The sequence below is a fragment of the Battus philenor genome, unplaced genomic scaffold, assembly GCF_028537555.1.
Source record: "Battus philenor isolate CCGP_79_NKW_IND1 unplaced genomic scaffold, ilBatPhil1.0.hap1 SCAF_21, whole genome shotgun sequence".
NCBI lineage: Eukaryota > Metazoa > Arthropoda > Insecta > Lepidoptera > Papilionidae > Battus > Battus philenor.
Genome location: NW_027181684.1, coordinates 13,150,640 through 13,222,728, shown reverse-complemented (window position 1 = coordinate 13,222,728; position 72,089 = coordinate 13,150,640). Strand labels below are relative to the sequence as shown.

The 72,089-nt window shown below is 35.2% G+C and overlaps 1 protein-coding gene across 1 annotated transcript; it reads left to right on the top strand.

Moving 5' to 3' along the window:
* Window positions 1-20,765: 20,765 nt before the first annotated feature.
* LOC137923517 (T-lymphocyte activation antigen CD86-like) lies at window positions 20,766-48,515 on the top strand. The gene is made up of 7 exons (XM_068766777.1): window positions 20,766-20,814; window positions 21,106-21,254; window positions 30,236-30,446; window positions 39,913-39,957; window positions 43,361-43,478; window positions 45,991-46,178; window positions 48,406-48,515. Exons 1-7 carry the CDS (start codon window positions 20,766-20,768, stop codon window positions 48,513-48,515), a joined length of 870 nt encoding a protein of 289 aa, XP_068622878.1.
* Window positions 48,516-72,089: the final 23,574 nt, after the last annotated feature.

Below are 72,089 nucleotides of genomic sequence, written 5' to 3'. Positions count from 1 at the left end.
CAAAAATAAACAGACAATAATTTGATGATCAATAAGAGTTCTGTTAAAAGTTACGATGTTGAATAAACGTATTTTATCTTATCTTTATTTTTGTGCTCGACATTTTTATACCAGATCGAATCAGGAATGACCAAATTCGTAAACTGAAGTAACCGATATGAGCCATCTGATTGAAACTGGCTTTGGACCACAGAGTACGCGGAACCAATAACTGTTGAAGTTTTAAGACTCTGTAGTAGAGACCATAGACCAGGAAACGCAGCGCAGGACGATCATTCATGTGGACAGACGATCTTGTTGCTGTCCTAGATGCAAGCCGCTTTAAATCAATCCTACTGGAATACTCTTAGGAAGGGGGGATGGTATATAAAAAACTAAAACCAAATGAAACTATTTTAATAACTAAAGATGTTACGAACAAAATTCAAATCTAGTACAAATCATTACTTCGTTATTGCGTCGCGTCTTAGAAATAATCCAGCTATATCTCTTAAATTCCTCGAACTTACCATCCCCATTGTTTCCACTTTCCTATTTATAGCAAAACTTATTGATTAACCCATTTCGTCTGCGAGTCTTTGTCTGCAATCGGTCTAATATCTATTCAATTCGCGCGCAACCTATTACGCATGTGAGAATTTATGCATCCGTTTCACAATATTATTTACATAGACGCGACGTGGATAGACCCGCCCACTAGGTGAAGAACGCAGGAGCGGTGATCATTGTGGTGATCCTGGGGAAGGCTTGTGCCATGCAGTGGGCGTCCGTCGGCTGAAAAAGGACCAATCACCCTGCAGAAGTTACTTCCGCAGTAATTTTACTAGGCTTATCATTTTCAAAGTGTATAAATATTTAATGGAATCAGGCGTTACGTCGCGGAAGTCCATCCTAAGTAAAAAAAGGACCAATATTTAGCCACTTCTGCACATGCAGTGGTAGTCGTGCAATAAAATGCACCGCCTGCCAGCCCGCTGATAAATGCGTATGCGGCAAACAATGCGAATCACACAACCGCCACCACCAAATTACTCAACACGTATTTCACCCCTCCACGGGGCATCTTCAGGAGTTATGTTACACCGATTAGTGCCAAACACAGAGACTCTGTGTTTGGCAGTAATCGGTGTACCACTGCATGTACGGAAGTGGCTAAATATTGGTACTTTTCTTACTTAAAGTGTATAAAGTTTGAGGTAGATATAAAGATAAATAAATGAAGAAAGAGTTCTCGTATAAAGAAATAACAGAAAGAAATCTGCTGTCGCACAGTCAAGTTGATCGATACAAAACTAAGAGGACACTCTAAGAGATTAAAGATAGCGCATCGGCCGGGGCGCGCTCGGGCCGCGCTCGGGCCCTGGCGCGGCGTCCGATGTGCCCATTACGTTGGATTTATCGCAGCTTCGAACCGCCGCTCTAAGGGCCCATTGTCCAACAGAACGGAGACTCTCCTAAGTACCTCCCGGGTAATGTGCGAGGAGAATTATTGCGCGGAACAGTTCGCTGAATGAATATTGGATTCTTTCTCACGCACTCCGCCAAATGGTTTTCGGTAATGCTGTTTACTGGAAAATCGTTAAAGTGAAAATTTCCGGTCGTCTTTTTCCCCGAGTCTCTCGATGCGAAAAGCTTCAATTTTAAAAACGTTCATGAGTGCTTTTAATAAGTTCAAGTGATTTAAATAAAAATTTCTCTTCAAATATAATTTAAAAGTAGTGTAAATGAAAAAAGAAATTTGCTACTTAATATCACGATTTTAAATAAAAATATATTTTAATTAACACTACATATATAGAATGATTGGTTATAGATATAAAAGCTTTAGAGATTTTACATTAATTTCAAATCATACTTTACAAAGATCACTCTGAAATATATTATCATTTTTTTTTCTATCGGAATGCGACAGGCCTATAATTTCTGGCAGAACAAAATCTACAGAGACAAATAGTAAACAATGATTAATGTAGGCATTTGAATTTTGAAAACGACAATACATTATTTGATACCAAATAAGCTATATAACATTCATTTCTTTGAAGCTTTTACATATATAAGCAATCACGCTGTATAACATATATTTTCTTATTTCCTTAGTCGTAATATAAATTAACATCATTAAAGAATATTTTTATAGAACTTATTCGTAAGAAAAGGACCAATATTTAGCCACTTCCGCACATGCAATGGTAGTCGTGCAACAAAGTGCACCACCCGCAAGCCTGCTGATAAATGCGCATGCGGTAAACAATGCGAATTACACAACTACCACCGTTAAATCGTTCAACATGTGTTTTACCCCTCCACGGGAAATTCTCAGAAGTAATGTTACACCAATTAGTGCCTCTAGACCCTGTGTTTGGCACTAATGCACTATATACATACGCTATAAGACAACACTTGTCCAAAAGATCGACACGATGACCGGTTGCGCTGCACTTTATTGTACGACAACTGCTGCATGGCTGAAGTAGCTACATATTGGTGCTTTTCTTACTCAGTATGGACTTCCGCAAAATAACACTTGGATTCATTAGATATAATAGGGTATGACTATGGAATGAGAAGAAGAAATAAATAAATGGATCACTTAGGAATAAGTTACACTATTTTTTTTATAGTAATGCGACAAGTGAATAATTTTATTTTCGGTAAAAATCCGTTGGAACTAATTGGTAATTTGATCTTTTATAATTAAAGGTTTCTTAATGAATTATAGACCTTATTGCACTTCTTAGATAATCGTAATATTATATTGCATACAACTCCTAGAGTGGAAGCGGTAGCGTTGCTAATTTAAATCAAATGTAATACTAACATATTAAATAAATACATGTTTTATTATATTATGCTGACAGTATTTGTTTTATTACAAGTAACTTATTCATATAAATTTACCGATTTTCACGGAATTTAATATATGTTTTGGTCAACTTTAGAAGAAACAAAAAACTGTGATGCAGTTAAACTATGAAAATTCTGTATAGAAAAAAAATGATCGCAGAAAGTTTGTGTGCTGTATCTTCTAATATATGGTGCTAGCTCAGTGGTCAAGAAATTAGACGTACGATTTTGTGTTGGATTTTAGAGATACAATCTTATGTTATTCATGCTGTGTATTAATAATATAGGGTTGCCACTGCCCAAAAACAAGTTTCAGTCAGTTTCACCAGCGTCCTCTGCGTACCATAATACCACACTACGATCTCCAATCTGCCTGCCAAGCGTGACGATTATGGTATATATTTTACTCCCTTAGATAATTTTGGGGAGGCCTATCTTGCATTGGGTGTGTTTAGACTAAAACGACAAAGCTACAATAGTGTAAATGATTTCATAAAAAATGAACAAATGGTTAGTCTGAAAAGTATATATATATATATATATACTTTTCAGACAGAAGAGAAAAAAAATGGAGGAAGATTGAAAAGTAGTGTTGTTACTCTATATCCAGGATTTCAATTGTTATGTGGTCTTAGCAAGACTAAAAATATAAAATAATTGTCTAGTTTTAAAATTTGCTACAAAATATACTAAGCGGCTTTGTCAATTAGTTCTCAAAACCAATATATCACATACAAACAACTTATTTGATTGACAATTTCGATACCAAATTTACGAAGCATGTAGACTAATTCACAGTGTTCTTGCACTTGATTATTAGGGTGACATGGTTCTTAAGTGGTACCAGAAGCCGCTAAATTAGATTGATTTTTAACTGTTAACCTTTCTGTGTAAATTTACACCAGATATGAAGAATGTAAGAATATATATATATATATATATATATATATATATATATATATATATATATATATATACTATAGAAAAAATGGTGTAACTTATTCCTAAGTGATCCATTTATTTATTTCTTCTTCTCATTCTATAGACATACACTATAATATCTAATGAATCCAAGTGTTATTTTACGGAAGTCCATACTGAGTAAGAAAAGCACCAATATATAGCTACTTCAGCCATGCAGCAGTTATATATATATATATATTACAAAAATACATATCACAAGTCCAGCTTAATTTTTTTGACCTGATGAGCTTCTAGGGTCCAAGACATTTATTTTTTAACATGTAGACTGACAGTAGACTCATTTTAAGTAAATATGAGATGTATTTCATAGTATGTAAAAAAATAACTTAGAAATTTTAGTTTGGTTTTTCGATCATTTATTATATACAGTATTATATGAAATATATACCTAAAAATGGTAAAAATGGCAAATTAAAACTATTACATTACATAAATACTAATCTACGTACAAACCGCCGAACTAATTAAAACCTCAATCACGGTTGACCACAAAAACAAAGGCCTACCAATCAAACCTGTCAAGGATTACAGGCGAGAGAGATATTTATGAAGGTTGAATTCGAAATCATAATCAAGAAGTTGGCGCATTACCTCGGGCTCCGTCGTAAATCTGATATGAAACTTGAAATGACGCCGCGGAGCTTTCAAGATGAGAACTTAATTTATCTAACACTGCGTCCACGACTTCAACAAATTTATCTATATCGCACTGAAAAGTTTTCACAAGAGCAGCACTTCTAGAAATATTTGAACCGTACAATGTTAGATGTTACTTCTATACTTGTGTTCTGTTTCTTTGAAGGTATTCGTTCATTTATTTCTCTTAAGTCAGAGAACAATTGCTTACTACTTTATAATTTTCACCATAGACTAAGAAGCGTTCTATGAACACGTACCCTGAACGGGCAATCGTAAAATAATGTTAAGAAGGGCCCTAATAAACATTTAAATAACAGCACACAACTTGGTCTATCTATCAGGATTACAGTAATTACTTACCTACGCCATGAGAATAATGCAAGAAGAATCTAACTTGATAGAATCAAGAATCAACCACTGTTGCAGCACTCATTAAAAATTGTACAAAATAGAAGTCTGGAAAAATATTGTTGAAGAGACTGTCATGGCCACGACTCTTAGTCTTGAAGAAACAACTAACAACAAGATAAATAAAAATAAATTAAACTTCGGGAAGGTTCTGGATAGAAGACCAAAGACCGGCAAACGCAGAATAGAGAGTCTAACTGCAAGATGGACAAAGGTCCTTGTTAAGGATGTCGAATAGCTCTGGATGCAGACCGCTTCAAAACTGTCCTATTGGAAATCTTTGAAAGGGCCTCGATAATGGCTTACGGGTTCGAGACGTGGTCACTTATAATGGGCCTAGTAAGAAGGCCAAGGTCCCCCAGAGAGCAATGGACAGGGCAATGCTCGGAGTTTCGCTACGAGGTCGATTCAGTACATCAGCAAAAGAACCAAGATCTTTAATGGAATCAGGCGTTACCTCGCGGAAGTCCATCCTAAGTAAGAAAAGGACCAATATTTAGCCACTTCAGCACATGCAGTGGTAATCGTGCAATGAAATGCACCGCCCGCCAGCCCGCTGATAAATGCGTATGCGGCAAACAATGCAAATCACACAACCGCCACCACCAAATTACTAAACACGTGTTTCACCCTTCCACGGGGCATTTTCAGGAGTTCAACTCCTACCTACCACTACCACTGCATGTGCGGAAGTGGCTAAATATTGGTCCTTCTCTTACTTAGAACCAAGATCAACCGACCTGGTGCGAAGAATTGCACATACGAAGTGGCAGCGGGTAGGGCTCATCGCTTGTGCAACCAAATTTAATTCTACGAGGGTTTTAAATGCTCCTTGATCTAAGAAAACACTAAAAATTTTTATATTCCCTAGCTTTATTCTTCTTCCTCTTTTCAGCTGATAGACGTCCACCACAAGATATAGGCTTCCTTAAAGATACGACAGGATACGACGGCCTGTGCTGCCTACAATCAGCGACTTCTCGTAACCTCGTAACCTTGACTATGTCGTCAGTCCCCTAGTGGGGGACCTAGCCACCCCGCGTCTACCGGCTCTTGATCGCTTTGCGAGAACCTTTTGACCCCTACGGATGTAGGTTGCATGGACCATGCGCCACACCTTCTGCCACTGTGACCTTGTTTTTTCCGCGGAATTCTAGATTCCTGATTCACTTAAAAATTCCTTCACAAGTTTTTCTTTCAAAAACAATAGTTTATAACGATTTTGTCACCCTTTTTTCTCCTCAATTGTTACATAGAAGGTTGTTCATATTTTAAAATCTATAATAATTATTCACGATATTATAACTTTTTAAAATGTAACTTTTCGGTATTGAAATTTATTTATTTGATGCTTAACCACAATCGACGTGGCTTTGAAATATAATTACAAACAGGATAGCTTCGTGGAAGTCCCGCGTATATAAAATACATTGTCACACTACACTCTCTGAAATTATTACCGAGCTCCTCTTAGTTTACGAATGGAGTTCATAGCTCCGACCTGAATGTCATAACTCCGAAGCCAGAACTAAACTAAGTCAGGCAGATGTTTCTCGCTGTATATTAAATGTGTAATCTTGCAACGTACTGCGTATCTCGTATGTACAATTCTATAACTCTATGTGCATTATAATTGTTACTGTAATTAATTACGTACTAGGTCAATTCCGCATGGTGCTGTGATTTTACACTTAACATAATTTAAAAATCATTTATTTTATTTAATATCTTTTATTTTCATCGGGTTTTTTTACGGTTTTTTATTATTTTCCAGAAAAGATCTGTACGGGTTATTTATAACTAAAAAGCTGGAGATCCCTTGAGAGAATTTTTTTAAAGAATTTAATATAATAATGTAATATATAATAATAATGTATAATAATATAATATAACAGTTGCTTTGCAATACATTTTTAATAAAAAAATATTTATGCGCCATAATTTAAAATGTTGTATGAAATATAGTAACAAACAGCATAAATACAATAAATAAAAAAAAATCGTATATTTTGTCTTCAAAAAATTAACAAATCCTTCACGGATCTGAGTGTACGCATATATAACAAAGATTCATAAGATATCTAAGACTTTCCGTTTCTTAGTTTTAAATTGAAAATTAGAAATATATTATGAAATAGATTTTATCGTAGCATTTAAGAGGTTTTAGTTGGTCGAAATGCGTGGAACTTTGTTTCTTCATTCATTTACATGATTGATATTATAATGTACATATGAAAAGTGCTATCTTTCATTTAAAACAGCAACTGTTGAGTTTCTTGAATACAGATATTTTTGTATATGAATACATTTGTGCATTGTGGGCATAGGATTATGTAGAAAGCAATTAGAAATTTTTTAATGCCTATAGAAATGTATAAATAGGCTATTCTTATTTTTCTCCGAGTTTTTCTTTCTTCTAGAATTTCCCATTACCTCGAGTATGAAAAAAAATTGAATTTAGAAACACGTTAGCTGATTCATTTTTTATTTATAATACACGCACATAAAATAAACAAAGAAAATGTAATGTATAATAAATCTCATTCACAATGCGTGTTTTACACATGAATGAAAAAGTGTCACAGGCGGCGTGCGTCAGTGGAACGCTACGTGAAGTAGACGGTCGAGCCGCATAATTTGCATATTAATGGGTTGCATTGTACGCATGGCTTTTACGGCTCCTCCGTGCGGCCGCCCGCGCCGCATGCTGTATCTTATGAGGGATATGTCAATATTTACTTTATAGACATATTTATTACTTTAATTAAATTAACGCGAATGTAAGCTAATTACTTCGTTGTTTATTTTTCTTCTATATTAGAAAATTCTCATAGAAAAGTTTCGTAAAAAAGCAAAATCTACAAAGTCGATATACTCATACAAGGTGATAACAGTTATAAAATGACATATATTTCGGTTACTATAATTTTATTTCAAATTACTTCCAAGGAAACATATTAAAAAATAATTCATAAGAAAATGTGAAAAGGTTGTATTGGTCAAAATAATATGCAACGGATTAATGAAACGTTTATTTATAACGCATGTCAATATATCCTTTTAAAAGCCTACTGTAAGGCATACACCTTTCCTAAAGATATCTATGGAGTGATATATCATAATCGCCACGCTTGGCAGTTGGGTTTGGTGTTATGGTATGCAGAGGTCGCTGCTACTCATCTTCTAGAAAGAAAAATTATTTGCAATAGTGGCAATACTGTAAGATTAGATTGAATCCCGGAAATTGAAGCCGCGACCTTCGATCGTAAATCTGATTCCTCTATCGCTGAACTACTTCAAAAACAATATTCAAAAAATTATATTATTGTATGCAAGAATACTATAATGATATTAATACGTTGATTTAAATGTTGTCGATGCTCACTCGGGAAGCTAATTATTGTAGCGCATTGTTTATAAAACTATATTTGTAAAGAGCAATTGTTAAGTTTCTCGCCGGCTGACAGCAAAACTGCTTTAGCCGATGGTAGCTTCCTGTAGGTACAACAACGCCGACATTTTATGTTGATTGACGATTCGATAGTGCTTCTAGCACTCTATTTGAATAAAGAACATTTTAATTTTATACCATAATCGCCCCGCCTGGCAGGTGAGTTGGCGATTGTGGTGTTGTATTATGGTATGCAAAGAATGCTGCTGCCCATCCTCTAGAAATTTTTTTGTCATTTATAGCAAATTGTTTTTATTATTAATAAAATGACAATAACCATAGTAAAAAGTTTATTCTTAATTGCCAATGATCTACTTTGGAATAAAGAAAGATGTAAAACTAATCCATCTTTATTACATATGTTATATCTTAAATTACTTTTACATTTCAAATGTTTCAAAGTGTTAATAGTTTTATCTTATTTGCAGTATTAAAGTGGTCAGTCAAAGTTTTGCGATCACTGTTTGAGTAAATACCTGTATTGTAATAAAAATCCGAATCCTATTTGAAATGGCAGCTTTCGGGAAGCTCTGAAATATGTAAATACTGCGTTGTGTGAAGATGAAGGTCTTTTACTAATGTGCACACACGGATTCAAGATGTGGTCGCCCACTATTGGTCTCATAAAAAAACTCAAGATCACCCAAAGAGCAAGAAACAGAAATGAGGAGACCAGCAAAAGAATCAAGGTCCAAGAGCTGGACCAAGGCACGTGCATATGTTCGTCCTCGAGTGGCGATATCAATCATGTTGATACGACATAGGTCGCGGGAAGTCGTTGGACGCGGGCTGCGCAGGCGCAGTCATCGTGATGATCTTTGAGGCCCATGCCTTACAGTGAGAGTCTATCCGCTGAGATTATGTGAAGAAGAATAAAGTCATCTTTCAGCCATAGGAAGTCCACTACTGGATATAGGCTTTCCCATAGTCTTTCTTACTTACTCCATAGGTCCTTCGCTGCGCATGGTCCGTGGTCTTCACTCTAGAATCTTCAGACCACAGCAGATTAGTTTTGTGCGCTAACAGGCATGTTCATTATCTATTCAAGTTGCCAATTTGCTGCGCTAAGTCAGTTCCTTTCGTTCATTTACGATCTTCCAAACGTTAAATTTAAATTAGAACCTGATAAAAACCTATTGTGTAGTTATAATACAAATGAGATCCTCTCAACCACTTCGCAATGGTTAAGCAAATTGTATGGAACATTTAAGTGTTTACTGCCTTCACTGTTACACATGAACCGTCGCGAATCGCGCCCATATAACTTATCATTTCGATCCAAAGTCAATACAGAGCAGGCTTCATAAAACTCGAAATTGCCTTTTTCTAGCCAGAATATTTGCGGTGCTATTGAGATGAATGCAATAAAACCTCTCACTGACACCTTTGACGTCTCATCGCGTCTTTCAACTCCTAGAGAAGAATATTGCAAATGTTCGGAATAGTAAACTATATTTTTTATTTCAAATCTTTACGTACATTATTTGTTTTAAAATTACTCTTATATTCAAATATTTAATCCGTCTTTTTTATCCTTTTTATAGTTTACTTGGTTTAAATTTATCTGCTCGAAAATTCTAGTCTCATAAAAATATATACATAGAAATTTTGTAACGTAGTGATAACATATTAAAAGCGTTTTTAAAATTCAGATCAATAAATATTAAAATTATTGCTCACCGCTAGATTTTGTACTATCAGAAGTTATCAACCTTTCGCATGGCAATAGAAAAACTAATTAAATATAACGTATGTTCACTTTATGCAAACTGTTGGGAATAGATGTAAACACTTTGGAGCTTTTTGCTGACAACGGAATTATAAATTCACCGCTTAAATCTTTTATAGGTATAACCAATTATCCTTTATATGAACAGAGATATTTTTAATATGTTTGCGAAAACTATCAAAGCATTGATATTCCGGCGTTAAGAGCAGAGACTTACAATCATGGGTCGCGGGTTCAATTTCCACGGTAGCGTCCTTTTCGCGCCGCAATACCACACTGCGATCGCCATCTGTCTATCAAGCGTGGCAATTATGGTTTATCTGGCCATAGGTATCTTTGGGGGAAGTTATTGCCCTTCAGTGGAGGTTGATAGGCTGAAAGGATATTTTGTAGACAAACCATGTGACCATTGGTATATTTTTAGCTTTTCTAATAGATTACTATCATATCACTAACACTGCTAGCATTATTGCACTATTAATAGATAATAGTAAGAGTAATATAATAAATGATACTTGTGAAAGTAATTACAAAAAAAGGCTTAATTCATTGTGGTCTTAAGTAAGAAAAGGACCAATATTTTAGCCAAACCAATGCGGCAAACAATGCGAATCACACAACCGCCACCGCCAAATTACTCAACACGTGTTTCACCCCTCCACGGGGCATCTACAGGAGTTATGTTACACCGATTAGTGCCAAACGCATTTATCAGCGGGCTGGCGGGCGGTGCACTTTGTTGCACGACTACCACTGCATGTGCGGAAGTGGCTAAATATTGGTCCTTTTCTTACTTAGGATGGACTTCCGCGAGGTAACGTCTGATTCCATTAAAAATTATTGTGGTCTTACCTCAGAACAAGACGCGTTTGAAATCATCTTAAAACATCTAAAAACCTCACGCTGAGGAATGTTATTATAGGTAAACAGGTTAGATTCTTAGTGAATACTAGCGGTGACATCTTTGACGCAAGCCTTTGCATTGCAGTAAACACCTATGTGTTGAAAAGAAGACATATTATAGTGAACATACAAACCTATTTGTGCCGCCCTATCTATTCTGGGACAGGGACTTCAGGTTTTTATCTAATATTTTTTCACGCTCTTCTATTGTTGCTGCTATGATCTTTTATTCCTTTATTTTCTTTCTTTCTGCAATTATTCTTTCTTTCCCTTTCATATAAAAAAACAAACCTATATTGGTTAATTACATTTGAAGCAATAGACTAAAAATTATTAATAAAGTAAAATAAATTTAGTAACCACAATATCAGTACAAGGCGTGGTCGGGCACAGGTGCTGTTTATGATACATAATAAATTCATATTCTCAGTTGAATGTACTCTTAAAGGGATTCATTTTAAATTTATAAGATTTGAAATAAGAAAATTAATTTAATGTCATTTGTATTTTGTCTATGTATTAAAAACGCTTTGAAGGTCGTATAGATATATATAATTTAAAAAAGATTAAAGATTCCATTAAAACACGACTATGCGCTTGCTTTTTCTCTTTTAATATCGGAATTTTGTTGTGTTAACATACAGGGTGCTAAGTTATAAAAAGCTTTAAAGGAGTGGAAATATAGCTCATATGTGAACAAAAAAACTTTAAAGATTTTACACATATTTTCAAACACGCTGTATAAAATAATCACTTTTAAATGTGCTATGTTCGTTAATTATTTTTATTGGAATGCGACAAGCCAATAACGGCAATACTAAAATGCCATGGAATTTAAAAAAAAACAATTACTTTTAAAACGTAGTAAATCGAATTTCAAACGAGTTTTAATCTTGTAGTATCATTACAATATCTATTATTTCTAAAACCATTGATTTTTACCATACATTGAATGACAGAAAATGCAATACCATGTATATGTGAAAAACTGCTCTAAAAAGTCGAGTATTAGAATTGAAGTAACGAGAAGTTCTTTTGCTAAGCTATTATTAGACTAAAACTCGTTCCTTGCTACATTATTTGCACTTAGACATATTAATAATCATACTGTATAAAATATCTTTCTTTTCTTTACATAATGACCCTAAAAATAGATATCTATTTTTAGGGTCATTATGTAAAGCCTTAAGAATACGAGCCCGCCCGTACCTTCCGTTCAGAGATTTTTATAGATCGTCAGCAGTCGCGTCACGTAGCCGCAGCGTGTCCGCAGCGGGGCCGCAGCGGGGCCGCGGCGGGCACGCGGCGGGGCGGCGACGTGCGCCCGTATTGCCGGCACGTTTAATGTTTTAGTTTTCTTTTATAACATTCGACAGACGCGTGCCGTGAGCTTACGGAAACTTACGGGAGGTGACGGCGTGGAAAAGTTATTTTCTTGCGATTAAAACTGGTTAACTTTTCTTAAGGCTTAATCTTTAATTAAGGCTTTTATTTATATGACGTTAAACGTATATATTGTATGCGTTAGTTTCTATATCAATTGTTATTTAAAACGTTACTAACGAATATTTTTATGAAATGCTCTAAATGGAAAATTAATTAATTTATTTAATGGAATCAGGCGTTACCTTGCGGAAGTCGATCCTAAGTAAGAAAAGGACCAATATTTAGCCACTTCCGCACATGCAGTGGTAGTCGTCCAATGAAATGCACCGCCCGAGACGCCAGAGACTCTGTGTTTGGCACTAATCGGTGTAACATAACTCCTGAAGATGCTCCTGTGGAGGGGTGAAACACGTGTTGAGTTATTTGGCGGTAGCGGTTGTGTGATTCGTATTGTTTGCCGCATATGCATTTATCAGCGGGCTGGCGGGCGGTGCATTTCATTGCACGACTACCACTGCATGCGCGGAAGTGGCTAAATATTGGTCCTTTTCTTACTTAATTAATTTAATATTAATGTCGTTGCCGTCCTTATATATATATACACATGTATGTATATATATATACAAATGGGTCATCAACTCCATATCATAGATACCTGGACCTTCTCTCCATCATCACGTGCGATGATGGACATGCACTACAAGGCATAACTCCTTAAAAGACAACCTCGCGTTACCCGTATACAGCGACTTCCTTTGACTTACACTATGTCTTCGGTATTCTCTCTGAACTGAGAAACTTCTCAGAGACGTAACGTCTCAATAAAGATCTGCTATTCAAGCAAATACAGATCGTATTACCAGTAACTAAAGCTTCTACAGCTAAATGTTTTTCCGCAGTACATTTTCATTTTTTCCGTCAATGCTAAACCCCTGTAAGTTAACCGATTTTCCGCTGGAATACCCGGCCGTAGCCGATGGCTCGATAGTTCTGAATTAGTCCGCAGTTAAATCGACTTCGGCTTAAGGGTTTTATCCGCGGCTTACGGTATCGTGATGCGGAAGGAGTTTACACGCTCACGGAATACGCTCGCATTGCCCAGGCAGGTTCCAGCTGTGTCGATTTCTACTCAAATAATAGTGATGTACATATTGCAATCGATAAATTAAATAATATCGATATTTAAGAAACTTTTTTATATATACACACATATATATATATATATATATATATATATACTTATTTTACGGTATTGTAAATATATATACAGGGTGTCCAGTAATGAATGGATAACCTTGAAATGTCTTATAGTACAACTTATGTCCGTTTTGCAAAAAAATACGAAACATAATATATCACAAGTAGTACCTTTGATATATTTTTTTTAAAGAAAAGTCGATTTTTTTTCTATCTTATTTTACTGTCTTCAACATAACTTGGTAATAGTGACCAAAAATGAATGATTTCTATTGGTTTTTTGTTATTTTATTATTATACACTAACTGTGCAATAGCTTTTGCAGTTTTTATTTAAAAAAATTTGCAAATTAATTTATTTCTGAAAAACATGCAAAAAATATTATTTAAGCGAAGTTCAAACCTCTTGGGTATGAAAAATAGCCAAGTAAGTTAGTTGTTAAGTAAGTTGTACAATAACACATTTCAAGGTTATTCATTCATTACCGGACACCCTGTATATATATACAGTGGGCTGTGGGCTATAAATAAGGCACTATTTATACCTTAAAAGCCAGAGATTCTTTGTAAGATGTTTATACAGAAATTGGTATTCTGTTTCTTCTCAATATTTATTTAATGTAACATATTATTTATTAATTTCGACGAGTGACAGCTCGAATCGAGTTCCCCTCCTGGTGGCCTTTGAGCTTTGTCCTGTGAGCCTCCCAATCTGGTAAAATAGTAATATCGACCGGAGCCCAGACTTACCCGGAAGCTCATGAGATTCACTGCTTTAAAATACGTCTTAGGCTAGACGTACTCTGTTCCTTGCTACCGTATACCCGCGGAATCTACAAAAGGCATTTTAGAAACAGTGTAAGTCCATTAAAAAAGTGAACTAGCAGATAAAAATTGTTGGCTGGCAACAATGGTTGATATTTATTTATTTAGATATAAGTATATAGTTAGGCTAAAGGGTTTTTTCATGTAAAACATTATACAAAACCATTTTTTCTTTACTTTAAATTTCGAGTTTTCTTTTGTATTTATGCTCTTATTTTTTAAAGAACAAGAACTTCAGAAAAGTGTTCCGTGACGAAATTTACAAATTTTCATGTTCGCAAACTTTACGAAATAATAAATTCTTCCTCGCGACGACGTTTCCGTTAGGGATGAGCTTCTTAAGGTCGCCTTACCCGCGTCTCAACACTTCCGGCGGCTTGAGGAGGGTTCATACATTTCACGTTCAAATGTTATTCTCAACAATGCAATGTTCCTCGAACGTTGAGAACTTTAAATAATTCTTGTAATTAACATGAACTACATTTTGAGCAGTGGTTGCCTAGCTGTGGAGGACTGAGACTGATTATGTCGCGAGTTCGATTCCCAGAGTGCAATCTTATCATATTAATTATGTAGGGTGACCACAAGCATAAAGTGTGATCTCCAAAGATATCTTTAGGGGTATATACCGTAATTGCCACGCTGCTGTTCACTTTGGAAACTTGTTTGTTAGCTGTGACAACCCTATGTAATTAATTCACAAAGAGAATCGAACCCGCGACCTACGATCATAGATCACTCCTCGCCACTGGGCCACCACTGCTCTTCAAGATAAATCCGTAAATACGCTGTTTATGTATGCACACGTCTACTATCCATTATTTATGCTTCTTCCTTTTCCATACAACGTTGTCTGTGAGAGATTGCCTATTACGATGAGACAAACCATTGTACTATATTATTTATTATTATGAAACTATTTAAATTTATCCAAGTGTGTACAATAAAGAATATTAAATAAAATAAATACGCTAGCTTTGAACTATGTCTATTTTGTCGAAAAATCTCTTACGTGAAGTGTCATTTCACTGGAAACAATTCTTTGATATTTATTTCCTATTCCATTTCTTTAATATTATATTCGACTATTCAATATTATTTTGTCATAGGACGTGTTACATCTTGATTTAACAATAAAGTTCTCAACGTGCAATAAAAAGAACAGCGAGCGTCTTTACTAGTTATTACTTATTTACCCGGTATTACTTATTTACCCGGTAAAAAGATCTAAGCAGACATTCGCATTCAATGCCTTTTCAATTGGCAGTCGAGCTTTCCTCGCGCTAGACGAAGAAACTCCGATCGAAGGCTTTAATGTCGACTAAAGGTTAATAGCGGAGATTCGATAAGAACGCTCGCCTTGGGACGGCACCTGGAACAAAGAACAGCTCTAGAAAGCTGCAACGCAATCGCTGCATTTACACTTCAAGCTAACGGTTATTGCACTCGACTCTACACAGGAGAGAGGCAACTAGCTACCCAATACTTCTTTACAATTTACTTACAAAAGGTTCACTAAATTATCTACATAATCAAGCTATACATGTTAAAAAAAGTAATTGCTGTAAATATGAAACTTTAAAATAAACTCCTAGGGTTTCATCATTGCTATTTCAACTCGACGTTCACTTTTGATCATAACCACCATGAAACCTTTTCCGACGACCTTAGCAAAGTTATATATGTATATGTATATATATATATACATATATGACTTTTAATTCTCTATATATATACAAAAAATATGAAAGACCAATAGAATTTGGTTCCATTTGTAAAAAATCAAGACATGTTCACATCATAACATTACTTTTGCACTACCTGTTATTACTACTTGTTATGCCTCTGTTGCAAAAAAGTCCATAGTATCTCTTTGTCGATTAGGAACCCTTGACATCGTTATATTATTTAATGGAATCAGGCGTTACCTCGCGGAAGTCCATCCTAAGTAAGAAAAGGACCAATATTTAGCCACTTCCGCACATCCAGTGGTAGTCGTGCAATAAAGTACACCGCCCGCCAGCCCGCTGATAAATGCGTATGCGGCAAACATTGCGAATCACACAACCGCCACCGCCAAATTACTCAACACGTGTTTCACCCCTCCACAGAGCATCTTCAGGAGTTTTGTTACATCGATTAGTGCCAAACACAGAGTCGTTATATTAAGAACATGTTTCTGACATCTCTAAGTCAAAAATAAGGTTTCTGAGGTTTCTGTTTAATATTTAACATATCATGATTAATGGAATTATTACGCCACGCTTACCAGACGGGTTGGCGATCAGTGTCTTATTATGAAACCCAGAGGATGCTGCTGCCCATCATCTGGAAATGTTCGTGAGTAGTTGCAATCCTATATAATTATTGTACAAAGTATGAATTATATAAGATTGTTTTCCGAGAATTCAACTCTTTACCTACAGTCGTAAGTCTCAATACTCTACCGCTATTATACCACTGCTACGAACTTTACAAGTTTTCTCAAAAATATTATAAATAGCTCTATTTATGTAAAGGATTATTGATTATAGCTCTAAAAGCTTTTAACAGGTTGAATTTATAATTCCGTTGTCAGCAAAAAGCTCCAAAGTGTTTACATCTATTCCCAACAGTTTTCATAAAGTGATCATATGTTATATTTAATTAGTTTTTCTATTGCCGTGCGAATGGTTGATAACTTCTGATAGTACAAAATCTAGCGGTGAGCAATAATTTTAATATTTATTGATCTGAATTTTAAAAACGCTTTTAATATGTTATCAGTACGTTACAAAATTTCTATGTATATATTTTTATGAGACTAGAATTTTCGAGCAGATAAATTAAAACCAAGTAAACTTAAAAAATGAGAAAAAGACAAATTAAACATTTGAATATAAGAATAATTTTTAAACAAATAATGTACGTAAAGATTTGAAAAAAAATATATAGTTTACTCTTTGTCTAGCAGTACAAGATCTAGCACTCCTACAATCGTAAGTCACAGTTCTCTGTATCTGTAAAGATGTTTTATGTTTAAAAATGAAAAATAGAAAAAAAATTGTCGAAATTGTCGTCATGAAATCTGTCGACAACGCTAATATATCTGATATAAATAATAAATAGCTATTATAAACAAAGCAACAATACGTAAAGAATTTACAAAACCTATACGTTACATTAAAAAAAAAACTCCGTAGCTTGCGGCGTAGCACAAAAAGGTTGTCGTATATCATTCGTAGCAGCGTCGACGTCGGCGGCGTGTAAGGAAGGCAACTACGGGAGCACGGGGACATTGGAGACGCGTTAAAATAAGACAAAAGAGCGAGCGCGGCCGGGGCGCGCCACAAAAGAATATCATCGCCGTCATTCTCATTTTCTCCGTGCCCACAAACTGCATGCTTGTGTGGCCACTAAACAGGCGACAGTGTTTTATATACACTGAAACCATTTTATGGTGTCATTTAAAACCTAAAATTATAAACTTTGTTAAAGCTAATTTTATACCGAACAATCTTTAATATTTATATTTTAGAGAACATTAAGCAAAGAATCTTTTTATTGTTTTTTACACTTTGCCTTATTTAATTAGAGCGATGGCTGGTCTATCTGTATCATTTTTAATCAGAAAATTATTAAAAAAAATTACAAGGTCTATTGTATGATCCAATGATAACAGTGATTGCCATTATATATATATATATATATATATATACATATATAAATATAATAATAAACACAAATAATAATTTTAGGAAAATGACAAACTTTTCATTATTATTGTTAATGAGATTTTGTACTTTATTTATTATCAAATTTTTAACGAGCTGAAACATATGTTTTGATGTACTCTATGATTTGGACTGGAGAAGAGAATTATGGAATTAATTATTCTTTTCTCAGTTTGTTTTATTTCCTAAATCTTTTTATAAGTATTTTCCCCATATAAAGAACAATATAAAAATCTATTTCATTGTAATCTCACAATTTTGTAAAAAAAAATTACAAATAGTCGCATAAAAAACCAAGTTGGTAAAATAATAGTTCGCTCTGTTGTACAAAAAGTAAAAGAGGGAAAGCACTTAGTAACGCACTCTATTTCAATTGAAGCAATTTTTGAGCCTTCATTTTAAATATCTTTTGTTTTTTATTATAAAGCCCACATGTTATTTCAACTTTTGTAATGTTTATTTTATCCTTTCAAGTAATATGGTATTATTTTACTTGCAAATGAAATGTAATTACACAAAGTATATGGATAAAACAGTGCATTTTCAGCTGACTTACGCCCACTGCAAGGCATAAGCCTCTCCCAAAGAACCTTTGGGTCCTTGTGGCGACTACGAGTCGGTAGACGTGGCGCGGATAGGCCCCCCATTAGGTGGACTATAAGGTCACGGGAAGTCGCAGGACCGGTCATCATGGCGAACTTTTGGGGGAGGCCTATGCCTCACAGTGGGTGACCGTCGACTCAAAGGAAGAAGACATGAGCTTAGGAGTCTAAACAATCGCATTATTTTCCAAAGAGTGCTTACGTGTATTAGAGTGATTTTGTATGGGCAGTCGAATGTATATGTGTATTAGAGTGGAAGAGGAGGAAAGGGGAGTAATGAGCGAAATTCAAGCTCAATGTTTAAAGCTATTAAGTTATTCTTAATTTTGTGATTAAGTATTAATATGGCAACATTTTATAGTTTACATACAATAAACAATAGTTTTGATTGAAAGTTACTTTATATGATTATCAAACATAATGTCTGTTTTCCAAATGTATTTTAATTAAAATTTGGTACACGCCGGTTTCCTGGCCCGACAGCAAGATTGTATTCCGCCCTGTGTCTTCTGTATAAATGTGCGGGTAAAGACTTGGTTCTTATTTCCGGTGCGGCGCATACGACGCGCGCCCGCCGGAAGCCGAGTGTGTTCTCGCACTCCAATAACGATGGTTTTTTCGCTGTCAAATTTTTGAAATAGAAAAGATGTCTCGGATTTTGTAACATTTCTTATTTACCTTTAATAAAGCCTTTAATTTTTTTTAATATTTTATTTGCTAAAATGAGACTGTCCTTTCATAAATTAATGACTAATATAAAAACAATATTGAAATCAAAAATTTCTAAAGGCTTTTTCTAAGGACATTAGTTTCCAAAATGGTACAGGTGGACACTCAGAGGCCCACGAAAGACTAGACAAGGGTTTACAGTGGCGCGACAAAAAGATGGGTGCTCACAAAATTAATCTCGTCTCTATTTTTACCATATTTTGAATCAGGAGTTTTTTAATGAATTAAATAAGAATTAATTGATTTTTTGTACAGTGAGTAATAAAAGGAAAGTTTAATCGAATTAATTTTTAGATTGGCAAACTTTACATTTTTTATATCCACTCACAGCACAATCAATTAACTCATCAATGTTCACTTTTTTAAAAGCTATTCGTGGCTAAAATTCGTTGTTAGATTTTAGTCGCGACGTAAATTTCTATGGTTGTAGTCCTTCAAAATGTTAATGTTTGTTGAGTATCTGGGAATATTGATGGGGCCACAGGAGCCAGATAAATTTTGTAAGTGGTCTTTGAAAATGAAGTCTGAAAACCTTTGACGTAACGTTTTATAACATAATTTTAAAAACTGAACATTTCTTTAAGGCGACGTTAAAATAGATCAAGAGACTAAATAAATACTGTAACATGCAAAAACGTGAGCAAAAATTTAGAGATATTCAACGTAAATTTAAAACAAAGGCACGAACTCTAATGTGCCTAATAGGTCATAGTAATAATAAATAAAAATTAATAGCAATAAAATATTATATTTATGTAAAAAAAATTAAATATCCAACTGAGTTTGTTGTTGACTCTTCTCAACCTGAACGCTTTCGGAACCTTCGAAGTCATATACTTTGAGCTAAAAGAGGCTATGGAGAAGCTATCAAGTTGAAAGAAATAAAAATCATATCGAGCTCCCCTACAGCTAAAAATGTTCTTCTGCAATTTTTTTTCATGTAAACAAATGATTAATATATATGTTGTTTTCTCCAAATTTGTCACTAAGATATCTTTAATTATTTTTTTAAAAATATTCTTTTGATTCTAAACAAAATACGTTGGCATGTGTGCCTGCGTTTACTTATGTTACTATCACCAATAATTTAATTGTCAAACAGAGTCTTTCGACACTAATCGGTGTAACATAACTCCTGAAGATGCCCCGTGGAGGGGTGAAACACGTGTTGAGTGAATTAGCGGTGGCAGTTGTGTAATTCGGATTGTTTGTTTACGCATTTATCAGCAGGCTGGCGGGCGGTGCACTTTGTTGCACGACTACCACTGCATGTGCGGAAATGGCTAAATATTGGTCCTTTTCTAATTTAATTGTGACGAAATTATTCTCCGCAATAAGCGACGCTGCGTGGATATGCCTCCAAAGGGTCCCGACAACCTAGTTAAGGTCACGGGAAGTCACCGTATGCGGGCAGCGCAGGGCCGGTCACCCTGACGCTCTTTTGGTAGAGGCTTATGCCTTGCAATGGGCGACCACCGGCTGAAAAGAAGAAGAAGAAGCGAAAGGCTATCTGTATTTATCTACATTTAAATATACAAACCTGTCAAATAATATAAAGTATTTATTGTAGAGCAATCTAGTTCGTTATCTATACCCTATTACAGTACCTATAAATATCGGTATATGAATGATAATTTATTTTATAGTGTTAAAATTTATATGGAGGTTTAAAAATAGTTCTGTTTTGTTCCAGGATTGGGAGTCCTTCCAGGCGTGGGCGGAAACGGAGAGGCGCGAGTGGAGCGGCCGTACTTTGACGACGTATCTCCTCGGAACGTGTCCGCAGTGGTTGGGCAGTCGGCCGTGCTGCGCTGCAGGGCCAAGCACATAGGCAACAGAACTGTGAGTATCATAAAAACACCCTCAACTTAACACGTTCACTGCGGGCCCAATTTTGAAGAACTTTCAGCTGGTGCGGCTGAGGTCGAATCAGCCTCAAGCTGGACTTCCTAGTAGTGCGGTTGAGGCCTTTTCTGCCTCATGTTCATCAATATTTTTTTACAATATTGAGTCAATGCTTCGCAGACATAAAGAAAGCTATATTTGTCTTTGTCATACCTCATACGGTTGAGTGTAAACAGCCGCCGCACTAGAGAGAAAACACGAGTTTTACGCGCCGCACCAGTGCAAAGTCTACCATGAGGCTGAATCGACCTCAAGCCGCAGTGAACGTGTTAAATATCTACTCAGAGGTTGTTCTTTAAAGTCCCAACATCTCATATAGATTTCTATACTATCTCGATACTTTGGTACACAGTTTTTTTTTTCGCTCTCTTCATTCATGCATCCTATGATCTTTCATTCGGTGTTCATTCCACATTTCTTCTTTCATTCTCTTTCGTTCTATGACCTTCCATTCCTCTGTTATTATACATTGGTAATTTATTTATTTTATTTCTGTTTATTTACATTCTTTTTGTTTTACAATGATTTCACTTAAGCTTTATAATTCTATTTATTTACAATTTACTAAGTTGTTACTATTATTACTTATTTTCTATTTACATTTTTATTAATATTATTTAGCTTTGGTTTTTGTGAATTGCTTTTTTAATTATTTCTCTATAGTATGAGAGGAAGTCATCTTTTGTCAATTTTTCTTTTATCAGGGAGGCTATTGTTTCCTCACCCAGTTATATTGACTAGGCATAGGTGAGGATAATTGATTACGAATAGATATTGATTTTGATATAGATATCGACTCTTCTTTCTCAATACCATCTATTACTCTTAAATACACTCTTACTCCATATTAGAATTAAAATAAATGAATACCCGTACAAAGTGGGAGTTCCAAAAATATTTAAATATTTTCGTATTACAATAGACTGTGTACATACATAATGTGTACAGATGACCTTGGTAAAGTCATCAAGCAATATTGGATTCAGGCATCAGGAGGAAGATCACCGAAGGCGAAAGGTTCTGGAATGGTCTTTCAATAGAAGAACTGTTGACGTAGTCAAGGACAAGAGAAGTCACTGCACGCGTGCAGCATAAATACAATCATCGTGGTAAGGTATATAAGAACCATTATTGCGGTGACTATTGTATGTATTTAATATAATTTCCGCCATACATTCACTGCTGAACATGAGTCTCTTCGATATATTTCCAATAAGACTGGTATAAATCAGTAAGTATCCTATGAGCTTCGACGATCTTAACAAAACCTTATAGTTATAAATATTACTCGCGAGCCTTATCCGCTGTGTTGACAACTAAAAAATTATTTTCCCGTGAAGTATAAAATGAGATAATAATTTTTCACAAAGTAAAGTCAAATTTAAATGAGTTCAAGTTTATATATGAAAAGGAGTTCTCAAATAGGAAAAAATATCGATGTAAGCACGTACCTGTTATTTAAATTACTTACTTACTTACTCCGCTGGCACAGTGACCCAAAGTGGGTCTTGGCCTCCGAAACGAGAGACTTCCACGTTCCTCTGTCTTGCGCCATCATCTGCCATTGGTTGACATTCAATTCGCGCAAGTCTACTTCAACGCGATCGATCCAGCGATACCTGGGTCTACCCACTGGTCTTCGACCCTCGGTTTTTCCATGTACGCTACCTTTACGCTCCGATCCGATCCCATTCGCTCCAAGTGACCAAGCCAGCGGATTCGTTGAGCTTTATATTCGCCAATGATATTTGGCTGTGCTACTAAAGTCTCAATTTCGGCATTCTTTAGTTTAAATTATTTTAATTTATAGTACCCCATTACATCATCATTTCAGCAAAAGGAAGCCCACCACTGGACACTGCACACATTGTTTTTGTAGAAGCTGTTATCCCAGGGGATATCTACAATTTCATTGGTTCGGACCCTACCGTTCCCTGATTTTTTCCAAAAAAATATAGTGGACCCTCACATTCCCGTAGAAGTATGACGTTCAAACTAAGCTAGGTTTACCAGTATATAGATGGGTAGTGTATTTTTGTGTATGCGGCATGGACACCTCGGCACGATCCAGATCCTCTCCGATTTGGGAGGCGAGAGGCCGCCTTCCAATACGGATCACACGGTATGGTGTGTGATGCTTTGTTATATTATGAATAACGCGGTGTAGTGTGCGGTGTTTAGCAGGTGCAGAGACTGTTCGTTTCTGGACGTCGATCTCCTCTATTGATTTTAAATAGGGCAAGTTGTAAGCGGTCTACATGAAATCTTTCGACGGTCATTTGTTTCCATGGGGATTGACACTCTAAGCTTCGTTTACAGCTTCGTAGCCTTAACTTAAGTTTGAGGTTTTGACGCGCGTCAATGGCTTGGCCACTGCCACTTGATTTTGACAATTATCTGAACTATATCGGATAGGTTTTTTCGTCGACGATTCACTTATTTTCTGTCTAGATCGAGTAGATAAATCCCGAGTACCCTTCTTCGTTTAATTTTTAATAATTATGAAATTAAGTTTAGATACCTTTGCTTATTTTTATACTACAAAAAATATAGTTTTTAAACGGTTTTATTTAGTTCGACCCGTACGTAATTTATTTGGATCAAAATTAGAAATTGTAATTTAAGCACCTTCCCGTTGTCAGATTGATATGTAATTTGGTACACATGTTTAATTTAGATGACAATACAATATAGTAAAATCAATAACATTATAAATCTAAGATGGCTGCCGATACAAAATGGCGGATTACGTAATTTTCCTTAACCCCCTCAATATGGGTATCCAATGAAAGGGCTACACTAGTAAAACACGACGATTATGACAAAATTTAAAATTCAAGATGGACGCCGTTCCCATATGGCGGATTAGGTACATATTTTTCCACAACCGCCACAATATGGGTATCAAAAAACCGTTTAACTTAAAAGTTTTTTAAATGTATTTATTATTATATTAGTTTACATAATGACAAGCATATTCATGGCGGCTTTCAAACGTGATTGAAAATGTCCAAAGCTAGTCCATCCCGTATTACGTCACGATAAACATTCTTCCGGCCTCTAACGGCTATATTTCAAAGTGGTGTAATAAAATTCAAATCCGGAACGTGACTCCACGAGGGTACTACCGGTCACAGTCTACATCTGTTACTTGTTATTTATTTACAAACTGCCCATTATACACGCGCACTTCTCCGGTACACATTTAGCTGTCCCCGGAGTGCGATGCCGAGTTAAAAAAGTAGGCCGTGTCGCCAGTAACGCGATATTTTGTTATATAATATGAATAAGTTAGGCATTAAAATGCAAGGGGTCGGGACTGGAGTAAGCCACTTTGGTACTTCATTAAAATAAAACAAAAGACGTTAAAGTATTAAGAAGTGCTATTCATTGCTCTGCTAATTTAAATGTTAAAAACAAGCGAAACACCAATGATTAAAAAAAATTTCATGACTTCATTTAGTTTTGAATAGTTTACTTTTAAGTTAGGGAATATGTAGTTGCAACATGCAAAAACTTGAGCGAAAAAAATTTTAGAAATATCCATTGTAATTGTAAAAAACAAAGGCACGGACCCTAATGCCTGTTGAACATGGACTCCACTTAAAAAAAATCGTAAATAGAGATGTTGATAAAAAAAAATAAAAATCTTTCACATGTAAGTTTAAATTCAAAATTTTGGGAACGAATGTTTGAAAAATGTATTATGGACTTTGTTATTTTTTAATTAAAAATCTGCGTTCTCTTACGAGTACTAGATAAACATACTGTGTATACATAGTAACCAGATTTAGAAAAAAGAGTAAAACTAAACGTGCGTATAAATTAATATTCTTCATTGTACACGCTATAAAATATACAAATAGTTTAATAATACTGAAGAAAAAAGTACAATATCTTGTCACACGAGGCAATTTCTTCTGGACAACCAAAGAATAGAAACAGAAGAAGTATAAATAGTGGAGTATTTAACGTGTATATATACAATATATATACAAAACATATATTTATACAAAAATACACATGTATATACCATATATAAACATAATTACTGCGGTATAATGCATATTACAAAATAATAAATTAAATACCTACTAACTAACTAACAAATAACTAAATGAAGCATTTCAAATTATAGCAATAGAACTATAAATTGTTTTTGTAACATTGTATTTTATTATAGTGTTTTTTTTTTTCGAACAGCACAGATAAATGTAAAGGATAATAAAGTTAGAGAATGAATGAAATTGACAACAAAAAACGCAATGTTTGTGGTGGGCTCTCAGATAAGCGCTCAGTTTTAACCTTCAGATTTAAGTTCAGGGCGCCAATACCTAATTTCGCCCTGCGGTGAAGTAGAGTTACCAGTTTCGATTGCAGCAAGAGGTCGAAGAAAGCAACTTTGTATCACTTATGGATTAAGAGGAGAGTCGCGGAACCTTTCTAGAGTACTGCAGATGGGTCATAGGAGACACCATTAAAAGACGAATACTTAGATCTATGATAAATGTAAATTAAATAAAAAAAAAACAAAGGCATGTAAATGTAAGAATAAAGCAGAACCGAACAAAATGTAAACCTTATCTATTCTGGTGGGAAGATGATGAATGAAAGGATTAGGAAAAAAGGAAAGAAATTAAAGAATTTGTAAACAATAAAATATTAATGAATAAATGACGTTAACGAGAAAAATATGAAAGCAAATAATAATATCTGTAAAAAAATATGTAAAAATTGTCCCTGTGTAACCAAGACATGAAAATGTATATGAATGATGACCACGAGTGATCCCCACACTGATCGAAGTGGAACATATCAGCTAGTCAAGAAACGAGATGATCTTTTAAAATCAAAAGGTGATGAATCTCAAGTAAAAATTCGCAAGCGAAATGTGGACACCCTCCGACTTGGAATGCAAGATCATAATTCAAAACTACAATAATGTTTACGAGACCGTATCATTTGTCATAGGTAAACGTTTTCCTTGACACGTGGATTAAAATCGTAAAAGGAAAACTGAAGTATAAAAATTACTTATTTTATACAGAAGAAAAAACGACATTTAAATCATGGATATAAATTATTGTTAACATAACGGAATTTACAGGACTTTCTCTATTGAATTTAACTAACACCAATCTACTTAATGGAATATACTTTAAACAAGTGTTATCTTTATTCTTCTGATTGTATTTTGACGAGTGTGCAACGCAATTTCACCAAATAATTCCTCCATCTCCTTTCTTCCATCGGAAAACAAGACGCACGGATTTACGACATCTGTACAGGATTGAAATTCCATCCACCCGCTCTAAGCGTTTTGCTAATACTTTTATAGTGCGAACAGCCAAGGAGTGGGAAAATCTACCGGAGTCATTGTTTCTAGACAATTATAACTTAAGAGTGTGCAAGACTAGAGTGCATTGATTTCTTCTAGATAAGCATGTACCATTGTAGGCCTTGTCGTTGCTTAAGATCAGGCGAAACGGAGGTCAAATGTTTCGCCTATAAAGGATATACAGGATAAAAATACTACACATACAATAAAACGTAACTTTTATAAATAGCACAAAATATACTGTTATTCGAGGCAGTAAATTGGACAAAAATCCTAATAAACGAGGTCGTGTTGGATTTCGAAACGAGTGTATTTAGGTAGGGATCTATATTTGTTAAATATTGTTAAGCAAAATTTTACCAATTAGCTCTAGGCCTCCCGCAAAGGTTGTGATGATGGCCTTTCTTATACAGCCTCCTGGTGACCTCGTCAACTCATGGTCGCCTGAATTTTTCGACCTCAATGGTCGTTTCCGTGGGTCGACTACAATGTTTGCATGAGCATGAGCAAATTCAACTTCAGATGGTTAATTTTTCGAACTACGTTGATGACGATGCTTCTTGTGTCGATCTTTTATTATATAATTTGATGTCGCATCGACCTCTCTATAGATATCTCCATTGCTCTCCGAGTATGCTTATAAATGTAAAATATCTTACATAGTAAACAATACAAGAAGTATTATATTCTAATATTATATTAGTATATTTCGGTCGATGGCGCACGGTTTAAGCGAGCAGCGCTTCCATTTTTTTAAGAAGCCGAAAAATGGCTTGAATCATGGATTGCCTCGAAAGATGAGTCATTTTTCCGACGGGGGATTCAATTGCTACCAGAGAGATGGGAGAAAGTGGTCTCTAATGATGAACAATACTTTGAGTAATGTCATTGTAAGAATTGTTTTTTAAATATTTTTTTTTTTTTGAAAAAAAAAAAAACAGCGAGAACTTATTCAAGGTCCTAATATTATTAAAGGGATGTCGAAAATTGTCATATTTCGGTGGCGGGTCGACACAGTTCGTTTGCTCATCCGTACCTGAAAACGCTAGCGATATCATTTTTCAATGTCGATCTTCTCATTGGGCTCGATATCCCTCCTCAGCGGCGCTCCGCTGACCGCCATATTAATGGTCCGTAGATCCACAACCCATTCCACAAAACAAATAGCTACTCGATGTTTCGGGGTGCATTGTAATATATCGCTTGTTTCGGATCATCGCGGCCGACGAGTAATATATCTTGCAGCTTCATTTGTTTTATAATCATATACAGTAATACCCCGCTGTACGCGAGGGATACGATCCAAAATAAATCGCGTTAACCGAAATTCGCGTATAACGAGGTTTATGATTAAACATAGTCAAAAATTATTACGAAAAAATTTTTGGAACTTTAATTCTAGGAACACTTTATGCAACACATACTCTTATTTATTACGGAAAAATACATCTATTGTCTTTTGGGTAAAGTTTTGTTTACGTTCTTGTAAAATACGTTCATAACACCCAACACTGTTTTTAATTGTTTGATAGATGGTCAAGACACCATAGAGAAGTTGATGACTACATTATATTTATATGTACTCTTTCGCGTAATTCGAGGCATTTGAGCGCGAAATTAGCAATTCGCGCTGTGAAACCGCGTATAACGGGGTCGCGTAAAGCGGGGTATTACTGTAGTATTATGTATATAACATATGAGTATTTGCAATGATCACTCTTCTACGATATTAACATGATAGAGGAGTAAAATTTTGTAAAAACTAGATTTAGATTGCGTTCCCCTGTAATATCTAAATTAAACTCTAAGTAACTTAACGCATATGGTTTAGATTTTGAATTTTGTTTAATCTGTGGTTTAATTTTGTCTCTATGTTTACGCACGAAAATGTTATTTATTCAATTGAATTTAAGTCTTCAAATAAAAGCAATATATATTGTAGTCATAATAGGCCTCATACTCATAGAGCTCTGTATAGTTTCGCTGCGAGTTCGAATCAGATACGAGGAGACCCGCAATAAAACCTCTTTCAATAGCTCGTCTGAAATGGCAGTGGGCATAAAGCTCGTGCAGCCGATGGCGGTTGAGGAGGAAAGGTTCTCAGTAGCGACCACGAGCCGGCAGACACGGCATGCTTGGACCTCCCATTAGGATGCGAGCAAAGGGCTGGTCATCGCTGCGATCTTTGAGAGAATCCTAAGTCTTGGTAGTGCCATTAGTTTCGATGCCTTCGTTATAAGAGAAGTCCAAAGTAAGAAAAGGACCGTCACCGATTAGTGACCAATACAGAGTAAGTCACTAATCGGTGTAAAATAACTCCTGAAGATGCCCCGTGGTTGGTTGTGTAATTCGCATTATTTGCCGCATACGCATTTATCAGCGGGCTGGCGGGCGGTGCATTTTGTTGCACGACTACCAATGCATGTACGGAAGTTGCTAAATATTCCTTCCTTCCTTCTTCCTTGGTCCTTTTCTTACTTAGGATGGACTTCCGCAAGGTAACGCCTGATTCCATTTAATACGAGAAGTCCAATCAATTCGTAACATTCTTTTATTTCGTCACATTTGATCGAGTCGACGCGTTACCAGTCCGCTGGTCTTATGGCCCGAGTCCCAGTCCCGTATGTAGAACACCAGCAAGGCGAATTAAGTTTTAGGTTTTATTAAATTAGAACCTATTAATGATCACCTTTACGTATAAAAATGATTTTTATTAGAGATTCTAATTGGAAAAATAAATAAATGTTCATAGAGGCGATTCCGCCGCGAGAAATTTCCGCAGCCTTAAATTTAGGTTAGGATGCCACTTCAAATTTAATGGCCCCCTTACATCCCCTCAAAAGCTTAAGAAAGTTGAATCTTGATTAAATACGGACAACAATAGACTGTCGGAATTATATATATTTTTAATTCTGAAGCTTCGAGCCTGAGAAATTAGAGAATAAACTCCCACCCCGGTTGCGTTTTTGTTTTTAGGCGTAATTAGAGTAAGCTGGCCGTAAGCCGGTGTAAGCCCGCGCGGTAATTAAGCAAGACGGAGCGTCCGCAGCCTTTTTACAGCCTCTAAAGTAATCAAATTAAGTTACGGATAAGCGACCGCTTTTTTTACGCGGATCTAATCGCGACGTGTCATGAGTCAGACGCTGTGTAGACAACCGGCAATTGATATGGCATGCGCAGAACACTTGGCTTAATGTAATTATAAAGACCGTTACATATTGGTTATTTTATTTAACATACGTTGTTGTACACGTTGTATCTCGAAGAATTGTTAGTTTAAAGTGGCAGAGAACAAGGCACATGGCTTATAAACCTGATGGTGATGGAAGCCGAAAATTTCTCGAGTGGCCACCTCGACCCGGTAGATGCTGCGTGGGTAGGCCGCCCACTAGGTAGACCGAGGTCATAGTTAAGATCGCGAGAAGTCGCTGGATGTGGCAACGTAGGCTCGGTCATGGTAGCGATTTTTAGAGGTGGCCTGTTCCTTGCAGTGAGGGTCTATTGTCTAAAAAGAAGAAGAAGAATATAAATATTCTGTCCTAGTACTGTGTGTGTGCTAAATTCATTAACCTTCCCATAGGTGTCGTGGATGAGGAAGCGAGATCTCCACATCCTCACATCACACATCTTCACGTACACCGGCGACGCACGCTTCAGCGTCCTCCACCCTGAGCCTTCGGATGACTGGGACCTGAAGGTTGACTACGTCCAGCCCCGCGACGCTGGTGTCTACGAGTGTCAGATCAACACTGAACCGAAGATCAACATGGCAGTGTTCCTCAACGTTGAAGGTATTATTGTCTCTTATATACCTTCATATAGCACCATCAGTGATTCATACAGTTATCAATTATATTCAGTTCCCTAACATCGTGAACAAAAGAACGAAATATTAATTGTAAATAATATGCAAAGTATTTCCTCTACAAGCTAAAGTAATATAGCTTAACTATTGTGCAAGTTTAAATAACTCATAAGTCATAAATTTCAAGTATATCAAACTAGAGAAATATGTCAAACCATAAGTTAACATATTTTACAATAAAAGCACTTGAAACTATTTTAATCTGGTGATATTGACAAAAAAGGCTTCATACAAAAAGTATTTTTTTTTTAATTTACGTTCTTTATTGTACACACTAATAAGCAAGAAAATATACGTAGTTGCATAATAGTAAAGAAATAAGTACAATAGGCGGCCCTACACGAGGAAATTTCTTACATACAACTATATCTAATATTTACAACACATACATACATAAATATATGCATATGTATATCGCAGATAGATTTATAATAAATACGGTATAATGCATATAACATATTACGTTACCGAACGCCTAAGTATTAAAACTTTGAGGAACACAAACAAGAATAAATAAATATAAATAATTAAGTTCAAAATATTCCTTTAAGTAATCCTTATAAAGGCATATGTCAAACACTTATGTTTATAATAAAACTACACAGCCTACTAAAGTTAACTTAAGTATAGTTGTATAGCAATTCGAAGATCGTCAATTTTCACAAATAAAATTCTGCGTATACATTTTTTTACTTACATGACATAATGAAAAAGAAAATGGTAGCCCAGTGGTAGAGGACTGAGATTTATGATCACAAGTCACAAGTTCGATTCCCGTGATGGACCATTGCCTTAAGGCAGTTTCCATAGTTGAGTCGTCAACACAATGAGCTCAAGGTGGTTTCCCAAAGAGATCTCTTCATCTATAATTCGATTTGCCTCTCCATTGCTCTTGGGATGATCTACAGCCTTCTTATGAGGTCCGTGGTAAGTTAAAAGCCTTTATGAATTAGCTTCTTCTTTATTAATGACTGGAGAGACGAGTACACATTGTCGTGTACGTGACCGACATCGCACGCGCGCTGTACACGAGTATATAATCTGGCATTCATCTCTCGTCATATTAGAAGAAGGCTAATACCTTTAAACAAAGCGGTCGTCATTAGTAACAGCGTATCCGGGCAATGCTGACGTGTGCGTGCCGGGAATACATTCCGCATGAGATATATTACTAAATAAGTTATGTGCTCTATTCTAGAAGATTCCATATGCGATGCAAATTAATTGTCGACGTTTAACTTGTTTATATATTACAATAATATCTTACTGAGCAATCTTTTAAATATATATAATGACTTCAGTAAGAAAAGGACCAATATTTAACCACTTCCGCACATGCAGTGGTAGTCGTGCAACACTGAGTCTAGTCACTAATCTTCTTCTTCTTCTTGAAGTGCCTCTCCAACTAGTGGAGGTTGGCTATCAGCTTCCTGCTCTCTTCCTTATTTTTAGTTCTGCGTAATAGCTCAGCAGCGCTGGCGATTCCGGTCCACTCTCTAATGTTACGTTGCCGCATACGCATACCCGTGGAGGGGTGAAACACGTGTTGAGTAATTTGGTGGTGGCGGTTGTTTGATTCGCATTGTTTGCCGCATACGCATTTATCAGCGGGCTGGCGGGCGGTGCGCTTTATAGCAAGACTACCACTGCATGTGCGGAAGTGGCTAAATATTTGTCCTTTTCTTACTTAGGATGGACTTCCGCGAGGTAACGCCTGATTCCATTAAATATTATGACTTCACTTTTTGACTCATATACACCAATATAAAGAAAGCGATTATTAGAAATTAATTCAATTATTAGAAATACAATGTATATAAATATTTTAATACATATACAATGGTCGCTGCAATGGGACTGGAACTTGCAATGAAGGGTCGCGGGTTCGATTGATGTGAAACAGTCTTATATATTCACACTCTGCATTAATTATATTGTATTGTCACTGCTCACATACAAGGTTTTAGAAGATGCATAGCAGAGTCCTTTGCGTACAATAATACCACATTGCAATCGCCAATCCACCTGCCAAACGTGGCGATTATGGTATATCGCCCCATAGATATCTTAGGCCTAACGAACCGCTAAGCGAGGTAGACCAGTATTTTCCAACATTTTTGGTGCCATTCCCAACCTAATCCTTTCTACAATTCTTACGCCCCCTATGTAAAGGATTAAACTCGTGTTAAGTCAACTTTAGAATTGTCCACCTGTGGGGCGTGGGCGCCATGTTGGAAAACACTGAGGTTGTCATATTATATATAGAAAGATTATATACAGTGTATATAGGAGACGAAATATTTTTTAAACTAAGTTTAGAAGTCTTATATATAATATTATGATATTTTTATTAACAAAATCAAAATTTAATATACTTTTTGATATAGTAATCAAATTACTCATTGTTAATATAGTTGAACGCCTGTAATTAAGACGTCCTTTGATCCTGTGAATTGCTATTTAAAATATTTACAACTAAATGAAATTTGCGTTTTAAAATTTAATAAACAAGACGCGACCTCACGGACCCACGGCCCCCGCTAGATCGCCGATAAAGCGAATAATTTAACAGCATCTTCAAGGCAAATCTCTTTGCTGTCGGGGGAATATACAAAATTAGGTATTTTAAAATCATGGAGTAACCGCCGAAAATATACAAACTAAAGGTAAAGGCATAAATTATATTTGATTAGCTTTGAAGGCTTATTTAAGTTTAATATTATTAGTTTAACAGAGATATTTCTTGTCATTTAATTAGTGTTGAAGAATGTTTTAGATTCTTTACATCGTTATAAATATATCTACGAATTATTTAAACTTATTAGATAATTATAAAAACATAATATATACACAACATATTTTTGTTAATTAATTATTGGCCTATCGTGTTCCAACAGAAAAATGTATCAAATTTTAGAGTGTTTTTTTAATTAAATTTAGTGGTCGATTAATACTAATCAGATACAGCTGTAAACTGTTATAGGTGCGAACTTAATAGTGCACTTTCAAATGCGTAGCAACTGCTGGAGAAATGACTTCATAAATGATCTTTATAATATTGAATAAGAATAGCTTCTTTGATATATATCTATAAGCCCACATAGATCTTTCCTGCCTTCTAGCAGTCCAATGTAACTTAAATCGAGTTGAAGAAGCGTTTGCTTTTGTTCATCAAGCATAATAGGAACGGTAAAAAATATTTTTATTTATCTATGCTACACTGCAGTCTGAAGTATTGATAACAATTCTGGGGTTGTTTTGGTCTGGCCCAGGCTTTAGCCTTTTCTATGCTAATGTTTCACAGAGATTTTCGATCGGATAAACAGGCTTGGCGCAGGAGCGGCCAGAAGGCACCAGGGCTTGGGCAGTAGCTTGTTAATAATACCGGTTAGAAGGGGAAGATGGAGGGCGAATCATGATCACGTGACATTGTGTGGCCAATAAAACTACCACTATATAAAAGATTAGCGCAGATAAAGAACAACTAACGCCCTCTATGTAGTATGGAATAAAAAACGTGTCTTGTTAACATTATTTTATATATTACAGAGAAATATAGTTTTCAAATGTACTACATTAAATGTTATATGTAATGTAAAAGCTGTTGGTAGAAAATTATCGCTTTTCCGCAACAATTTTCACTGTGAAAATCCTTTTTTTCAAAAGATCCGATGTTACGGATAGCAAACTTCACGAGTCGAGATATAACAGAATCTGTATTTTGAATTTAGAACATCGACAAAAGTTGTAAACCCAACCAAGAGGGACGGCAAGTTCCCGCTCATGGTGGATGAGATGAATGAGGGATTAAACTTTCAAGTTTCAGTCAATTGCCTCGTCCTTTTGTCTAATTTCTTCTGCTCCGCCGGTTATTTACGGTTCGGGCAATTCCGAATAGATAAGAGTGAGTCACTTACTAAATAACTTTGTAACGTAATAGAATTAATTCCATAACTTGAGAGACGATCTGGCAAAATCATTATTTTTTCTTTGAAAATACTTACACTATATCTTTTGGGTATATCAAATAGATATAACAAAACTTGTTACATAAACATTTAAGCAAATCAATGACATAAATACTTTCTTTATACTGACAATAATTGTAAACGTGTTTTTAAAAGTAAGAAAAAGACCAATATTTAGCCACTTCCGCACATGCAGTGGTAGTCGTGCAACAAAGTGCACCGCCCGCCTGCCCGCTGATACGGTGGCGGTCTTGTAATTCGCATTGCTTGTCGCATACGCATTTATCATCTGCATGTGCGGAAGTGGCTAAATATTGGTCTTTTTCTCACTTAGGATAGATTTCCGCAAGGTAACGCCTGATTTCATTAAATAAAGTGTTTAAAAAAGACATTTACATAAACTTACAATCAATCACAAATATGTAGTAAAAAAATTCAAAGCCAAACTCGTTGTTCCGGCCCAAAGACGCTCACTGCAAACCGTTGCCCTCCCTAAAAAGTATCTATGGTGGAATATACTATAATCTCCATGCTTGGCAGTCGGGTTGGAGAATTTATAATGCCACATAATACTTACGACATTTACATTAAAAGTAGTAAGGTACCACCGGCTTGGAACGATTTTTTAACGTTTGTGAGCATTTTACGATCGACGGGCTTCACAAGAAAGCTCAAGGTATACTCGGAGATTCAGAAATGAGAAATGAGGAGATCTGCAAAAGAACCAAGATCACCGACGTAGCTCGAAGAATTGCTCGTCTGAAGTGAACCGAAGGTCGTTGGGGCCGAAAGGTTCTCTAGTGGCGACCAAGAGGCGGTTGATTTGGCGTGGGCAGGTTCCCATAAGATGGACCGACCACATAGTTAATCTGATCAAAAAGTAAGATGGAATTGTCATTTAAAACTGACGAGCATTGCAGACAGTTACGCAAAGAGTTTCCGCGAAAGATCCAAGATCACTGATGTAGCTCGAAGAATTGTTCTGAACTGAACCTAAGGTCGTTGGGGCCGAAAGGTTCTCTATTGGCGACCAAGAGGCGGTTGATTTGGCGTGGGCAGGTTCCCATAAGATGGACCGACCACATAGTTAATCTGATCAAAAAGTAAGGTGATATTGGCATTTAAAACTGCCGGGCAATAGAGACGGCTATGCTCGGAGTTTTCGCGAAAGATCCAAGATCACCGACGTAGCTCAAAGAATTGCTCATTTGAAGTGAACCGAAGGTCGTTGGGGTCTAAAGGTTCTCTAGTGGCTACCAAGAGGCGGTTGATTTGGCGTGGGCAAGTTCCCATAAGATGAACCGACCACATAGTTAATCTGATCAAAAAGTAAGATGAAATTGTCATTTAACACTGCCGGGCAATGGAGACGGCTATGTTCGGAGTTTCCGCGGAAGATCCAAGGTTACTGATGTAGCTCGAAGAATTGCTCTGAACTGAACCGAAGGTCATTGGGGCCGAAAGGTTCTCTATTAGTGACCACGAGACGCGGCGTGGGTAGGTGCCTACTAGGTGGGCCGATTACATAGGTCGTGGAAAGTCGCGGGATGTTGGCAGCGAAGAATCGATATTCGAGGAAGGAGAAGCGTTACACATAACATATTACTTTGTATTTTAGTTATTAAATTTGACGTAATCTTTAATTCGAAGTTGAAGTGACAATGTGAACATTATGTTATTTACATCTAATCTAGTATAGCAATCTACTGAGATCTCCGAAGTACATCCTTCAGCTAAATCGTGCGTCATGCGAGTACAAATAAAGGACACGACTCTCCGTACCGCTCGTTTGTAGTATTGCCGAAGCAATTTATCAGCGAACGCTTCACCGCTTGATGTATCCTCTCAAATTCTCCTCTCGGCCAATTACAGCGCTTGTTACGCTGAAAAATGTACGACGAAAGCTACACGCGAATATATTTGATACGATACCTATAAATCGCATGCCGTTCTTTTTTTAAAAAGCAAAATGAGCAATGTTTAATGTTTTGCACATATTTATTCCCTAGAGCAGTGATGTCGAACTTTTGAGCTCTTAATATCGAAATAAAAAGTTTTTAAAGCTTTTGCACCTAATTGCAAAAAAAGCTCTGAAATATGGAAATGAATGCAATAGATTAATCCCGTCTGTCTGTTCAAAGTCAGGTATGTAGGCACAGATAGTGAAATACACATAAGATAATTAACTTCAATATGTGGTAATTTCAATTATGAAAACTTAATATTTTTTGGATCATATATAACACATACATTAACAGTAAGTGACCTATAAATTCATCTTTTTAATACTTCTGCAATTATAACAAATCATAAAACAATAATAAAAAACCTCTGCTTTTATATACGTAGCGCGTGCGCAGTTATATTTCTTTGTCATCGCGATATAATATTTTAATTTGTATTAGTAAATAATGCGTACGGAAAGTTAAGCTATTTTCAAGTATATCAAAAAAGTAGATCGAATCAAAATTTTCCAGCAATATTTACGAATAGTAAATAATGTTTTTTAAAGTATTCAATTGAAATGGCCGCTGAATATAATTTATAAGCACATATATAACTCACATTTGTATGAAACTTACACTTCTGTCTTACAACGGCGGTCATTTAAATGTATAAAAAAGCTATGGCTTTGCCAATGTCTAAGTTTTTCTTTTTCTTTATTTACTACTACTACTACTACGCCGCTGGCTCAGTGACCCAAAGTGGGTCTTGGCCTCCGAAACGAGAGGCTTCCACTTTCCTCTATCTTGCGCCATCGTCTGCCATTGGTTGACATTCAATTCGCGCAAGTCTGCCTCAACGCGATCGATCCAGCGATACCAGGGTCTACCCACTTGTCTTCGACCCCTCGGTTTTTCCAGGTACGCCACCTTCACGCTCCGATCCGATCCCATTCGCTCCAAGTGACCAAGCCAGCTGATTCGTTGAGCTTTATATTCGCCAATGATATTTGGCTGTGCTACTAAAGTCTCAATTTCGGCATTCTTTCGGAGCCTCCAAGATCCGTCTTGATTTCTAGCTGGTCCTTAGATCTTCCGCATGATTTTGCGTTCCGTCACTAGCAGTTTTTGTTCTTCTTTCAAAGTTAGCGTCCAAGCTTCACAGCCATACATCAATATTGGTCGTATTACGGTTTTGTAGATACGGACTTTTGTACTTCTGCTTAGGAGCCTAGACAATAGAACCTTGTGAAGTGCAATGCAGCACTTCACGCTTTCTCTTTTCTTTATTTCCACTTTAAAATTTACATATTTCCAGATGAAGCAATCCACTGACTTTATCTGCTAACCGTATCTATTTGTTAACCTGTGTGTGAGCCCTCTTCCGTCCGCGGGCGTTAATTCACGTCGGAGAATAAGAATCATTGCGGCCCACAGTCATGAATTCACGCCCAATAATTTGACTTTGATTTTTTTTAAATAAAATAATATGGCATGTATTTATTACTGCAATAGGATTGCAAGTATTTATTCTAATAGTAAAAATATTCTAGAATCTATTTTTACCAGTAGTTCAATTTTCCTCTGTTACATATAAGATATAAGACTATCGGGAATCGAACACGCGACCTACGATCGCAAATCGCAGTGCACTACCGCTGAGCTACTTTCTCAATAGGAGACCTCTTCCTTATATAACGTTACGTTATGTTATTTAAATATCTTTACACTATCACATAAAGTGATGTAAGATTTATAAATAAAAAAATCAATAATAGTTAATATTCTCGACGCATATTACGGGAGCAAAAAATTATTATTCATGTATTCATGTCGATGCTTGCAATTTTAATGTAGGTATTTATGAATATTTACTAACTTTAAAGTCTAGAATTAAGTCTAGACTCTTCAGAAACTATAGCATCGTGTTTAATTATATAAAATAAATTAATAAACTTTTCCCTTTTACCCACTCAATTCATTTGGCGCAGACAATGTAAAATAAAATTTATTTTGTGTTTAAAGTTAATAGCTTAACTTTTAAGAGTTTGAGTTAAATTTTTATCTATATATACGAAAATATAATTCAGAATACATTAAAGTTTTGCTTTACAAGTTACATTTACTTTAATACGGCGTGTTTCTTTGTCATCACTCAAAATTCGACTAATTGGTTTTGTATTTTGTCCCATATTATTTTATAAACAAAGTTTTCATTAAATAAATTATACTATGTATTTTTTTATTAATATTAAGTGCTATACATTAGCCTCCGTGCCTTTTGTACAATTACGTTTAATGTATCCGAAATTTTCTTTAGCGTCAAGTTTTTACACATCACAATGTTACGAGTAACTAAGTCTCTCAAGTTATTTACTAACTTAAATCGTAAATTATTTAAAATTATTTTGACTATAACATTACTTAGATTTTTCAAAGCATTGGTGTTTAGTGGGCAGGTGACCAAATGTCATTAAAAAATAAATGATAATACAAATATACAATACATTATTACATCTAAATACTTCACTTATTATAATATAAGCTCAAACAGGACAACATATTTATTAATATATATGTATATATATATACATATAAGATCTATTTATAAACTTATTTATATGTTGAATATAAAACACAATTGAGTTTCTCTATCTGTAAAGAAACAACATTTAATGTTCTAAAGCAGAAAGCTTTGGACGAGAAAAGAAGAATGAACGAAGTCATATTTCTATAAAGAACCGAGACCGTAGAAAGTAGAGTTTGCTGCAAAATCTACATTGCAGCAAACTCTACTTTCATGGCCCAAAGAAGGTTCCTTAAGTACATTATACAGTAATACCCCGCTTTACGCGACCCCGTTATACGCGGTTTCACTATGACGCGAATTGCAAATTTCGCGATCAAATGCCTCGAATTACGCGAAAGAGTGCGTATAAATATAATGAGTCATCAACTTCTCTATGGTGTCTTGACCATCTGTCAAACAATTAAAAACAGTGTTGAGTGTTATGAACGTATTTTACAAGAACGTAAACAAAACGTTACCCAAAAGACAATAGATGTATTATTCCGTAAAAAATAAGAGTATGTATTGCATAAAGTGTTCCTAGAATTAAAGTGATTGATTAAAATGATTTGTATTTCTTTGTACTAATTTTTGACTATGTTTAATCATAAACCTCGTTATACGCGAATTTCAGTTAACGCGATTTTTTTGGAACGTATCCCTCGCGTAAAGAGGGGTATTACTGTATATAGCAATTTATTTTAGAACATAATAGTGATCGAGATATATATATATATATATATATATATATATATTAGCAATGTCGACTTGTGTTAGGGTCCGTGTTTGCGCCTGCCCCCGGTGTCATTTGTCTCCGATGTCATGTACCCGTAGCGCTGCACGCCGTCAGCCACGCGCTGCTTTGTATTCCACGGAGTCGCCTCTCCTAAGCTTTTATCTTCTGAATTCCAGATGACTCCCACACCCTCGCGACCTCGGCTCCGCCCCGATCCTCAGGTACTTTCGATTCCTATGTTTACTTATCAGCCTCATGCATTTCAATATTTCACTTCCAATTCAAAATATCTTTATTCGAGTCGGTATTTACACGCACTTTCTTATCGTCAATTATTTTTAACATTATAAAAATAATACAACAAATATTTATTATTCTAATATACACTTTGCTTAGCGATTTCGTAACTTCAAGATATAGATATATACTGTACATTTAAATAAATATATTTATGTATGTATAAATTTTTCTTTGCTAGTAGAATTTCTACTCCGCAAAAGGAATAATCCTACTAAATTACAAAATGTCTTATACACACACACTTGTATTTTTATATAGACATAAATATTTGAGATATATATATATATATATATATATATATATATACATATATATATATATATATATGTTTATAATAGGTCTACAATGTTGATTCTATCGAAAAGAATCGAACAAGAAACTCGGTCGGCATAGCTAGTCCGTGAATAAGCTAGAATCGCCTCGGAATGTTCATCTGGTACGACTGAAGATAAACAGTTGCTCTTTTTGAATGAAATTAAACAATTTTTTTTAATAGAAAATATATTCCATAGACATTAGCGTCCGTACCTTCGTTTTTACAATTACATTTAAGATTTCCTTTTTGTTTTTGTTCACGATTTTGCATGTTACAGTGTTTTTGAGTTTACTATGTCTCTCAATCTATTTACTCAACAACAACTAGTCAACTAGTTATTATGATTAATTTTTTTCCCATTGGAGACTTGTTTGTCTTTATCGATGACCCAACAATGTCCAGTTTTTTTAATTACAATTAGTGCAACCAATGATGTGTACATTATGTTAATGAATCGACGAACTAAGTTTCTCATATTTCTACCAACTAAAAACAGCATCATATTTAATAAATCTGAACTTTATTAAGATTTATTAAATAATATGTTTTTGATTTTAGATTTAAAACTTAGAAATGGTCTAAGATATCTTATAGAACTTGTATTATATGTATATCAGTACACTAAGTTCGATGAAGGCTTTGTTAAATTAGTAAATTTAGGTATGACGTGTTTATTTTTATTACTTGTAGCAGGTGTTGCAAAAGTGATATCATAATGTGAACGTCGTTCATTTTTATAAATGGCGTCAAATGTCAAAGATTTGTCGATGTGGCGAATATAGTAACCGCCGCACAGATACTGGCGCACAACCTGAAGATGCCAATATGGAGTAGGAATGAGGAAGTGGTCGCACAAAACTTAATTTTTAAAAATATACATTGGTAGGGTGTTGTTGTCGTTCACTAAAAAGACACCAATGTTTTAAAATAAAAAAGATAATGTTAATAATTAGTAGACTTCAACATGATAAACAATTTAAGATACTTAAACAATGTATCATGCAACAACGTGAGCAAAAAAAATGTATTTGTCGAAAATATCAAACGTACATTCAAAGGCACAGACAATAATGCCCGTGGAATATAGAAACCCATAAAACAGTGTTATATGGTTTAAAAACTCGTACACATTATTAGGTATGGTTTTATTCTGTATTTATACACGTGTCATCTAAAATAAAGATGTCACATTCATACTTTACTTTCTTTCGACTACACTTGTTATGAAAATTCGAATCACAAATGAGGGGATTAGATATATTCCTTGCAAAATAACTATCATTATAAATAGATTTAAGCAAATAAAATATACCACAAGCACAATAGCGTATAAACTTTCCGAACGGAATCTTCCATCTCCTAACTATCCAAACGGAATTCAATTAAATCTAAGTAAATTGACTTAATGTGGTTTATCTGAATTTAGTGATCAATTTACTTCGCTCGAACGACGGAACGGTTCGGGAAACAAAGTTGAACGCCACGAAATCCCACCAGATTTTCGTCTGGCGAAAATCAAGTGGAGAATAATTGATATATCTATTTTATTTACTTTAACACGTTCACTGTGGGCCCAATTTTGAAGAACTTTCAGCTGGTGCGGCTGAGGTCGAATCAGCCTCAAGCTGAACTTCCTAGTAGTGCGGTTGAGGCCTTTTCTGCCTCATGTTTCAATCATTTTTTTTACAATATTGAATCAATGCTTCGCAGACATAAAGAAAGCTATATTTGTCTTTGTCATACCTCATACGGTTGAGTGTAAACAGCCGCCGCACTAGAGAGAAAACACGAGTTTTACGCGCCGCACCAGTGCAAAGTTTACCATGAGGCTGAATCGGCCTCAAGCCGCAGTGAACGTGTTAAATAGATACGCCTACAGTAAAAATGAGCAAAGCCTGTAACACTAGTCCAGAAGGACTTTTTTTAGTAAATTATGTATGGTTTTTACAGTAAACCTTCGTGTAACATGGGTGAGAATTCCGACCGTAAGGTCGTGACTTCGAATCCCGGGATACAGTCTTATATATAGTTCACACTTTGCGCATTAATTATATTGGATTGCCACTGCTCACAATCAAGTTTCCAGAGGATAGGCAGAAGGTTCTTCTTCGTACCCTATTACCAAATTAAGATCACTAAGCCTGCCAAGCATGGCGATTACGATATACCCCTCCATCGATATCTGTAGGGGAAGCCTGCGCCTAGCAGTGGGCATCTATAGGATTAAACGACGAGGGACGCTAATAGCAATATATAATATCATTTTACATTAATATCATATAAAAATATACAAAAAAAAATCATTAGTAAGAAAACGACCAATATTTAGCCACTTCCGCATATGCAGCGGTAGTCGTGCAATAAAGTGCACCGCCCGCCAGCCCGCTGATAAATGCGTATGCGGCAAACAATGCAAATCACACAACTGCCACCGCCAATTCACTCAACACGTATTTCACCCCTCCACGGAGCATCTTCAGGAGTAATGTTACAACGATTAGTGCCAAACACAATTTCCCTGATTCCATTAAATAAAAAAAAAACATGTTTATAATGTTCTTATTTAGTTTTGTAACGTCATAAAAGTGAAACAATATTAAACGACTTTAATAATAAAACAAGGCACGTGGAATTACACACATGTTAAATTAATTATAGAAATGATTTAAAATTTTCTGTTACGAAGAATAAACTAAATGATTCGTTATACATCAAATACCATCATCATCGTCATAAGCCACCACAACAAGGTATAAGCCTCCAACAAAGATCACCACGAAGACCGGTCTTGCACTGCCGGCATAGAGTTACATCCCACGAACTTGACTATATAGTCAGCTTACCTAGTGTGGGATCAACCCACGCTGCGTCTACAGAATTGTGGTCGTCACTTAAGAACTTTGATAAACTTAATATATTAACAATAATTCCTAATAGCTTTCAAGTAAATATTTTTATTGCTATGGGTAACTTGAATTTGAAGTCTTAACGAATTATGTTTGTTGCAGCCGCTGCCGCCACTATATGGGGATCACAGGATGTGTACGTCAAGAAAGGGAGCACCATATCCTTGACGTGCTCCGTGAATGTTCATTCCTCACCGCCGTCCAGTGCATCGGTGCTCTGGTAAGATTCAAATAAGTTATTTAGATCAGGTTTTACAAAAATAAAATCCCGTACTAAGTTATTAATATTAACTTAACCTGCCTTCAAGAAACACTTCGGTCTAAGAGCAACCGTCTACTTAGATATCTCTCCATAGTACCGACTTTACTCACTCATCCTTCATAATACAATGTATTCTTTTCTAGAACGCGCTCGTTCTCGATTTTAGGATAATAAGGGATCGTTATTTTATATATAATATAATATAATATAATATAATATTATATTATATTATATTATGTTAAACATACATTATATATGTATATATATAAGCAGCGGCCATTAGTATATTCACATAACGTGTTTTTAAACGGTTTTATTTAGTTCGACCCGTACGGAATTTGTTTATTTGGGTCAAAATTAGAAATTGAAATTTAAGCACCTTCCCGTTGTCAGATTGATCTGAAATTTGGTACACACATTTAATTTAGATGACAATACAATATAATAAAATCAATAACATTATAAATCTAAGATGGCCTCCGATACAAAATGGCGGATTACATATTTTTCCTTAACCCCTTCAATATGGGTATCAAATGAAAGGGCTACACTAGTAAAACACGATGATTATGTTAAAATTTAAAATTCAAGATGGACGCCGTTTCAATATGGCGGACTAGGTACATATTTTACCACAATCACCACAATATAGGTATCAAAAAACCGTTTAACTTAAAAGTTTTTTAAATGTATTTATATGATATTAATCTGTTTCACCTGCCTTTGTTAACTTATATCTGCGCCGCCTAGCGATGATCGCAAGTATATATATTCACTTATGCTTATCGCTGAATAAATATTCAGGGCTGTTACAGGTCTGAAAGTTTTAAAAAGGTGAATGTGTAGTTCAATAATCTACAAAAAGCTTTAAAGCTTTTTAATCTCTTCCCATTCATCCTTTATGAAGCGATCACTCTGAATTATGGATTAATATATTTTTTTCTATTAGAATACGACAATAACTTCTGACAACAAAGCCTACAGAAACAGATGGTAAACAATAATTAATTTTAATATGTAATAATAAGAATTTTAAAATTATTATTACTATGTTATCATTATTTATTATTTTGGACGTCGAATATGATATAGTATTTGAAAGTAAATGAGCTATACATTCAACCTTTTACCACCATAAAGATTTTACCACCTATAAATATGTAATAAGTACTTAGTATTTTAAAACGTATGTAGATTGGATTTCCAACCCCTTTTATCATTTCATCATAGCCTTCATTATTCCTTTGTACTGTTTGAAGCTATTGGTATCGCAGCCAAATAAAGAAAAGTATTGAACAATACATATTTAAGAGGACACTTTAGATCCGTTATAAGGTGTAATATCGATGCCTCCGAATAAAATGACAATTATTGTTGTTATTTTTAAAAGGTTTGCTATCTACGTGTTACAATACACCTTGTCGATTTTTTAACCCTTAAATGCATAACTTTTATTTAGACTTCAAAAAATATTTATCTTGCAGATAAGTACACTAAAATGCAAGGAAAAATAGAAAAAAAAAATATGTATATATTATTTTTTATTCTTATTTTTTAAAAAACCTTATGTTAGATATATACAACACTATGCATTTACTTTTAAGTGTAGTACTTATTTTAAGTTTCAAGTGGTATGCTGCAGTTTTACATCATTATGCATTTAAGGGTTAAATAATTTTCTTAATAAAAATGGCGGAGATAGGCAAAGTTATCTCTTTTATATAAACGAAGTAAAGGACAAACAAGAACAAAAAGATAGATAGAAATAAAAACTTTACTCCTATCCGAGATGCTAGGAATAAATATAATTTTGATCTTGTTATTATTATATATTAAAATTTTAAGTATATCAATTCCATCAAAACTTGTATTTTCGAACTTATCATTCTAGTAGGTGGGGATGGCGACATGTAAATTGCATTGCAAAGTAGGTAGCCCACTACTGGGTCGACGGACGATTTAGTTAAAGTCGCGGAAAGTCGACCTTTTTTTTTATGGTCCCCGCTGTTGGGGACCTCTTGTTCCCCTATCTCGTGTGGGACAGGGACTTTTTATTTCTAGTAATTTATTCATATTTTTTATTATTATCATTCTTCTCTTTCTTCTGTATCATATTATCTGTCGTTCTGTTTCTTTCATTCTACAATTTTCCCAGTCTTTTCTTTCATTCCATTAGCCATACATCCATCCTCAACCACTACATTCTAGGTTTCCTTACTATTTTATTTTGCAACATTACATTTTTTGTTCAAATATTTAACGCGTATTTTCTTTATAATTATCATCTTATATTATTCTGTTTATTACACTATATTTGGTACTACTATATTTTTTTATTTCTATATTTTAGTGTTTGTTTTATTTTTACCTATTGCATTTGTCACCACCTTCCTGCAGTAGCTGAGGAAGCATTCTCTCTCAAAGTCGACCTTGCAGTGGACGGAAAAGAGAAAAATTGTTATGTTAACAGGTACCACGGCAACTCGGTAGTGGATTTCGATTCACCACGCGGCGGTATCAGCTTGGAGACAGAGAAAACAGAAGGTGGCACCACCAGCAAGCTCCTGGTCACGAAGGCAGCTCTGACCGACTCCGGCAACTATACCTGTGTACCCAACAACGCCCACCCAGCATCCGTGTCAGTTCATGTTTTAAATGGTAAGTTTATATTGCAATTATCTAAATTTTAACTTATTTTGTATGTCTAGGTATCAACCCTAGCTAACAGAGCCATACAAAATTTATTCAATATTTTATTCAAAAATTAGTAAAAAATAATATAAGACATTTTGGACACTTAATGAAGTTCAATAAGAGAACCTCTATAAAAACCTTCCTCTACTTAAAATTAAGTTTCCAAGGTTTCTGAAACGTTCTAATCTATGAAGAACCCGCAATAAACTCGGAGGGTTTATTTTGAAAGTAATTTTGCACAAATGTTGGTATTACCGTAATCACAGCAATTATTTCTCACGCTGTAATAAGATTTTTTACCATTTTTTTTTAATTTGTTCTATAATTATTCGGAAACATTAGATGTATAAAAGACTAAATTATTTTTCATATCCTGTGAAAGGTTTTATAAATTCCTCTCTCTTGTACTAACCTTGTAAACATTCTAAATTTTAATGATATTGATTAATCTATCTGTATACTATTTTAACCATTTTGTAATTTCGGATTTAATGCCTTACATACATTCTCTATCAGTCAATTCAGGATGGTGGAGAAATAACTAAAATAGTCAGATGTGTAAATATATCTTTATTACTCTACTCATATATAATTTGTTTCCATAAAGACCTTCAATAATTACATAATTAAACATTTTAATTAGCACCGCGTTAAATATTATTACGTGTATATATATATATATATGTGTGTGTTTATATATATATATATATATATATAGAGAGAGAGAGAGAGAGAGAGAGAGATAGGTTGTGTGAACACGCGTGTGTTTGATGTCAAATAAGACACCCAAGTAATTAATAAATAATAAACTAACTTCGCTGCACTGTTAATTGGTAGCTGTTTGAATTGGCAATGTATGTTTTTGATTTATATTTTTCTCTTTAATTTGATTACAATTGTAATTTTATCTTATACAACAACATTCATAGGTTTGTATGATGTTATTTCACACATTTTTTTTCTTTTTGAATCTATTTGTGTATTTAAAATAACAAGAAGCTACTATTTTTGTACTGGTTTTATTAGCGTTTATGAACAATCTTAATACTTCGTTTCTAAAATTATCAAAAAAAAATCATGCAATACGAACATTTTTAAAAGTTAATATTAAAAACTTATATATGTAATTGAGAGCATCTCGGGGGCCGCATCTGGTCCTTCCATAAAATCTTCCAGCTTGTTAAAACGAAACTAGTTTTACATAAGCAGCCGCCCCCGCGTGCGGTGTTTTCGATCAGACTAAGCGTTATCTTGCAAAATAAAAGATTATTTTGAACAGAAAACAATCTACTTTGGAATACTTTATACTATAAATTGTTAAGTAAGAAAAGAACCAATATTAAGCCACTTCTACGTGTGTTTGGCACTAATCGGTGTAACATAACTCCTGAAGATTCCCCGTGGAGGGAAGAAACACGTGTTGAGTAATTTTGCGGTGGCGGTTGTGTGATTCGCATTGTTTGCCGCATACGCATTTATCAGCGGGCTGGCGGGCGGTGCACTTTATGGCACGACTACCACTGCATGTGCGGAAGTGACTTAATATTGGTCCTTTTCTTACTTAGGATGGACTTCCGCGAGGTAACGCCTGATTCCATTAAACTATAAATTGCTTCATGCATCATCTTTTGTTTTATTTACACTTTTATAAACTAGGATAATAACTAAAAAAAGACGCAATATATAGAAGTACAAGAGGCGGTCTTATCGCACAAAGCGATCTCTACCAGACAACCTTTGGATGGAGATGACAGATATGAAGGAGACGGCAGTTTAGGGTGTACATGCATTACAACACACACACACATATATATATACAAACATACTTATATAAGTATATATACAAACATACATACACATAAACACTGTCTGCAATTACTCTGTAAAAAGTGATAACTCTACAGTATGTTACAGTTTTATATATTTTTTATTTAATTCGACAGACCAATTGATTACTGAAAGTACAAAGTGTACAGGGAGAATTAGTTAAGAATAAATAATTTAAATATTTGTTAATACGATTTATAAAACGCTTTTTCTTACTATACTATCATTACGTTGTTCTTTATTTCTGACATGATAAAGTTTTGCGTAGAGTGTACCGTAAATTAGTTAACAACAAATGAATATATATTTAATTCTTTAAGTCTTTTATTTCTATAATCACACTGTATATTAATCTTTTGAACAGGGGAGCATCCAGCGGCAATGCAGACAAGCAACAGGGCGTCTTCTTACCTGACGTCACAGCTGAGCTGCGCATTCCTCACCTATCTCCTATCGTCCATGGCTTGCAGATGATTGCCTCGAATGGGGTCCGTTTAAAAGCAGAAGCTTTTGTTTATAGAACGTTTTTTAAAACTTACATTTAATAAACTACGGTAAGTATGATAACATAGGTTAAAGTTAGTTTAATAACATATAAGTCGAGGGTAAATTGTAATATCTGAACGATATAAACATGAAGTTATTTCTGGTTTCTCGGCAGAATATATAAATTCTTTTGCCAATTAAATCAGATGTTATATTGGATTCTAAATCTCAAATTTTATCATTAATAGTCGAGCTTTTTCAAACGATTATTTCCTTTCTAAAAGGCTAAAACGGCAACAAAAGCTTCTAGCTTTAACCAATACAAAAACTGTTTATATAATTGATAAATTACATGTTAAGGATCGTTAGAAATGTTGTAATTAAGTTAAAAAGAAAAATTATAAGACACTTGATGGAGTTGAAGTAAGATTTAAGATTAGTCACGAAACGTTTGATGTGACTATAATGGAAGTTGTTGAGCGCATTCGTGAGCGCTAAGCAACGTCAAATATGCGTGAAAATTTAGAATTTAGCTGATTATAAAAAATTGTGAAAATTGAATTTGATATGTTATGTAATTTTATCTAGTAAATAAATGTATTTATTATTTCATATATTATTGATTCGTGAGTGATTAACAAAGTTTTGACAAAAATCAAATCATTTAAGTTACATCACTGTTGAATATTTATGTGCTTCGCCGGAATTATTTATAATGTTATAAAACCTTAATTCAATATTGCAATTTATAAGGTTAAATATCTACAAATAATGTAAATTGTCAGTTTGTGTATATACAATAACTGATACGTAAACATAGACTTACGTTACGTTGTAAATATCATGGAATGTAAATATTGAATTTTTTGTGTTTAATAAATGAATGTTAGAATTTGATTCATCGGGTGCGGTGAAATTGTTTGTTTTGTTCCTAGAACAAATGTTAGATATAGTTAACTTCTTTCCATCAGAACCTTTGTCGTTATTCTCAGTATCTAATCTAGTAACCTCGTTAAGTGTTTATATCTCATTTTATATATCATCAAAGCGTCTGCCAATGCCTACTACAAGGCATACGGCTTCTCCATAGATCAACACAATAGCCGACCATGCGCTGCCCGCTTTTATTGACTTTTCGTGACCTTGACTTTGTCGTCAATTCTGGGAGAAAGCTACTTGCGCCGCCTCTATCAGTTCACAACTTTCTTCCACAGCCAAATATGTATTCATTAGTCCATATATGTATATATATGTATGTATGTATTATTCTTCATATCTGGTATAAATTTAGACAGAAAGGTTAACAGTTAAAAATCAATCTAATATATCGGGTACCACTTAAAAAACTTGTGGCCCTAATAATCAATTACAAGAACACTATGAATCAATCTATATGCTTCATAAGTTTGGTATCGAAATTGGCAATCGAATAAGATGTTTTTATGAGATATATTGGTTTTGAGAACTAATTGACAAAGCCACTTAGTATATTTCGTATCAAATTTGAAAACTAGACAATTATTTCTTATTTTTAATCTTGCTGAGACCACACAACAATTGAAATCCTGGATATAGAGTAACAACTCTACTCTTCAATCTTCCTCTATTTGTCCCTCTTCAAGGCACTTCAGATATATCAATTCAAGGTCTATTGAATCCTCGGTTGATCAGTATATTGCTTAACTATGAAATTTCTTAACCTCGACCCATTCGTTCTACTCTTCACAAAATACTCTACCATCAGCTGTAAAACGTTCAGACATAGAACTTTCGTATATATTAACAATAAGGCGAGTCTAGAGTCTTTCGACTGCCTTCACAAGATATCATCTATTCATGTTGAACTTCTCAGTCTGTGGCTTACATTCCACTCGAATTTGGCTAACCTACTGTTACTTCAAAATGTGAATCCTCTGAACTATTTCGGTTTATATTCCTGATACGATTTCTTGAAGAAATTTCAAGTGTAGTCATCTTCATGGTTTTTTGATGGTCTATGAGCTTGCAAATGTTAAAGTTTTTCTGTTTGTTTCAAAATTTGTGAATTAAAATTGCCGAAAGGTATTGATTATGGCTTTTGCAGGGTCTCATATGATCTATATCTTGTAAACATGGGCAATTACTAGAGTTGGAACTGTTCACTTTACTTTATATTTATCTATTTAGAATCGTCTTTATTTTGTATGACGTAACCAAAGCATTTTAAAATTTGAGACAAAACGAACTCCAACCTTGAGCTTCTATTGAATATAGACGTAAATGCTATCTTCAAATTGCTTAGTTTAAACATAATCGCGTACGTAATTAACAAATTCGCGTGCGTAATGCTTTTTATAAATCTAAATTCAGCAAACAAGAAAAGGTCGCAATGAAAATATAATGTTTATTTAGGGCATTCATTACGGGGCGCTGTATAAAAATGCCTTAATACAGAGCGCCGAATATACGGAGGTCTCGTTTCAGACGAACGCTTTGCATAAAAACGCGATCAGAGTTACACGCCCTGAATTAGGGTTGCCACCAATTACGACGGAGACGCAATTGTTCGGAGTAAAACGTCACAAGTTGATGCCCCTGAAGGGTGAATTGGGTTAAATGAAAGCCCAGCTCGGATAGAACACGGCGATATCTTTTACTTAGATCTCACTTCTGCGAAATGTTACAAGATATTCATCGTCCGCATTATTCTGGGTAATTCATTTTGTAATTAAAATTTGTTTACATAAAGAATAATTTCTTATCTCAATATTTTATTACATACTTGATAAGTTCATTAGTTGGTAAAACTGTGTTACATTTGACCGCTCCTATAACTCAAATAAATATAAACAAATCTTCTAGATTCATGCAGCTATAGGATTTTGACTGCTTGACATAAGATACCCGGTGATAAGTAACAAGTCGCCTGTTCACCTTGGGAGTAACGATCAACAAGTAATAAAAAATATTATAAGTAAGAAAAGGACCAATATTTAGCCACTTCCGCACATATAGTGGTAGTTGTGCAATGAAATGATGTTACACCGATTAGTACCAAACACGGAGTCTCTGTGTTTGGCACTAATCGGTGTAACATAACTCCTGAAGATGTCCCGTGGAGGGGTGAAACACGTGTTGAGTAATTTGGCGGTCCGCATCGTTTGCCGCATACGCATTTATCAGCGGGCTGGCGGGCGGTGCATTTTATTGCACGACTACCACTGCATGTGCGGAAGTGACTAAATATTGGTTCTTTTCTTACTTAGGATGGACTTCCGCGAGGTAACGCCTGATTCCATTAAATATAAAATATTATACGCAAAAACAAAATAATTAAAAGTAACTATAGTTTAATAACATCTGTGGTAGCCCAGCGGTAGATGACTGATGCCTTTTCGTAAGTAGCAGGTTCGATTTTCGAAGTATAATCTTATATACTTTACACACTGTGCTTTAATTATATTGAATTGATGCTCAAAAACAAGTTTCCAAAGAAAAGGCAGCAGTATCCTCTGTGTCATCACTTGGATCGCCAACTCGTCTACCAAGCATGGAGATCATGGTATATTCTCTTATAGATCTTTGAAGGAGGCCTATACCTTGCAGTGGGCGTGTATTAGCTGAAATGATGAATGATTACGATATTCCTTTTATATAATTTGTATAACAATGTATATATAATAATCAATAAACATGATATATCTTAAATCTAATAAAAAATATCTTCACGTAATATTATGCGAAAGAGGTTGCTAGTGAACGTGAAAATCTGTATTAATATTTGTGTTGAAAATCCAATTTCCTTCAAAATCGTTTTACACATCCGTTATGATTTTTTTATCGCTAATCGAAAGAAATAAACTAACAACTCGCATATTTCTGATGGAAGGAGGTACTTTAAATGTAATTTAGGTAATAAAGACAAATAAATTTAAATAATTATTAAATCTATTGACTATTTTTACTGTAAACACTGAATAAAATTTATTTCTATGTTAAATTTTACTACCGTTTGCCGGTTGTTCACGAGAGGAACGACAGTGTGTATGACTTGAATACTATAAAACAATTTCTATTTTATTTAATTAGATTGTAATGTTATTTGGCATTCTGCTATTAAGATATTTAATTCAATAAATTAATTTGCGAAGTTAAAAGTCCAACACAATAAAATATTTATGGAATTAACACAAACAAATATCATTCAAATATGTGTATTTTATTTAAACATAAACTTTTATAATTCAAAGATCAATTTTTTTTTTTTTTTTTTTACATAAATATAATTAAAGATAATCCACCTTTGTTCTAGAAGGTCAGCAAGTATGTAGTGCATCTTCGACCTGCGTGCAATTCTTTTTTAAACTTCAGTTATATTAATATATTTGCGATTTTTAAACATATACATAAAATAACTTTTATTTATAACTTTTAAAAATCGCATATATCTAATTTAATTATTGTACCGAATATCCTATCCAAAAATCAATTCCTTCATGAATAATTAATAATATAGAAGAAATAAATGAATATGTCATATTTTCAGTGATCGATCATTTCTATATACAGAGAAAATGGAAATAAAACTCTTTCACACCTATAACCAATCTAAATGATTTACAAATAATGCTATTCAAGTTATAAATTATGTTTGTCAAAGCTGTTATGTTTTGTCGTAGAAGCACAAGAGCATGAAAGATACAGCCTACAAGTTGAATGCCTAGACAGATCCAAGCAATGAGGTATAAAGCATTTTTGCCTAGGTATATGTTAAAGTTAAAATGACACTGTTGTCTGTTCATACGGAGTGTTTTTACGTATTCAAGCGATCGGTAAACGGATAGCAATCAACTGTTGAACTTTTCCATTCCCTTGTAATATTTGTAAAGTAGCCGGTGACGACTACTAGTGAGGTAGATGGATTAATACCTAGCTATGTTCCTTAAAATAACGCGTAGATGTTATAAATGTAATTTCTTGGATTAACTCGTACTGGTGTACGTGTCTGTTGAAATCGGTCGGGTTATATCTCGTGACGGTTTCGATTATTCATTTGTATTTTGTAAATAAATGTATGAGAGAAAGGAGTATTAATAAACCTTACGAAATTCAATTTGTCTTTTACTAACCTAACGTTTCCTTAACACATCCAACGCGCAGCGGGTTAAGTATTTAAAACAATGCTTATATCAAAAGCGATCAATGTCTCGTGTAAGAAATAATATCCCGTTGTTATTGTGGTAAGTATATATGAAATGGTACAAGGATACTTTATTTACAGTTTTATAGTTTATTTATTAATACACTAACAAATATATTACACGTAATTATAACAAACTAATATAACGACAGTATAAGATTTAAAATTTTAAATAAATATTTGTAACTATTATTTATATAACCAAATTATATATACAGGGTGACTGAATGAAAAAGAGTGTTGAATGTATATCTCATGTGTCCAAAAATCAATAATTTCAGGCATAATAAAAATTGTCATAGTAATACAGTACTAAAATGCGTTTTTGAAATTCAAATTACGAGATATTAAAATTAACTATCTGTCTCTGTAGATTACTTACTGCCAGTGTTATTGAACTGTGGAAATCCAAAAAAAAAAATAAATAAAAAAAAAACGTAACATTTATTTTTTTAACACACTTTAGACAGGTTGATTGAAAATAGAATTAAAAGATTTGTGGACAACTCTGTAAATGTCATAAACTTATGACTAAGAAGAATGACATAAGAACTTCAGTGCGACAAGGACATAATAAGCATCGGTCGAATTAATTGCGTTCTGCGAATATTATTATTATTAATCTGAGCACTCCACAATCGCCACATCGGTGACCCCGGTTCTAGACATCAGATCACAACCTTCAGAAACTATTTCGGCAATCCAAAAATCGCAGTGAGTAAATACCTGTAAAAACAAAAATGTCGACATCAAGCGACGCACTTAAAGAAGCACACGAAAACAATGGAAGTGTGCAGTTGTCAGTTGTTTCCGATACACGCCGCCTCGGAATGAAGATTCCACCTTTTTATGCAGCCGAGGGTCGTGGCTGTGGTTTGCGCAAATAGAAGGATATTTTCTTTCCGGAATAACAGTTGATAATACAAAATATCATTATGTGCTCTCGAATTTAGAACCACAATATGCAAAGGAAGTTTGGGATATAATTATTTCACCCCTCGCAGGATATAAGTCTGAGACATTAAAGAAAGAACTTATAAAGCGATTGTGTGACTCACGCAAAAAAAACAGTTATTGATAGAAGAAGAATTGAGAGATAAGAACCTTTCTCAATTTTTAAGACACCTAAAGCAGCTCGCGGGATCTGACGTCCCTGAAAACTTCTTATAAACTGTTTGGACTAGCCGCTTTTAACATACAGACGCTCATCGTATTCAGGCACAATCGTCATTGGATTCGCTAGCTGATCTTGCAGACAGAGTAAACGAGCTTGTACCAAGCATCCCTCAAGTAGCCAGCACATACAGAAGTGACGAAATGGCTGAAATGAAAGAAAACTCGTAGAACTCACACGACAGGTGCACGCTTTGACTAGTGGACGTCCAGCAAGAGACAAATCGAAGCAAAGTTCAGCAGCTACCGCATATACCCTACCTGCTGGTATCACTCTAAGTTTGGGGCGAAATCCCATAAATGAGTAAAACCATGTGAATTTTGTGCAAGTTCGGGAAATGCGAACGGCAGTCGCTAATGGCGACTAACGATTGCCACTCAAAAAGCACCGGTCGCCTGTTCGTCATTGATTGCCGAACGAAAACGCAGTTTATGGTCGATACTGGAAGCGATCTTTTTGTCCAAGTCAGCACTACACGAACGCCGAGCTAAGAACAACTACTAACTTTACGCAGCAAACGGCTCAATCATCGACACTAATGGTTGGCACAACGGTGGCAATTCATAGTGGCGAATATCACTAAACCATTAATCAGCGTAGACTTTTTGACGCATTACAACTTAGTCGTGGATTGCAGAAATCAAAGGTATGGTATGGCATCGTCATTAACCAAGCGAAGTGCATATTTGGAGCGTCGGAAGTCAAGTTCCTAGGATACAACATATCCACCCAAGGAACCAAGCCCTTACAGTCTAAAGACGAAGCATCCGGCAAATTCCGCCTCCTCCCAGGGGCTGCCAAGCTTCAAGTTCCACTCAACCAATTGTTCGCTGGATGTACAAAAAGTTCCCAAACCGTAAATCTTCAAGGTTACATACTGATCGCTTTCGAGAAATATAAAGAGAGCCTCGATGATCCCGCGCTTCTTGCGCATCCAGACTGTGAAGCTGAGTTAGCGGTTGTTGCAGACGCATCGGACACGGGTGTTGGGACAGTGTTGCAGCAACGAAAGCAAGGCGAATGGCAACCTATATCATTTTTCTCCAGAAAGCTAAGCTAATCTCAAACAAAATACCCACCGTACGATAGAGAGTTGCTTGCCATTTATGAAGACATAAAATACTTTTGACATATGCTTTAAGCTCGAAATTTTATCGTCTACACAGACCACAAACCACTCTGTTTTGCCTTCGACTCGTATAAAAGAAATTGTTCACCAAGACGATTCCGTAATCTTGATTTTATTGCTCAGTTACGACTGACATTCCTCATCTCCGGAAAGAACAACGTGATCAACACACCGTCAAGAACTGACCAAATCGAGGAACCCCCAGACATGGCACTGATTGCCCAATCACAAACTGAAGATCCTAAATTAAGACAAATCCTTAATGGTGGTACATCCTTCAACTCAAGAAGATAATCTTACCCGGAACTCATGATGAGCTATACTGTGATATTAGCACACCAGTCCCTAGGCTTTACGTTCCTGATGATCTACGCACACAGGTCTTTAAATGTCTCCACTTCCTTAGACATCCTGGTTCAAATGCTTCAGCAAAGCTAGTGGAAGAGCGCTTCGTATGGCCTAGCATGCGAAAGAACTGTAGAGATTGGTCTAGAGCCTGTATTCCTTGTCAACAGGCTAAAACGTCTCGACATCTATCATCTGCCCCTGGGACCCTCGCAGAAATACGTGGATATATTCGGACCACTCCCACCTTCCCATGAATACCGCTATTGCCTTACCGTCGTAGATAGATTTACAAGATGGCCTGAAGCTGTCCCCATCAAAGACTGCAGCCAAAGCGCTCATTAGTAGATGTATGTCAAGATTCGGATGTCCTACGCTCATAGTCACAGACCGCGGAAGACAATTCGAATCTGCCCTATTCAAATACTTGTCTGTAATTTCTGATTTCTAACATCGGCGTACTACAGCATACCATCCTGTCTGTAATGACTAGTGGAAAGATTCCACCGACAGTTAAAAGCAGCCATTGTGTGCCACTCACATAACAGTTGGACTGAGTCACTGCCCTTAGTGCTACTTGGAATCAGGAGTGCATTAAAAGAAGATCTCCAATCATATTCTACCGAACTTGTATATAGAGAAACACTCAGACTGCCAGGAGAACTATTCCAGTCGCAGACGAACCCCACAACAGATCTAACAGATTTCACTGCACGCTTAAGAAAGCTAATACAGCAGTTGCATCCAGTGCCGACATCGGGACATTGTGAAAACAAAGTCTTTGTTTTTAAAGACCTGGCAAAAACAACTCATGTCTACGTAAAAGACAACACGGTGCGAGGAGATCTTCGTCCGGTATACTCCGGTCCACATCCTGTAATCGAGAGGAAAGAAAAAGTTTTTAAGATAATCATGAATGGAAAGACCACCACTGTATCCATTGATCGCCTGAAGCCGGCATACACATTACAAGAAACTCCCACCCAGGAAGGCGAAAGAGAAAATAAAGAACTCAGGCAGACCAGATCAGGACGCAGAGTGAAATTCACAAATTTTTACCTCCCATGAAACGGTTTTTGGAGAGGAGTGATGTGGGCAACCCCACAAATGTCAGAAACTTATGAGTTAGAAGAATCTTATGTCAATAAATACGCCAGTGCGACGACAATTATGTCTTCGCACTGGCGAATTCGACCGATGCTTTAATAAGCATCGGTCAAATTAATTGCGTTCTGCGAATATTAGTATTATTAATAGGAGCACTCCACAATCTTCACAGATTTAAAGCCTTTTGCTGTCAAATGAACTATATATTCAACACTTTCAATCTTTTAAACGTATAATCAATCATCCTTTATATTTCTTGTTTAGAGCTTTTATAGCTACATATTTTAAGCCGAATGATTTTAAATCGGAGCTCAGTTTCATTATAGTTTTTATCAAATTAGGTTTTCCTCATATTCCCAAGACGTTGATAATATGTAGCTATAAAGTGTATAATAAATCAACAACGAGTTAATATTGAAACTAGTCAAAATGAAAGTATAGTAGCGATATTTTTCCAGGGAACCGGGAAAACCAACACTTCATCTACGTCCTCCGGGGAAAACAACGCATTTCCGTATGAAAATGCGTGAAAGGTTCTAATCCCGTAGGTGTCTCACCGGAAGTTGAGGTCTCTATTAACCTTCGCGTGTTTACATGGAAGTCATACGAATACACAAAAATATTTCTGAAAGCCCGAATTAAGTGAGCGAATTGGTTGAATTTTCGTGTTTTGGTTAAAGATAAGCAGATTTATTTAACAATTTCTTTTTGATGGAAGCCACACAAAAAGCAACGCGTCGTTATTGCAAACGAAATTAGAAAAGACGCGGAGCCGGCGCGCTCAAACGAAGTTATTTCGACTTCTGCGTAATCAGTTTACCCGTGCGCCGAAACGATTGCCGCTTGCAAATCCCTTTCAAGCTTTGTAGCAACACCAATCTGCAAAATCATATTTTCATATGTAATCCGAAGCGTATTTGACGAGTTGAGAGGTATGCCTTTAAATCATATACCTTTACATTAATGTTTATTTAAAAACATCCGACTTTCACTTACTTCTCTAACAATAAAACAAACATTATATATATTAACATAAGATTCATATTTACTAACTTTATTGTAACAAGTTATAAATTATCCGTCGCAATTAGAAATCGAATTCTAAATGGAGAGGCCCGTAGATGTAGACATGGAGCAGAGAATCAGCAAGTTGAAGTTGCAATTGGTAGGCCCCATGGAGCAGAACAGATGACAGCTGTAGTCTTAAACCATCTCATATATTCACCTACAAGATTGAGAGACTCCCATATCCCCCCCTGACCCTAATTCGTCTTGATCTGTCGATTAAATAATATGTTTTATGACTTCTCCTCTCATTTAGACGTCGAATGACACATTTACTTAATACCAAGAATTGACAAAAAACATATGTTTTTGTCAATTCTTGGTATTAACAAATAGGCATAGTAAATCGTTGTAAGATCCCAGATACAGGCTGTTTCCAAACTTGTCTTGTTAGAAATATATTCAGTATTATAAATCTTACATCTCAAGTAATGTAGTTAATATTTATACATTATTCATGTATTTTAACTAGTTCTAATCGTAATATAGATACATACAATAAATTTAATGTTTCAAAATAAAATAGTAAGGAAACCTAGAATGTAGTGGTTGAGGATGGATGTAAGGCTAATGGAATGAAAGAGAAAGACTGGGAAAATTGTAGAATGAAAGAAACAGTACGACAGATAATATGATACATGAAAAAGAATAATGATAATAATAAAAAATATGAATAAATTACTAGAAATAAAAGTCCCTGTTCCACACGAGATAGGGGAACGAGAGGTCCCCAACAGCGGGGACCATTTAAAAAAAATATATATAGATACATGCGTTTGTGTATAGTACAATGACAGTACCTTTCTTCGTATTCGCTGTATGGATTGTTCCTGTGGCCGCTAGATCCGAAATAAAAGTGTACATCTTTGAACATCGCTCGTATTTATTCCTATGTAAATGAATAATTTTATTTCTGCGCAATTCCCCTTTTTGATGCGCCGCTACCGATAACGTAATGTTGCTCTTATAATACCGATGTTAATAAAGAATTATATTTCTGTAGAATTCCCCTTTTCGATGTGCCGCTGACGATGACGTAACTCCTACAGCTGAATAAAGCAAGACGTAATATTTTCGTGCCCCGGAGAAGTCCAATATCATATAACATAAAACTATTTTACTGGTCCCCTGGTAACATCAAAGTTATCTCGGTGTCGCTGTGGAAATGCCCGGGGAATAGGTCATGAAGTCGGACGCGCTCGACCAATAAAAAGTTTTATCCCCCTAATAGCGAACGCTTCTCCGACACCGTCGGAAATCGCTCATCTTGCAGCGCTTTCCTCCGGGCGCTTGTTGTTTGACACAGTTCTAAATATACCAGTCCATTCAGTCACTGTTATGGAGCAATCGAATTACGTTCGAACAACTCGTATTCAGTTCAGTCGCTATGAAATATCTAAGCGAGTTTATATTGTGTTAAATAAAATTTACCTTAGCACCATGAAAGCTTGTTACAAAACTACTTTTATTTAATGGAATCAGGCGTTACCTCGCGGAAGTCCATCCTTAGTAAGAAAAGGACCAATATTTAGCCACTTCCGCACATGCAGTGGTAGTCGTGCAATAAAATGTACCGTCCGCCAGCCCGCTGATAAATGCGTATGAGGCAAACAATGCGAATCACACAACCGCCACCGTCAAATCACTCAATACGTGTTTCACCTCTACACAGGGCATCTTCAGGAGTTATGTTACACCGATTAGTGCCTAGACTTAGACTCTTTAGACTCTGTGTTTGACACTAATCGGTGTGGCTAAATATTAGCCCTTTTCTTACAAAACTACTTGTCTCTTTGATTTTTTATTTACCACTAAAATTACTAGTGAGTTATAAATGTCATTGCAAGATGTTGAGTGCCGGTCGCTAATAGAGAAGACCTATGTCCAGCTGTCGACTTTCTAAGACTGAAGTAATCATCATGATGAGAAATGATGATGATGAAATTAACTATAAGCACAGGCAGGTCAGGTAACGCGCAGGACAGAAGCCTTAAAGTTGCACCGTAGAGCATTCATTCAAAAGCAGACAAAGTTGTTAAAGTCGTTGGAAGATGGTGAACATGGGCCGCTTTCAATCGGTCCTATTGAAAAATAGGCCTATATCTAACAGTGGACATCTTACTCCTGAAATGATGAGAAGGAATATAATGTATTCGTATCTAAAATTTCAAATAAAAATACTTTATACACTTTACTGCGTCTCAAAGTTAAGTATGCTAAAGAGAAATTTATTCATTAAACTTACTTTCATATGAGTTGTTATATTAAATACTTACCAACTTATCATGTTAAGTTTATCTCATCACAGTTTAAAAGAATCTCGTACACGCTTTATGTGGATTCTTATTTGAAAGCGAAGTAATTGTGTCGACAAAGTTAGAGGCGTATAAAGCCTAAGCGTACTATGCTGAAGTCACAATGCCTTCCTAATTCCGGAGCTCCTCTTGCCAAACCACGAGTGTAAACTATTCAGTGAATACTCCTGCGGTCTATACGTAAGTAATTTGCGCAGGACATTGGACCCCCGCCAACTACCACTTTGTTCCACCACTCGACGAACTAAATCGATTTATATTCTCCCTGTTAATATTGAAGATGAATCGTTTCAAACTAAATGACTTGTCTCCAGTTCTATCTTGCTTAATAACCGCATTTGCAAGTCTCAATTCTCTACCGCTGCTCTAACACTACTTGTAAACAATAAAGGTAGAGTATTGAGACTTGAGATCGCAGTTCGCGGGTTCGATTCTCTGTGCATTAATTATGTAAGATTGCCAATGTTCGGAAACAAGTTTCCAGAGGCAACAGCGTCCTCTGTGAACCATAATATAACACTGCATTTGCCAACCCGCCTGCCAAGCGTGGCGATTGTGGTATAACCCTTTATAGATATCTTTGACAGAGGCCTACAGCTTGTAGTGGACGTCTATGGGCTGAAACGACGGAGACACATATATTCTATCTGTCTCCGTACACTTTATACTGGCATATATTATTAGACTATCGCATTATAATAAAAAAAAATTATGTAACACACTTCAGAGTGATCACACGGTAGGTGAAATGGGTGTATAATCTTAAACTATTTTTGATTACAAATTAAATAAATATTGATTACTAAAAATGTTTAAAAAAAAATTCTGTATATTAAAAAGTCTGTGAAATACACGTCATCGCTTTATAACTTGTAAATAAATGTAATTATGGCTTATAGATGGTTTATGAAAATTTAATAAAATAATTATGAATATTACTTTTAGAAAAAAAAACTTAAACCAGGTCATAGGGACCTGGTTTTTTATAAAAGGACACCGCGCCGTCAGCTCCTCTCGCAAAGTTAAATTGATATTTCTTCTAAACTTTTGTTCCTCTCATCTCCGGTAAGATGAAGTTAGAAACGGGTGTATTATTTAAAACTAAATATGTAATCTATCACGGTTGAAATAAATAAATAAAATAATATGACGATGAAGATATCACAGACAGTTTAAATATAATTTCATTGAATACTCTTTCCTGCTCTTCTGGAGCGGTAGTGGGCTGGGTACATCGCTCGTGCAAACGGCAACTGTTGGGGCCGAAAGGTTTTCCAGTGGCCACTACGGGCAGGTAGACGCGTCGCGTGTGACCCCGCCACTAGATGGACCGACTTCATAGTGAAGGTTAAGGACACTGCATATGGACAATCAGTCAGAGAGTCATCGTGGCGATCTTAGATGCACTCAAACATCGCCTATGCCTTGTAGTAGGCGTTTTTCAGTTGAAAAGAAAAAGTAGAGCGCTGACAAGAGCAACAGGAGCCACAAGGGAGACAGACGACCTTATTAAAATCAATAGATAGCGCGGGATACTGGCCAAAATCAGTTTTGTTGAAAATCTATCGAAGTAGCCTTTATCCAGCTGTGAACATATTTACAGCTGAAATAGTTAAGTGTGTCCACAAAATAGCGGGCCTGGCCAGACCTCTACGTGATCGCCACTAGAGAACCTTTCCACCACAGCCTTATCACTCTTATGTTCGTAAAATACTTCTAAATTATTAATAATAGTCGTAGACTTTAGACCAAGTATTTTTAAACGGTTTTATTTAGTTCGACTTATACAGAATTTATTTGGATCAAAATTAGAAAATGAAATTAAAGCACCTTCCCGTTGTCAGATTTATCTGAAATTTAGTACACACATTTAATTTAGATGACAATACAATATAATAAAATCAATAACATTATAAATCTAAGTGGCCGCCGAAACAAAATGGCGGATTACATATTTTTCCTTAACCCCCTCAATATGGGTATGAAATGAAAGGGCTACACTAGTAAAACACGATGATTATGTGAAAATTTAAAATTCAAGATGGACGCCGTTCCAACATGGCGGACTAGGTACATATTTTTCGACAACCACCACGATATGGGTATCAAAAAACCGTTTAATTTAAAAGTTTTTTAAATGTATTTATAATATTATTGGGTTACTGCTGCAAGAACAAAATTTTCTTTTGCTACAATAATATTTGTTTGACCTTTAACATGGAGAAAGCCTTACGTAAAGTTTGCCCATCCACCCGCTGTTATAATTATGCTTGTTATAATTGCTTTTTAATGAGAACGAAATTCTCAATTGAGAATTGTTACGGTTACCGCACACGTATGAACATGTTGAAACTTCTCGTGCCTTAGTTCACTGTCTACAATATTTTTATACAATACTAAATAGTGAATATTTTTTAGGTTCCAACTTCAAATATTATGTATTCAACATTAAATGAATATCATCTATTATTGACATCAACATGAAAACCATAACACTGCATTAAAAAAGTAAAGTGAAATTGTCATTAAAACCGACAAAGCCCACGTGCAATAAATCAAAAATTGGTGCTAGAAAATCGTAAATAGACAATTGGAGACTCGCTGATAGTATTGGAACATCATCTGTTTCAGCCCAAACTATTTTGAAAAACGTTTTGTATCTCAAATGCGTCAAGTCTCGATTGGTCGATGTCATGCTACATTAGTTTTTCGCGACTTTTTTGACAATAACTGGACTGATATTATTCCGCAACCACAGTATTCGCTTGATTTCTCTCTGTGCGACTTTTGCCTATTCAGCAAACACAAAAGGCTAACTCGGGGACGCCGTTTTAACATGATGGAGGCTTTACCGGAAAAAATACTAATCTGACTGTTTCAAGGACTACAAAAAGTGTTGGCAAAAATGATTTTTATCCAACACAGATAGTTTTGAAGGTTATGAAATTGATTTGGAAGAATAAATGAAGAATTTGCATTTTATAAGCAAATTCCTTAACAAATGATCCTGTATAAAATAATTGTTATTGTTATAAATAAACCAAAGCAAAACAAAACCCACATTACACAGATGTGAATAGTAAATAGCTGCAATAATCGAACAACACTCGCCAGTCTCCTGGAAACAAATAATGATGTATATTCATTGCTAATAATTGTTGCAAATATTTGAATTAGTATTGCATATGAAAAATAATTGTAAACAGCATTGCTTATTGTTCGAATAGAAAGATTATTTATAAAAAAGACTTCCGATTCACAACGCTTGTTTAGAGAACAAATCTGCTAATAACAATGGTGATAATATTTAATGGAATCAGGAGTTACCTCGCGGAAGTCCATCCTAAGTAAGAAAAGGACCAATATTTAGCCACTTCCGCACATGCAGTGGTCGTGCAATGAAATGCACCGCCCGCCAGCCCTGTGTTTGGGACTAATCGGTGTAACATAACTCCTGAAGATGCCCCGTGGAGAAGTGAAACACGTGTTGAGTAATTTGGTGGTGGCGGTTGTGTGATTCGCATTGTTTGCCGCATACGCATTTATCAGCGGGCTGGCGGGCGGTGCATTTCATTGCACGACTACCATTGCATGTGCGGAAGTGGCTAAATATTGGTCCTTTTCTTACCTAATGGTGATAAATAATTTATACATAATATTTTTATAAGTATTGTTTTACAGTAATAAGCATCAAATTAAGTCACTCGTGATGCCTGTAAGAGATCATATAAATGAGCAATTCCATAAACGAACAAAAGCATCTCTCCCTGAGAAACCAATCTAAATAGGTCAATATTATTAAAGTATCTTGCAGTCAGGAGTAATGCTGCAAGTTATGCAGTTAGGAAGATAAAATGTTACTCTCATATTGATTCTACTAGGATAGGTATATTAGTTATTTGCACAGCATTATGTCCTATGGATTGATGCTATGGGGTAAAGGTGCGGATATTGAACATATAAATGTTTTACAAAAGAGAGCCATCTGAGCTGTTTATGGCTTAAGGCCGCTATTTTTCTTGAGAAAGCAGTTTAAATAGGTCAATATTCTTACTGCAACCTTACAATATATATATAATAATATTTTATATGTTTCTAATAATTTACAAGGCACCGTGAAAAACTGGCTGTATCACGGTTTCGACTGATAAAAGCCTCTAATTCATTTGTAGTAAGCGAAATCAGATTTTTAAATTAACGGTAAAAAGGTTAGTATTATATAAACGAATAGTTAAATGATAAGAATCCTTGCCAGTGATATCGCCTGATTATTTTGAATTCATTTAGGCTATATCTGTCAAAGTGTATATGTATAAATCAAATGTTGAACTTTATTAAAGGATGTGTCGTTGTGGAATTTCTTCTTGCTTCTTCTTTAGAACTATAACAGCTTTTTTATGGCCTCCGCTATTGGGGGCCTCTCATACCCTCGTACCGATTTTTTCAGTCTTCTCTTTATTAATCACTCTCTTTCACGCGTCACAATATCTTTCATTCTTTACTTTTGTCCTTCACAATATCTTTCATTTTGCTCTTTTATACCTTCTTTTTTTCCTCGCCTTTCTTCCATCATCTTCTTACTTTGGTGGCTTGGTACATTTTATTTATTTTTATTCTGTAATTTTATCTTACATTTATTTTATCTTTATTTACACATTTATTTTACTTTCTTAATTCTTTATTACACATTTCTTTTTCTATTTCTTATTATTAGTTAACAATTTAATTTGTGCAGAGTTTATTAAGTACCTGTTACACTGTACCTATACCAGCTTGCAAGTAGAGCTACTGTAACAGCTTGCAAGTAGAGAGTCTAAAACAAAATTGAAAAAAAAAAGCTGTTGAAAGTTCCAATTTTGAATAAATGAATTTAATCTTTATCTAAAATCGGACAATATTTCAGTTTTTCAGCACTGGTACATAACACAATTTGACATTAGTTTCACAAAACAACCGGATAACAAATAGAAAAAAATCTTTTGAATTTGGAACGATATTTCCAACTAAGGTTTTTTTTTAAGACACTAATTCGTATTAACGTAGAAATTACAATTATCGTAAGCGTAATGCTCCGGCCGTCTGAACACCGGCGGCGTGTTTAATTTAAACATAATTGTGGAACAATTCAAGGAATTACTTTAGCAATAGCGACCTTTAATTTCTCTGAATTTCAATTAGGAGCAGTTATAATGGGTCGTCGAATTCAAAAGGCCGGCTTATGTTCTTCAATAAAGAAGTTCAGTTCTAGCATTTGCCGCTGATACTGTAGAAACTGAAAACCTATTTCCCAGTACTGAGCAGAGGTTCGTTCATCAAAAGGTTTTTTTTTTAATTATTCATTACCAAGTCGATTTGAATGGCAGCCGAAGCCGAGGCTTCTCTAGGACCCTGTGAAAGTTATTACTCAATAGAACGTTCGAAATTTAGATACTGATAAAGTTATTTTGATAAAAGGAGTGTACATTCAATTTATAATTCGTTATATGGAGATTATTTTAGACAAAAGTTTTGTGGAGAAAATATGCACAGATTTGAAAGCTCAATGGGTCATCGAAAGTGGCAGTGGGCAGATTGCGCGTCCAACCGGTGGCTGTTGGGGCCGCGGAAGACGCGGCGTGGGCACCATCACTAGGTCAACCTACGACTCAGTTAAGGTCGCTGGATTAAGACCGGTCATCTTGACGATCTTCAGTGTGTAACGAAAAGTATTTTTAGATATATATATGTCGCACTCTTCCGCATCATAAATACGATATATTTATTTATTATATGTACGTTCATAAATTTCAACAGTAACATGAGCACAAAAATCTTCTTCTTCTTCTTGAAGTGCCTCTCCAACTAGTGGAGGTTGGCTATCAGCTTCCTGCTCTCTTCCTTATTTTTGGTTCTGCGTAATAGCTCAGCAGCGCTGGCGATTTTGGTCCACTCTCTAATGCTACGAAGCCACGACTTCTTTCTCCTACCAACCTTCCTTTTACCATCGACCTTTCCCATCATGATAAGTTGAAGAAGATTGTATCGTTGGTGTCGAAGAACGTGTCCCAAGTAAGCGATTTTCCTTCGTTTTACTGTGAGCATTAGTGCGCGTATATGGCCGATTCGTTTCAGAACTTCGACGTTGGTCACCTTCTGAGTCCAGCTTATATAGCACAAAAATAAAGAATATCAAAAACACAAACATATAAACATACCAAAAATGAGCGACGAAACCCGCTCGGAAAGGCAGTCTTGAGAAATCTCTCTAGTCGAGGAATTGCGGAAGCCACCGATAGTAATATTGCACTGTCCGTATCCAGGTCAAGATATGGGCACGTAAAATCAGTTGTCTATACACTGCATCTTAACGTTTATTCGTGCGCCTTCATCTTTGTTTTACCTGTAACCTAATTACGACTTAGTCCTGTTGTATATTATTATACCTTTAACTTTCCTTGTAACTTTATTTTAACAAACACCTACATATATATCATCATCATTGCATCTGTAAGACGTCCACTATTGGACATGTGCTTCCCACAAACACATCCAATGGAACAGATATGTACACATAGTTTTATTACACCTAGAACATTAGAAGCAATATGATGTTCACAAAAGATTTATAGAAACAAAAATAGCTGAAATTCGAACGGTTGTGATAAATTTTCACACATTCACTGGTCACGTAGAGAAGGGATAAATAAGTCTAGACAGGGAACATAAAATATTTATAAAACTTTATCGCATTGTACCTTCATCGTCTATTGTCAGTAATGAGTTTAAATCATTTTTACAATGCTTCCTTAAAATATTAAATTAATAAGTAATAAAGGAGACTTTATTTTTTTCGTCATATTTTCATATAATAGGGTTTTGAATAGGGAACTTTTTATGTTATCACATCGCATAGTTACTGAAATCTAAAAATATTCCAAGCCATATTATCAGTTGGAGTAATTTTAACGAATTACACTAATTTATTGGCTTCTTCTTTCTTATATAATACCATTGAATGAATAATTGTTTTCAAAATCAAAATAAAAATTTTGAACTTAATATAATAAGTTGTTTTTATCACTGTTTATAAAAGCAGTCGTAGCTCAGTGGTAGAGCACTGTGACTTGCGACGGTAACTCTCAGGTTCAATTCCCAGAAAACATTTTGGATAAATGATCGCCAAATGCATACCAAGCATAGTGATTATGGTATATCCTCCCATAGATTTCTTTAGGATATGCTTATTTCTTGCAGAGGGCTATTTATTTTATTCCCTGGTTCTTTTACAAATGGGTAATCGATTATGCTAAAAAGCTTCGATGCTTTTACGTATATTTATAATCACCATGCATAAGATGATCATTCTGAAATATTTTTATTTTTTCAATTGTAATGTGACATCGTCTGTGGTGATAGCCGCGGGGTAAGAAAGGTTTTCGAGGGGCGACAATGACCTGTAGACGAGGAATGGGTAGGCTCTCTAGTAGAGGGACCGAAGACAGTAAAGTTCGCGCGAAGACAGCGCAGTCAGCGCATGTCTGATCATCATTGTAAACTTTGGGGGAGGTCTTCAACTAGCAGTGGACGTCAATCAGCTGAAAAGAAGAACAATGCAAATATCATTAACATTTCTTAGTAACAATAAATTTAATATGCAGTAATCTGAAATTTTAAATAGCCTTTTTTTGCAACATTATCATAACATTCTTTATTATTTCGTAAGCCATTACATTTGTATCAATATACACACACATATATATTTATATATATAGCACTATATTGCCCGATATCTTCCTCAGGCCCTTCGCCTCAGGCTGCTACACACTACCTTATTGGATGCATCAGCTATTTTTTCGTTTAACATTGTTTTAATGTTTTTTTTGGTTTTGTTTTAAAAATATAAAGAATTTTTAAATCTGAAAGATTGATTGATGATTGAATTGATGAAATTGATTTAAGAATTTTTATACACTAGTTTAGTATAGATAGCAATGCCGACATTTTACTCGTATGTTGATTAACGATTCTAAGACGCTTGTAATAGCAAATTCAAATTAAGAATATTTCGATTTAAAAATAAATATAAATAAATTTATATTTCGTAAGCCATTACATTTGTATCTATATACACCCTATGGTGTACAATACATTATTTGACAGTAAAAAAATTATATGTTCACATATTTAAATCTCTAACACTTATAATTGATTGGTTGGCTTTGTTAAGTGATATTGTAAATCATTACGAAATTTATTACTATGTTAGAACACTAAATGTGTAACTATCTCTTGCCATTTTCGATCTATATGATCTATCGGAAGATTGTACCTTCGTTCGGTAAGTTATGAGTGGCGTAAAACTTCGCAGCCATAAACTAAGTTCGTCGGTCAGTTGAGCTTGCGACGATGAAACTTAACCCATTACGGAGGGGCGCCGAGGGCCCCGGGAGCGCCGCGTCGGCATTCGGACCACTGAACTTTTTATCAGTCGAACGTGACTGAAGAACGTTGACAGATCTATGGACTGATAGAGCTTTATCTTATGAGCTTTATAATAAAGTTCTTTTCTTTTTGTAAAAACTAATTACTGCATATCAGGTGTAATTATAACACTTTATAAGCGTATTTGTCAGTAATGTATTCTTGGTTACATATTATTTTGTTTAATTCATAGTATATATCCACAGCTGGAAATAGGCCTTTCCCATGTATTTAAAAAAGACCGGTTGTCAGCATCCAATCAGATATTTAGCGTCTTTATAAAAACAAAATTATCGTTATATATAGAGCTAATTATATGTAATATGTATACATATATAAATCATTATCGCGATTTTTATATACTCGTATATTTTAAAATTTTTATGTACACAGTCCAAATTGTCGCATATATATTATATCTATATATGTCTCTCTTCATGCATACATCTAAAAATACCTTTCATATCGGTTATGAAGTAAAAAAAATAATTTTGGGCATAGTCGAAAGAATCAATAAGCAATACATATTTAAGCTTATCATATGATGACTTTTTGAAAGTTAGAGACTCTCTTTTTTGACACCTATAAAAGAAATCAGGTATGTGTGTATGTGGAAACGTTACTAAATAAGCTATACGAGTATGTTATATTCTGAAAGATTCCAGGCGCGATGCGAATTAATTCTAGAACGTTTAACTTGTTTGTATATTTCATTACAGTTATATCTTACTAGGCAAGTACACATATATATATATATATATATATATATATATATATATATATATATATATATATATATATATATATATATATATATATATGTAAATGTATGTATATATACATGACAGATTCCATTTACATGCAGATTAATTACGATATATCATTTTCAGAATATTAAAATTCTTCAAGGCTGTATTTTATGAAATAACAGACATCAAAGTAAAAAATACAAAACGTCCAATTTTTTCTTCGTGAATTAAAAAAATATTTCTACATACATAAATAAATCCGGCATTTGGGCACGCACTTGGGCACAGTAAGCAAAAAACAATAACTAATAAACATATTATTAATTGAACAATAGATAATTTTAATATCAATTAAAAATTCAATCGAAAAAGTACACAGGTAATGATAATTCTTAATTTGGAAACTTCAGAATGAAAGCGGAAACAAGAGACGCGTTACAGAGTTCTTCGCAGAGCACTCCCCAAATTACCGAGGCAATAAGGCTTTATGGGAGTGGGTGGTGCTCATTTATATTGGGTTTATAGCGGCTAATGCGGGAAATGGCTCGCAGATGCCTGATTTACGTGTTTTAAATTTCGAACGAATCGCCGACTGTGAGAAAATGCCTTGATCTTCTATACGAGGCGCCTTGTTATTGATGTTAAAACATTAAAAGGGTGAATCTATTCATCATTTCTCAGAAAAAATCCTATGTAAAGTGATCTTTTTGAAATATGTTATTTTAAATTGATTTTTATATTATAATTTGACTGGTCAATAACTTCTGGAAGTACAAAGTCTGCATGGGCAGATGGTTATAAAAACTGCCGACGCATATTACAGAATAATATACAAACTAGGAAAGAAGCTAAGTCTATTTTCTAGACTATACTTTGCTAAAATACTGTCTGCAAAAATAAGTAAACATCCGACATCCTTTCCAAGAAACTCAACTTTAAAACGTGAGGAATTTCGGATGGTCACAGCGGCAGTCCTGGTCAGGCTCCGGGGGAATCGCTGCTCACCAGAGCACCAGCTCAGACTTACAGAGTCCACAAATCGACTCTTAGACAAGTTAAACAATGGAATAAGACATATTTTTGAAAAAATTTTAAAAAAGTAGTCTCGAATTTACGAGAGTAGATTAAAAAACAATTATTCAATTATACATGTGTAGTTATTCGAATTTCGAAAAAGTTTTTTATTATTATTTTACTACTACTACTACTCCGCTAGCTCAGTGACCCAAAGTGGGTCTTGGCCTCCGAAGCGAGAGACTTCCACTTTCCTCTATCTTGCGCCATCGTCTGCCATTGGTTGACATTCAATTCGCGCAAGTCTGCCTCAAGGCGATCGATCCAGCGATACCTGGGTCTACCCACTGGTCTTCGACCCCTCGGTTTTTCCAGGTACGCTACCTTCACGCTCCGATCCGATCCCATTCGCTCCAAGTGACCAAGCCAGCGGATTCGTTGAGCTTTATATTCGCCAATGATATTTGGCTGTGCTACTAAAGTCTCAATTTCGGCATTCTTTCGAAGCCTCCAAGATCCGTCTTGATTTCTCGCTGGTCCCAAGATCTTCCGCATGATTTTTATTATTATTTTATTATTACGTAATTATTTACTGAAACCATAGATTTTTGGAAAGAGTGTACTATATATTACTGGGCAGCAAATGAGACATATGTTCACCCCTTCAAAGCCTTTACATCTATCACCAATGACGCTGTACGTAGAATACGACAAAACATTTAATATTTATTTTACAAAGAAAATAACAAATTAAGGAAAAAATAACTTATCTATTGCAGTCTTAAAACTTAAAAATGCTTATATGATTATTGAAAAAGATTTGTCGAAAATATAAGGAGATTTAAATCAGGCGTTACCTTGCGGAAGTTCATCCTAAGTAAGAAAAGACCAATATTTAGCCACTTCCGCGCATGCAGTGGTAGTCGTGCAACAAATGCACCGCCCGCCAGCCCGCTGATAAATGCGCATGCGGCAAACAATGCGAATTACACAACTACCACCGTTAAATCACTTAACACGTGTTT

Bases quoted from the DNA above. Each gene is read 5' to 3' on its own strand.
- LOC137923517 (XM_068766777.1), top strand. From the start codon at position 20,766: ATGCCTCCAAAGGGTCCCGACAACCTAGTTAAGGTCACGGGAAGTCAC. The intron at 20,815-21,105 runs GTATGCGGGCAG...GTTTTGTTCCAG, and splicing joins TAAGGTCACGGGAAGTCACC to GATTGGGAGTCCTTCCAGGC. The intron at 39,958-43,360 runs GTACTTTCGATT...TGTTTGTTGCAG, and splicing joins GGCTCCGCCCCGATCCTCAG to CCGCTGCCGCCACTATATGG.